This window comes from Electrona antarctica, assembly GCF_951216825.1.
Source record: "Electrona antarctica genome assembly, chromosome: 6".
In the NCBI taxonomy this organism is placed as follows: domain Eukaryota; kingdom Metazoa; phylum Chordata; class Actinopteri; order Myctophiformes; family Myctophidae; genus Electrona; species Electrona antarctica.
Genome location: NC_136811.1, coordinates 14,643,661 through 14,715,749, shown reverse-complemented (window position 1 = coordinate 14,715,749; position 72,089 = coordinate 14,643,661). Strand labels below are relative to the sequence as shown.

Genomic DNA, 72,089 nt, shown 5'->3' with positions numbered 1-72,089 from the left:
ATGAAAAAGGTTGAGAACCACTGACATAGAAACGTGGGTTTTTCTGAAAACTGTCATGATTTAGAAGACATTTGTAGAATCGAACTTGGGTCTAAATGGGTTAATGTCGTCCCTCCCCGCTACAGTGTACTCCTCTTATTTGTCTCTGCAAATCCATCTCTTTTTCCCCTCCTCTTTGCATCCATTTAATTGAGCGATTTTTTTTTTCTAAAAAGAAAAAAAGAAGAAAAAAACACATAATTAGCATTTAAATCTCTTTCCTACAGTCTCTTGCCCTCCCACCACCACCCCCTCCCTTCTCTATCCTCCTCTCTCTTTCCCTCTCACTCTCACTCTCTCTCCGACTCTCTCTACATGTCTCAGTCGCTACGGCAACCAATGCTTTTTTACCACTCGCGCTCTCTCTATATCTCCCCCTTTCTCTCTATCTCCCTCTTTCATTCCCTCTCTTCTCAGCCAGAGGTAGGCATACCAACTCCTATTTTGTCTGTCTGTGTTTATGTGCGGGCACGCACTCCTGTGTCTGTGCCTGCTCCGTTGCGTGTCTATGTGCCGAAGTGACATTTCAGTGGAATTTTGTCGGCACTTTACATTGAAAGTTGTATTTACCCTGCCGCAAGTGGCATTTGGACTATTGGTTCTGTGCATGATGCTTACAAAGATGTCTTATACACAGGTGTACTGTGTGTGTGTGTGTGTGTGTGTGTGTGTGTGTGTGTGTGTGTGTGTGTGTTTTAAACATGTGTCAGAGAGAGATGAGAGCGCTTTTATCCCAGTGTTTTGGTATTTGTGCCTGCGAGGAAAAAGTGTGCCTTGATGTTAATGTGGTGAGAAAAAGCATGAAAGTGTGCTCCTCTGCTGTGTGTGTGTGTGTGTGTGTGTGTGTGTGTGTGTGTGTGTGTGTGTGTGTGTGTGCACACGTATGCCAGATGTGTGTTGTTCTGTATAACCATGTGGTGTGTAATTGACCATAAAATCCCCATGCCTGCAGCGGTATGTGTGTGTTTGTCTATGTGAAAAAGGTGGATGATAAAGAGCGGGAGAGAGAGAGAGCGAGGGAAGGTAGGGGGTAAATCTGCCAATTGCATCGCTGCCAACTATGTTTACATTTTCTTTATCTGCCAGTATAAAAGGCTAGAACCAACCCCCATTTCCCTCTCTCTCTCTCTCCACCCTCAGCCTCTCTTCTCTTTTGCCGCCTTCTCCATTGCTAACTCTTTATCTCTGTCTATCACCCCCCCCCCCCCCCCCCACCGAACCACCCCCCCCCCCAGTGTCCTTTCTTCCAGAGGGAGGGAGAGAGAGAGAGAGATGATCGGAGGTGTGGATGCTCAGTGAACAGAGCGAAGCGATGGAGAGATGGTAAGATGGATGGAATCGGAGGTGAGAGGGATATATGGGAGGCTGCCACTACGGAAGGGCATTGGGACTGATTTGCTGGCACACATGGGTCAAGTTGGGGAGCTTTTTGGGCCATCCTGAGTTAGAGCTAGACGGAGTGAGATAGATAGAGCGATTGAGAGGGAGAGAAAAGACAATGCATTTCTCACTGTTAACTTCGTCTCCTCTCTGCCCTTCTTGCACGTCTGTCCCTCTCTCCTCCCTATCCATCCTTTACATACCTGCCTCACGTCACCTCTCCTTCCCACCTGTGTCCTTACATGATCTGCTCTCCACCTGTCACCGTCTCCTCGACTGTCTCTCTCTCTCCTTCCTCTCATGTCTTCTTTCCTCTCCTCCCTCTCTGGAATGTGCGCGTCTCTATCTCTCTTCTCCAGCTCCCTCTCTCCTGTCACACGACTCACCGCCCTTGGCTGCCTTCTCCCTCTGCTCCTGGTTGCCCTGGTGACACGGCCCTCCACCTGTAACCGTGACGACAGCGGCGGGAGGCAGGACGAGGGCCGCCAGGTGTCGCTCATGGGAGGGACCGGGGCCCCCGCCGCCGCCGCCACCGCCACGCCCCCGGAGCAGTCCGCCACGGGCCAGGCCACGCCCACGCCGCTCTGGGCCGTGGTGTGGGGGCCCACGCAGATGCTGGAGGACGAGACCACGCATCACTTCCTGTCCAGCCAGGAAACGGAGCGGCACCTACACAGCGGAGGAGGAGGGACCCAGCAGGCGTCCTCCACCTTGGCGGCCGAGGCCTGGCTGTACCCTGAGGGAGCGCCGGGGGCCACCCAGCCCCAGCACGTCGTGGAGCCCATCGTGGACGCCCGGGACCTGGACGGAGGGACGGGGGCGGAGGAGAGCGAGCCGGAGGAAGGTGGGGGCGCTATTACCCGGACCGGATTTATTATATAACGAGGGAGCAGGTGGTAGCAACTTGTGTTCCGTTGTATTTTTCTTCTTTATGTGGACAGTCTAGAAGGCAGACGGTTGGGGGGGGGGGGGGGGGGGGGTGATTGGGGGGCGGTACAGACAAGGTCACAGGAGAAAGGAAAGAAGGAAGGAAGGACGTGTAGTCATCCCAGCTGCCTACAGAGATGAAGAACTGCAGCCATGAGCACTTGAATGGATTTTTTATAGCGTGGCGATTTTAGGAGGCGATCTGTCCATAAATGTGTCAAGTCAGTCTGTCTGTCTGTCTGTCTGTCTGTCTGTCTGTCTGTCTGTCTGTCCCGGGTATACATCTGCAAACGGCTGGACACACCTGGACCGATCAGTGCCGAAGGAAGTCGCTCTCTTTTTCTACACTTTTCTTTTTTATATTTTTTGGCATGGAAGTCAAAGGAGGTGTCGGATCAGGATGAAACCTTCGCCAAAATATGTAGCAATAGATTGACTTTTCACTTTTCTCCCAAACCGAGTCGAGTCCAGTCCAGTCGAGTCCAGTCCAGTCCAGTCCAGTCCAGTCCAGTCCAGTCCCCTACTTCAAGCGAGAGGCACATGATGGGACACAAGGGAACCGGCTGGCAGGATTCAATCTTAAATCCTGCAGCCTCCAGCTGTGGAGGATTTTACCTACCAAATGACTGACAGTTGGCAGCACTATGAATAAACATCTCTTTCTCCCTTGTTTAGATTCACAGTTTGGAAAGTAGAGCGTTGTGAGGGTGAGACAGCACATTTGGAAGCACAGGGAGGGGGAGACAGCACATTTAGAAGCACAGGGAGGGGGAGACAGAGAAGCCACTGGCAGGTTTGGATCATATGGATCAGCGACGATGGCATATATAGGATCGATTCGGAGACAGAGGGCTTTAACCTATTCACCATCGATGGACACATTAAATGATTTTGTTTTTCTCGATTGAGAGTGGGCCGTCCACTTCCACTTCGTCTTCTTGTTTTTCTATTGAGGCAGGTGAACAGGATGTCGATAAGGGGGACAGTGGACGGAGAGGCACGGCTTTGCTTGGATGCCATGTGAGAACCGAGCTACCTGCATGTGGGTGTGGACAACTATGCCACCGCTGGACACGGGACACATTAACCACTTAAACCCTGTGTATACTAAGTTACCCGGAGTCCCCCAGGGGTCTATACTTTGGTTCCCAAACTTCTTTCCTCTACCCCAAATCTCCTCGCCAAAAGTAGCCAATCGACAAGGTCATCGCGAGTGAAAAAAGGTAGTCGACGGACATTCTTCCTCTTAGTTTTAGTCGACGAAATCAACAACACTGATGGGAAGATCGTCACAAGCTACGATTTGCGTGAATCCACTCTCACACACAGACACCAGCAGTCCTCTGAGGGAGCTTAGCTTGTCACCAGGGAGAGATTGAAGACCACCCCCCCCCCCCCCCCCATGTCTGCTGCTGTGTCAGACGAAGGCTTAATAAAATTCTCATCAGTCGTGAGAATCGGTGGGCTGATTCCACACAGAGCAAACATGCTCGGTAACATCCTCAGTGTTCATTTAACACTTGACGTCCTGGAAGTGTATCAGGGTCCAAGTGGGTCCACTTTCACACGCTCTGAGTTGAATTCACACTGAGGATCTGAATGTGCCATTGGATCGATGCCCTATATATTTCAATTGCCACTTTTAATGTCATGTTTAATTCACTTTAATGACTACTCATTTGTTTAGGGCACAGTAGCCGTGGTCACAGTGTGCTAGTAATACATGTGTGTGTGTGCTGCACATAGAGATAATGGGCATTGGATGATGTAATCCGAGTGGAGTTACAGTATCGGTGTTGGAGGCTTGATTTTGCCTTTAAGATTTTACAGTTCCGTGCTATGCTATATTGATTACTTTCTTAGAAATGATATGGTCACAATCGAAAGATAACTCTGTGTGTGTGTGTGTGTGTGTGCGTGCGCGTGCGTGCGTGCGTGCGTGCGTGCGTGCGTGCGTGCGTGCGTGCGTGCGTGCGTCTGTCTTACAGTGGACCCTCAGTTCTATGTCACAGTGACCATCTCCTCGCTGCTCATCCTGACTGCAGTCATCATAACAGCTAAACTCTGGTAGGAAAGTCTTCCTGAATAGACCCTGAACCGCAGTGTGGGGAGTGACAGTGTGGGGAGTAGTGACAGTGTGGGGAGGGACAGTGTGGGGAGTAGTGACAGTGTGGGGACTGACAGTGTGGGGACTGACAGTGTGGGGAGTAGTGACAGTGTGGGGAGGGACAGTGTGGGGAGGGACAGTGTGGGGAGTGACAGTGTGGGGAGGGAGAGTGTGGGGAGGGACAGTGTGGGGAGGGAGAGTGTGGGGAGTAGTACCAGTGTGGTGAGTGACAGTGTGGGGAGTAGTGACAGTGTGGGGAGTAGTGACAGTGTGGGGAGGGAGAGTGTGGGGAGTAGTGACAGTGTGGGGACTGACAGTGTGGGGACTGACAGTGTGGGGAGTAGTGACAGTGTGGGGAGGGACAGTGTGGGGAGGGACAGTGTGGGGAGTGACAGTGTGGGGAGTGACAGTGTGGGGAGTAGTGACAGTGTGGGGAGTAGTGACAGTGTTGGGAGTAGTGACAGTGTGGGGACTGACAGTGTGGGGAGTGACAGTGTGGGGAGTGGCAGTGTGGGGAGTAGTGACAGTGTGGGGAGTGGCAGTGTGGGGAGTAGTGACAGTGTGGGGAGGGACAGTGTGGGGAGTAGTGACAGTGTGGGGAGGGACAGTGTGGGGAGGGAGAGTGTGGGGAGTAGTACCAGTGTGGTGAGTGACAGTGTGGGGAGTATAGTGACAGTGTGGGGAGTAGTGACAGTGTGGGGAGTAGTGACAGTGTGGGGAGGGAGAGTGTGGGGAGTAGTGACAGTGTGGGGACTGACAGTGTGGGGAGTAGTGACAGTGTGGGGAGGGACAGTGTGGGGAGGGACAGTGTGGGGAGTGACAGTGTGGGGAGTGACAGTGTGGGGAGTGACAGTGTGGGGAGTAGTGACAGTGTGGGGAGTAGTGACAGTGTTGGGAGTAGTGACAGTGTGGGGACTGACAGTGTGGGGAGTGGCAGTGTGGGGAGTAGTGACAGTGTGGGGAGTGGCAGTGTGGGGAGTAGTGACAGTGTGGGGAGGGACAGTGTGGGGAGGGACAGTGTGGGGAGTGGCAGTGTGGGGAGTGACAGTGTGGGGAGTGGCAGTGTGGGGAGTGGCAGTGTGGGGAGTGACAGTGTGGGGAGTGACAGTGTGGGGAGTGACAGTGTGGGGAGTGGCAGTGTGGGGAGTGACAGTGTGGGGAGTGGCAGTGTGGGTAGTGACAGTGTGGGGAGTAGTGACAATGTGGGGAGTGACAGTGTGGGGAGGACGGTGTGGGGAGGGACAGTGTGGGGACTGACAGTGTGGGGAGTGACAGTGTGGGGAGGGACAGTGTGGGGAGTGACAGTGTGGGGAGTAGTGACAGTGTGGGGAGGGACAGTGTGGGGAGTAGTGACAGTGTGGGGAGGGACAGTGTGGGGAGTAGTGACAGTGTGGGGAGGGACAGTGTGGGGAGGGACAGTGTGGGGAGTAGTGACAGTGTGGGGAGGGACAGTGTGGGGAGTAGTGACAGTGTGGGGAATAGTGACAGTGTGGGGAGTAGTGACAGTGTGGGGAGGGACAGTTTGGGGAGTAGTGACAGTGTGGGGAGGGACAGTGTGGGGAGGGACAGTGTGGGGAGTGACAGTGTGGGGAGTAGTGACAGTGTGGGGAGTAGTGACAGTGTGGGGAGGGACAGTGTGGGGAGTGACAGTGTGGGTCAGACTCAGGAGCCAAACTGGGTTTGGTGGTTGTAGAATTGAGCATGTAGTACGGTACCCAAACATGCAGTAATCCTGGTCTCTACACTGCCTCCCCCATGCCGATGGAGGGGAAAGGAACTGGTTGCAATAACGTGTTCCTTCCACGTGCTACGCCCAACCGGGGAAACTCCCCTGTCAGGTGAAAAAAAGCAGCTTTGACTCCTCATGCATTGAAGGAAGCATGAAGTCAGTCCATTGCTCTCCCCAGGCTGGCATAGGGAGTGTAGCGCCCAGGATTACATTAGATAATTGACACTGGGTGAAAGAAATGTGTTACAAAAACCGCAAAAACTAAAAAAATAATAATAATGATAATGGCAATGTGAATACATGTATACCAGGTAATGAAGTAAAAACATATTTTAGTTAAATGTGCACTTTTAAACTAAAAGTAATTTCTCTCTCTTTTTTTTAATTTTTAACCCATGCCTTTAAATCAATCACTTTTAAGATTGTTGTAGATGTACATACATGTATATTTTTTAATAGCCGACGCTAAAATCTAAAATGACACAGATGCTTTTATTTCCCGGTTAGCCGATAATCATACAATGTTTGTATATGTACTTTTAAGAGCAGGCATTAGTGTGACTGTGCCTTGAAACATGTTGCCTGAAGATATGACCTTATTATTGTGCACTGGGGGGGGCTCTCACTCTGGCTTTTTTTGAGTGCACAAATTCTTTATTCCATGCTTTAGCGATGAATTATTAAAAACATTCTGTAGTCAGCAGTCGTACAATTAATGGTCAATTCATTATCATGAATAATTACTACATTGGGTTGGTCGTGACAAGCACGGATCAATAGTTCTCTGTGATTGTTACACCCCCTGATCTATAGAACCTCTCGTCTTCTCACCTCTCCTCTCTACATCCTACAGCACAAACATCTCGTTCCATTATAAACTAGTAGTGACTACAGTGGCGTGCACAGATAGACACTAGGGCCTGCCCTTTTCCCTCTGGACAGCAATGTGCCCTTTTGGGGGAAAAAAACGTTTTTTGTTGTTGTTTTTTGTACGGTGTACACTGTACAGTATGTGAACCATGGTGACATTGATCAATTATTGATAAAAAAAAGCTTCTAATATATTATTTAGGCCCCACAATCTATAAATCTCACACTATTAGGGCAACCGGCCGGTTCCACTCGCTGCACAAGGTGCCGTTTTTTTCCACTTGAGCACCTGCCCCTCTAAATGTCTGTGCATGCACGCCACTGAGTGACTACTATGCCAACCTAGCTCTTTTCTCTATATGCTAATGACAACCACCACTCTTTCCTCTAGGTCAGTGAACCAAGTAAACCAATCCTATACTATATTATAGCGGCCAGTGGTTTTCAACCCTTTTCATATCAAGGCCCATTATTTATTCGGTAATTGAGCCACGGACCACCATTTTAACGACGTTTTGCCTTTCAGACCCAAAACTAAGGGATATTTTGTTATCATTGGATAAAGTTTTTTCCACAATTCCATGCTGTTTTGATGTTTGATGTTAATGCAGATGTTTAGCAATAATTTAACTTGATTCATTCCCTTTTGAACCCGTATGGACCCGTATATGGGTCCATTTGGTTTCATTTTACACTCTCAAGAGTTAAAGATCTATAAGGGTCTATTATTTGGTTACCAACTCTCCTTCATTTAGCATGGGGACCACCTGGAACCCCCTCAAGGACCACAGGTGGTCCCCGGACCACTGGTTGAAAACCACTGCTATAGGCTATCAACCTCGCTGTGGCTAGTGGCTACCAATGTGTCCATGGCACGGAAGTGTCTTCGTAAGAAGGGTTTTGGGGCAGGCTGACATGGTGAAGTATATGATTGAATGAATGCATTTCTTTTCACCTTGTTGATAACAAGGCCAACAGGCTCATATGACTCATCTTGATGTTTCATGAACTATCAGTTGAGAGTTAGGGCATCATGAGGGCATAGTGACATTCAGCCTGGGAAACTATTGGATGAAAAACACAACGGTGTCAAAGCTAATGGATGAGATGGAGAATTGTTTATTTGGTGTGATGGAAAAACAAGCCACTGAAAACTAAGAAAGTGGTAGCTACAAATAGAGGGAGATGGGCATGTAATGGACGAACTGCACTCCGAACTCATGTTGTGCTCTCTTCTATGTAACCGGAAATATATACAATGCAACTTTTGTTTTCGGTGAAATGGTGAAATAGATACCTTTTTTTTGGTTGTCTTGCGGCCCCCAACTTTAAGTAATCTTACAATTGTGGCCCCCTGTCCAATCTAGTTGAATACCCCTGATCTATAGGCTACTAACCCCCATTTACTTTATAGGTGGTCAAATTTGACTGAGGGACTGCCTATATGAAAGCAGGGAATCATAGCTTCAAATTGGCATATTGGTTGTTCAGTTTTAGAGTTTTGGAGATGTGGCTTATAGAGTAGTTTTGCAGAAAACAGCGAGTTGAGAAAACAGGCTTGAAAGGTTCACTTCTGTGGAATCTAACATTACACCTAGCTACATGTTTGAGCATTTATTTACATGTCGATTTCAGCTCTGATATTTATTTCAGACATGCTCTATAGAGCGTCGCAGTCCCCGCCCCCTACCAGGGCCCAGGAAATGATTCTCCGTTCATTTTCCTCATAGACATTTCAAAAAGTATTTATTTAAAGATCTTTTAAGCCTCGTACAAAGCCAACTCTTGTCGTGACAACAAACACAATTTTTCTGGAACAAATCATTAGAAAGAAGAAGAAAACAGCAGGTTACAACACTTTTTTTGTTGTTTGTCTTCTTTGTAATGATTTGTTTGGTCCAAAATATTGTGTTTGTTATCATGATTTGTCACGACAAGAGTTGGCTTTGTACGACGCTTATAAGGTCTTTAAATAAATACGTTTTGAAATGACTATGGGAAAAATGCATTGGGAAATATTTCCTGGGCCTGGCGTCGTCATGAAAGGGGGCGGGACTGCGACGCTCTATAGTATGTGAAGAGTCTGCCTGTGCTATTTTTTGGATAAAATATAAATAAATTCAGTTTTTTCTCTGGCAGGCTCCCAGTCAAATCTGGTCACATAGGCTAGTGGCTAACCAACCCCACCGGCTGACATCTCTCCCTCCACACGTCAAACAGGGTTGTTATTATATGGCGGCTGTGGCTCAGGAGGTAGAGCAGGTCGTCCAATGATCCCTGGGTCGGCGGTTCGAATCCCAGCTCCTCCTGTCCACATGTCGAAGTGTTCTTGGGCAAGACATTGCCTCCAATGAGTTGGTCGGTGTGAGCTTGCCACCATTGGTGTGTGAATGTGGGAAGTGAGGACGCTGGTGTCGACTGTTCTCCGCTTCACCTCCCAATGTATGAATGAATGAACCATTGTAAAGCGCTTTGAGCACTTGGAAAAGCGCTATAAAAATGCAATTCAATTCATTATTATATGGCTAAAGAGGAGAATGTATGCAAAGCATGATGCATGAAAATAAAGCATGAATGGTGGTTCCACTTGTAGAAAAGATTGTAGCCTCCATTGATCTCAGTTATGTATGCATGCTATGCTATGCTATACCACTATACCTTTATGTATGCATGGTATGCTATGCTATACCACTATACCTTTTGGTTTCAACACTTGAAACGTAACAACACCTTGAGGACATTTCAGTAAGCATGATATTCAATCATTTGCATTTCCCTTCAAGGCTGTGTGTGTGTGTGTGTGTGTGTGTGTGTGTGTGCGTGTGCGTGTGTGTGCATGCATGTGTGTCTGTCTCTGTGTGTGTCTTTGTCATTTCTGCTTATCTCACAGCGGAGATAATAAAATATTCACCCAAAAAACTGTTCGCAGAGTAACTGCTTCAACAATGACTTTCTTAACAATGCCTCAAAGTCACAGCAGACACAGCCAGCGTGTCATTTCAGCTCCATTAAGATCACCACGAATAAAACGTCAACATCAGGAAGCATACAAAAGGAGTAGACCGCAACAACAGAAATCTGTGAGAGCAGCTTGAAGGGTACGTTTCATCTGCTCATCGTCTGAACCGTACACTTGGCCCAGTCTCTGCAACATCATTTATAACCTCCTGAGAGATTTTCACTGCAGTCTATAGTTGGCCGCCCACCTAAGCACCAGATTCTGCTCGAAAGTTTCTCCCTGTTAAAGCCGGGGAGTTTTCCCTTGCCGCCGTGTCAAGCACTTGCTAATGGGAGTATTTCTCCCACGAGCAAGTCTCGGTAAATTATTCATTTTTATTTATATGGGAGAAAATCCCATTGAGAATCAGATAGAAGATCTGTTTTGAAAGGGAGCAATGTCCACAGTGAATCCACATTAACGAGTGCGGTCTTGACCTGCTCTTTACTTAAAGTGTCATGAGATGACATTTTTGTTGTGATTCGGCGCTACGTAAATAAAATTGACTCGACTTCATAGCAAGCCATGTCACAGAAGCTAGTAATTTGCAACCTATAACCCGGCAGCGTCCCTTTGGGGCTTTCGGGCATGCTCCTGTTTTTCTATTTTCATTATTTCACAGAGTTCTAATTAACTTTACATGCAATAAATGTCATCCTAAATGACATCGCTGGGAGAACAAATGCATACTATTATCTCTCATTAACTCGCCATGGAAGTCTGTTTATATTTGTGGAGGTAGGCCGCTGAGTAAATCAGCTGGGTGTGTAATGTTTTTTTCCCGTATGTGCGTGAATATAAAATGCTCCTTTAACACAAGCAGCAGCAGAAGCATTAATGTGCACTAATAGCGTCCCGGCCATTAGACCTCCTGGAGCATGTAAACGGCATGGAGTTGGGAGCCCTCGTGGCGTTGATACATTATGTCATGTGTCCCCGGTTTGTACGATGTGCGTTGGCGCACATGCACAGCCATTAGCTACAAACGGCGGGGCGTCTGTGTGATGTAGTGGAGCGCTCCCACGCTTTGCTGATCAAACCAATAACCACCTTGTTTATTTGACCGTGGGGACTGACTCTATTTTGCTCATCTTTCTCTCTCTCTCTCTCGCTTTCTCTCGTTCTCTCTCTCTCTCCCATTGCCCCTAATCATTCTTGCGCTTTCCCTGTCTTTCTTTCTCTCCCAGGGCTGCAGGGGACTCACTGACTCACTCTCACATTTCCCATCCAACCTTCTTTCTCCCCCATCCCCTAATCATCTCTTTCCCTCCCTTTATCCTCTTATTCCTCCTCCCTCCGGTGCTTCCTATCTCCTCATCTCGCCCGCCTCCTCTTGCACTACAATTCTCTTTCTCACCCCCTGACTCCCTGTATAATTTGGTCTCCTTCCTGTCCCCCTTTTTCACGGCGTCTCCTTCTGTCTAGCTCAATTCTGCTCCCTCTCTTAATTTCAGGTTTGTTTGAACTCGCGCGCTGTCCACATTATCTCTACTGGCACACACTCTATCTCCTCTCCTCTCGCTGTTTCTTCTTACACTGACTCATGGAATTGGAGTTTTGTCAGCCCCCGTCGCCCCCCCCCCCCCCCTCCACACATCCATACAATCCACTCCTTTATTTGGGGTTCTATTAGTTTTCTATTTAGTCATGCATCATCGTAGCTGTTTCTCTCCATTGTCGTTTATTTACAATTCCCCCAGCCCCCATTGCTATACTTTTTCCTCTCTATCTGGTCTCCCCACCACTGGCAGTCTGTCGGTTCCTGCTAGATCAAGCGATACTCCCCAGGGCAGCTTGCCTGGCGAGCTCTACGATAAGCCCTCTTCTCTGTGTCTGTGGTCCCATAATGGTTGTTCGGCTCAAAGCGATATAGACCTTTTATTGAACATTTAATTGTATGGTCCGAAAAATAATTGAGGTTGTCCGATGGCTCAAGAATCCTAAAAGTAGACGGGTCCACAAATACCGTTTTTGGTATTATTATTATTATTAACAGTGCAAGCCGGCATAAAATAACACAAAAATAAATGGAAGACTGGACGAAAGCAAAGCAAATAGGAAATGAGAAAGAAACCCATGATGGCTAAACTAAGGAAAAACAACAAACCAAGACTTAAGAAACTGTAACCGCCTAAGGCCCTAGCAGCTCTTCCCTGGTGCTGTCCCTTAAGTTACTAACCCCAAGGCAAACTGAACTCGCTTCGCCTGCAACCTCCAGTTTAAGAAGGTGAGACAAACCAAGCACAATGATTTGTATCAACCAGTAAGACGCCCTGTGCACGCATCCACCTGTGTGATGGCAGACTGCTGGGCGAGCGCTGGCGCTTTGGCATGGGGGGGTCAGATCAACATATGGAATGAATTCTGTACTGGCCATATATGGAGCGTGTCTTGAGTGTACAGGGTTTGATGAGGTCATATCAACATATGGAATGTCAGAACAGGAAGGATCAGCATATGGAATGTCAGAACAGGTCAGCTCCATATATGGAGATCTAAGGTATGGTTATCCAGGGTTAGATGAGGTCAGTGTCGTGATCTTCAGCGGTGGCCGAACGGATTGCGGAGCGGTCTTGATACCGGAAGGTCGCCAGTTCGAATCAGCGGTCCGACACGTTAAAATTACCACCGCTGAAGTGCCCTTGAGCAAGGCATTGAACCACTTCCATGAAATGTTCTATGAGCAGGGCCTGGCTGGAAACAAGTTCTTGAGCTTAGCCCAGATACCCTGGGTAAATATAGTAACTTTGCTTTGCTTTGCTTTGCTTTATGGAGATGGCCATATATAGTGGCATGACGATTGACGTGTCACTAGGCGTGACAATATCTGGAGGCGTGATGTCACGAGGCGTGACCATATATGGAGTCATGATGTCACGAGGCGCGACTATATGGAGGCGTGACTAATACACAGAAATGCAGGTTTTCATAGTAAATGCGACCTACCGTCGCAATTAACTCAAGCAAAGGCAAACCAAGGCCCATGAGTTGATCTACATTATCAATGTTTTTCCAAATAAATGTCAATACATGCAATTAAATGCATTTCCGCTTTATCGCTTGCTCATGATCAGAGCTTCTGTTCTCCAGACTGTATGACGGAAATCTGCGAGAGGCAACAGTCTGGCAACGCAAGACTACCATAGATATGGCCAGCACTACAGAGCTAGGAAGCTCATTCTGAAGGAAAGGTCGTTCTGGACACTGGGGGGATGCACCATGGCGCTTCATGGGTGGCAAACCTCGCACCGGGAGTTCGATGAAATACATGGCAGATTGGCAGTGAATGGAGCCAGCTGGACCGGCTCGTGAACAAACTATTTATGAACGATAGCGACCTTTGTCGCTTCAGGAATATAAAAGAAGACATTATAATCACGGGTTGTTTTCTAATCACTTGCTTTTTCGATGTGCACACTGCACAGTACATCATTTTATTGAGGATCTAAACAGCGGCAGGTATCGTTTCTGTCTTGGAGGTATTGCGAGATTTGGTGGCGAGATAGGAAACGGTGCACAGTCTTGCGATTCTTGGCATGTTCAGAAACATACTTTGTGCTCTTTATATACCTCCATAAAATTACACGGTGTACAAAACTGTACGAAAAGCTACACAGCAGAAAACAATGTGTGATATGACTTATTTTATTTCCCTGAGCAGAGTATTTTATAAAGGTCTCAATCGTTCAGAAATAGTGTTTGTTCATAAGTTTGCCCAGCCATCTCTCAATGTTATTTCACAGAATTTCCGGTGTGAGTTCGACACCCCAGTGCGCCGAATCTGCCTGTGACAAACACATTGGTACATCTTGCACTAAATTCACATCAATTTGCCTATTCATCAGGTAAATGAAGTGAAGAGAATGTGAAACTTCTTCATAATTTGTGTAATCCACACATATAAAAAGCAATTTTTGCAGCTAATGCATTAGTTACACCAGCATTGCTTTTGTGAAGTAGTTTTTTAATTAATAGGAGAAGTGTTTAAAAAGATTGCTTTCCATTTGGCGAGGGAGACAGACGGATAGGGAGAGAAGTGTTTTGGTGAGTGGGCAAAACCTGTTAAATCCAGTAATGAGCAGTTGGTTGGGTCCACAGTAATACAACTTTTTAACACATATGTAAAAATCACACCTGTGTGAACTGAGCAGTGCAACTATACATTTATTGTTATAGTTACTGTACTGTGCTCTGTAGTGTACTGTGCTCTGTACTGTACTTTGATTATTTTTCGGAACATCCAGACCCCCAGGGGGCCGGCCCGGTTCCGGCGAGCCTTACCGCGTCCGAAACGGTCAAGAAATGACAGAGTTACCGCGTGGGGCTCCCCGTGGGGCTCCCCGTGGGGTCCCCGGAACATCCAGACTCACAGGAACACGCCCAGGGGGCCGGCCCTGTTCCGGCGAGCCTTCCCGCGTTCCGAAACGGTCGAGAAATGACAGAGTTGTAGCTTTCCGTGCTCGGACAGACACATACAGGGACACGTACAGGGACACACATAGGTGTCTAATGTAGCAGAGGCACCGCTCAAAAACAACACAGGATATTTAACAGCAGTAATATACCCAGTGATCATTATCTAAGAGGAAATAAGCCTGTGGCAACTTTAACAGAGAAATGACCATTTGACCCGTTATGTTATTGCAGCAGCCGTCCAAAAGTATTATATTACACAATTATACTACACATTTGGGCAAAGTTGTCTCCTGACTGCCAACTACCCACGCAGTCAAAGCACTGCTCAGGGCTATAATATGATCGAAATCTTTTGGGGGCCAACTTCATTAACCCCCGTCCAGTGAAGGACGCACGGAAACCCGCCGCTGGTGGATGGATGGTGTTTTGATCAAAACCACAGGGCATGATTGAATAACCCATTTAGGCCTGACCACAAAATTAAAAATAAATATTCTAAATCCTCTTTTTTTTCTGATTTTTTTTTCTGAAATAAATATTTTCACGATTTTTCAAAAATAGCAGACCTACAAGCTCGTAGCGCGCCACTCGGTCTGCGCGCTATGAGCTTGTAGATCTGCTATTTTTCAATAGCTAAATTTAAAACACCAAAAGGGGTTCCCGCCCAAAATGGGATAAGGGAATTCAATGACAGAGGCGGCTGGCAGTCCCTCATGTAGCGGCCTATCGATTGGCATGTGCTTGGGTGTCATAAATGTGTAAATAACGCCATGTGTTACATCCAGGGAGTGCTGCGGAATGAACGGGAGGGCATTGGGTGTACAGATGGACTGAAATGATAGGCTATAGTGGAAATTGGCCGCGGTCCAGTTCCACCATGCACTCTCACTATAGAAAGGCAGAATATGGGCCGTGTGATTCCCAAGCTCTACAATCATCAGTGTGCCTAATGTTATCATTTGTGTTTGTTTGTGTGTGTGTGTGTGTGTGTGTGTGTGTGTGTGTGTGTGTGTGTAGTATGTGTGTCTTTATCTGTCTGCCTCTTTGTATGACTGTCTGTGTACTGTGTTTACGTTAACGTGAATGCAAGTAAGAAAGATGAGAAAAAGACACACACACACACACACACACACACACACACACACACACACACACACACACACACACACACACACACACACACACACACACACACACACACACACACACGCACACAGAGCATGGCGGTGTTTATCTGTCTGTCTCTTTAGTTTATAGGACTGTGTCTATCTATGTATGGTTATGTTGTGTGTGCATGTGAACAAGATGAGAAAAAAAGATTGACAGAGTGTGTGTGTGTGTGTGTGCGTGCGTGCGTGCGTGCGTGCCAGGGACACAGGAAGGCATTTATAGCAAGGGGACTGAGCTTTTTTTTTTCACACAATGGCATAAAAATGTGTTATTTAGCACGTTGCGCAGCATGTACACACACACACACACACACACACACACACACACACACACACACACACACACACACACACACACACACACACACACACACACACACACACACACACACACACACACACACACACACACACACACACACACACACACACACACACACAGCAAAGACAGTGTTCTATTTCACCAACAGTCTGCGTTGGATTTTACAGTTACTTGTATTGGAAATTAAAAAGCCTGTGTATTAAGCTAATCACAGAGGCTAGACACACAACACTCACACATTTTAACACCCTATTTCTGCGCAGAAGCAGCAGCAGCAATTAAGAATAATGTATGTCTTACCTATATTTGGGAGAAAGTGCCTTCCTTTTCCCCATGAATTAATCCAACAGGGCAATAGTTTATTAAATGAGTTTGCAACGCGCTCTCCAGCTCAAATGTGAACAGAGGTGCAACCATTAACAGGTTCCTGTGTCACGCAATACCTGTTACAAAGGTTCCTACCACTTAAGCAACAGACACCCATATTATTCAAAACAAACAAACACCTTTTTCAACATCTATTTTGGACGGAAAGCTGGGCATATAATAGGAGGGACTAGCCCCTCAAAAATGACCAAAAAAATCACAATAGATAGTATGCACACACATAGACATATAAAGGTAGACGCCCTTTACGGCTCTGGAGCGTATGTGCTCAAGGGAGGGCAAAACATTCCCGAGATTCTTTGCGAAGCATGAGCGTGCGTCACAGAGCGCATGTTTGGGTCTGATAAGTCCCGGAAAAGATGCGCTGTGATTGGCCAGTAATCACTTGAGTGACAGCATGACGTAGCGTGCCTTCCACACTTCCGGCGTACTTCCTCCAGTGTAAATTGTTCCACCCCTCCTTCAACACACATGGCTCCAACGAACAGCAGCGGCCAATGAGGCATCTATTTTTTTAATTTACGTCATCTTGTCCCTAACACAAACATTAAATGCCATTAACAATAAAGAGAATTTTGTTTTGACACCGTTTGTTTTACATCATCATTACATCATCTAATCATAGCAACATGAGTTAGACTTTAATATATATATAATATAATATTAGAGTTAGATTAATAGAGGTTACACATAAAACATACCTGTATGTATTAAGTTTGAGTCGTTGTATTGTCAGGAAAAAAAATAATACCATAATGTGCCCTTATTGGCTATTGATGATATCTTGGGTGAGTAAGGTACTGTGATCGGTGCAATGCGATCGAGTCGGTTGGGTATGTACAGTATGTCAGGGTAAAAACAGTGGTCTCTTATTGGCTCCTCGATGTTGTAAGATGATAAGAGCGCCCCTCACTTCACACGGGTGTGATTTTTAATATCTATGTGCACACATGCATCACTTTTCCACCGGGACACACCCCCCTCATTTAGACTGAGTGGCAACACATTGAGCAGCATGGAGTTTGGAAGCGCTCGTTGGAAATCACTCAACGGTCCTGCGTGCCAGCTGTTTCTAAATTGCACATAATGCAGGAGGCAGGAGGTTGTTGCGTTATTGAAAACAAGTGCTTCCAAACTTTGACACTAACTTTGACATAACATGTCTATGGTGTATTTTTATGAAACAAAAACCTTGCAGATAGAAAGAGGATAATTCAAGCTTTCTGTACAGCTGCATTTTTTGTGAGTTTAACAATGGACTGTAAGGCCAGAAAGTGTTTTTTGCACCCGTTTCGAATGCCATCAATGCATTGAAAGGGACAAAATCACATTTAATCAGAGCATTCACTGCTCCATTCACTGTGTCTATATGACCTGCCAGATCTCAGTAGGCTGCATTCTGTGCGCTTGATCACGGCTACCAGCGACGACACCCGTTGTCAACTGACCACGTGGCCGGTTAAAACTAACCCCCCCTCATCAGGACATTATTGCCCACATCGCACCTCTTGTCGCGTTCCTTAACATAATCTACCTGACGATCTCCGGTGCTGTCACGATTGTCTCTCTCACACAAACTAGAAAATAACCTCCCACCTCACCTCATGTCTACCACGTACGCCTCTGTCACCCCACACACGAGTCACGACCCCTGCACACATCCACATCCATACTCCTAGCTTTCATTTGTAATACCCACCCACCCCCCACCCACACAACCTCTCCCTCACACCCACCCTTTCCCATCCCTCCGTCCATCTCCCCTCGCCTGTTCTGCCTCTGCTATTATGTCTTCCTTGACTTCTCATTTCTCCAGCCACCCACCCCCCCCCACCCCCGACAGTGCTTTTAATGAGTCCAATGAGTGCTCTAACTCTCATACAGTGGCAGAGTAATGCGTTCACTGGAGCTTATGGCTGGCTCTCTCCCTCGTGATGTGCCCTGACTCTGTCCCCCTTTCTGTCTCTCACTCCCTCTCTCTTTTGTCCCCCGTCACTCTCTCCTTCTCTCTGGACCTGCATTCTGTCTGTACTCTGCACCCCTCTTTTTTTATCTCTCTCTTGTTCGTCCCTCTCGCCATCCATCCCCTTCTCCCCTTCGCTCTGTCTTGATGCTTTTTACTCTGCCTTCTATCAATCAATCTGTTTCTGTCGCTCGGGCCTCTCCTCCACCCACCCGTCTCTCTCTCTCTCTCCCTCTGTTCCTCATTTCTTTGCTCCCTCCCTCATTCTTTCAATCTCTCTCTCTCTCTTCCAGTTACGATCGCAGCTGTTCCCATCATCCGCCTCCGCTCTCCCGTGGCGTGGCGCCCCCCCTCTCCCTCGCCCTCCCTCGCTCTCTGGCTTCGGAGGACAGTCGGCAGACACTGCACAGTAGCCCCTACAATGACAGAGAGAGGTACGGTAATGAGACGCTTGGGCAACCCCGCAAAGTGTACACTAGGGCTTTAAGCAACTAGTCGACTAGTAAATCCACCAGTCAACCTTGTTGGTACTAGTTGACTAGTTGATAAGAAAAACTTTTTTTTATTTTTCGTAGGCCTCGAGATCAGCTAGAATGCTATATTATAGTCACCAATGTACACAGTTTTTAAATGTACATATATATATATATATATATATATATATATATTTTTTTTTTTACTTAATAGGTAGTTAAACAACTAGTCGACTAGTAAACTAGGCAACTAGTCAACTAGGCAACTAGTCAACTAGTAAAAATCACTAGAAGTGAAAGCCCTAGTGTACACACACACACACACACACACACACACACACACACACACATATGAGTGTAGGCCTATTTAATACTGCGCACAAATTAATTCAATTTGGGCCACCAGTGTACTTTCTGTGTGTGAGTGTATGTGTGTGTGTGTGCGTGCGTGCACACTATACAATCTACGTTTGGATACCTATATATTTTAGGTATGTGTGTGTCCATGCACACCTATATGTATGTGCATGTGTGAGAAATTTGAACATTAAGCATTATCTGTGTGCTATTCAATTCAAGTTTGACTGGCTGTGGGTGTGCAAGTGTGTGTGTGTGTGTGTCAGAGAGAAAGTGAGTGAGAGAGAGAGAGAAATGAGACTCCACGGGCATGCATCGGATTGAGGTCGTGCATGAGCATGTACAGTATACTATATGACTGGTTCTGCATTATTGGATCAAGGTTTAGCTACCTGTAGCTAACACACTTTGCGTTATCTCTCTCTCTGTGTGTGTGTGCGAGTGAGTGAGTGCACGTTTACGTTCAGCGTCATCCCATCTCTCCAGTGTGCTGGCAATGTGTGGACTGGAGTATAATTGGACAGTAGTGTAACTCTGTAGAGTACAGGAGGCCACGGTTCGGACTGTTGTACTGGGACTGTCGTGGATCAGTGTTTTTTTAACGCCCCCCCCCCCCCCCCCCCCCCACGATGAGTCATCACTAGGGGCGGGGTAGGGGGGCCGTTTGTTGAAAGGCACCGCTGAGTACCATCCATGAAATGATGTATTTATATGGGAGGGGATTTCAAGTTAATCTCACTCAGGATAATTATAGGCTTTTATACTCCACCTCTCCTCAATTCCTCTCTTCTCGGCTCTCTCCCTCCCCGACAGATTCTCCTCGGCTGCGTTTAGGGCCCCCGTTGCTCCTCTCTTCCCTTCTCTCCCCATCTGGGGCCATCCCTGTCCACTTGTAGCCTCCTATCACCCCACACGCACACACACGCGCGCACACACACCTCAATCTCATCCTACCTTTCAGAGTGTCTCGTCTGTTTCACTTCTATTCTTCTCCCTCTCCACCCCCTCCTATCAATGTGGTCATATTTACCGTAACACCACCCGTCTCCCCCAATCCTCTCCTGTGTCTCTCTTGTCTCCTGCTCCACTTTTTGGCACCTCCCTCCCTTCCGCTCGCCCACCTCGCCTCTTCTCCGTGTTCTCGCTCTCCCACCACCACCACCACCCCCCCCCAAGCCTCCCCTCCCGCTGCTCACTTCCTTTCACTGTCCCTCTTTCTCTCCCTGTGTTCCGTCTGTCTATCATCTTTTGCTCTACTTCGGTGCTGCTGGTGTCTTGCCTCGTATCTAGTGCTCCTCCTCCTCCTCCTGTTTCTATTCATTGGCTTTAGCGCACCCCCCACCTTGTCTCTCTCACTCTCTCTTCCCCCTTTCACATTTCAACCCAATTCCAAGGAGCTTTATTGGCATGACTGTGACTGTATCATTCCTGCAACGCTGCCTGTCAGTTTAAAAATACGACACGGATACATGCCAACTTACGCTAAAGAAAAAATTAATAAATAAACAGTCGAGCACAAGGGAATGCGTGCAAGCAAACTGTAAATGGGAACTCTTCCACAAATATATAAGTGTCTCTCTGTCTTTCTCTTGTCTTTCTCCGTCTGTCAGGATTCCAGTTGTGAACCTCTGAGTTGACTGTTTCCTCCATTTGATAAACATTTTCTGCAACGGGGAGGAACATCAACAGCCAGCCCGCCGGCAGCGCCCCTGGTGCAGTTTTATTTCCTTCTCAGACTGTGAAATGATATCAGGGATCCCAGGTATCCAGCCATCGTGAGCACACCTTGGCTTCCCTGAGGCCTAAACCCCCCCCAAAACGCATCTCTCTGCTGCTCCCTGACTCCTTCCCCCCTCAGTGCAGTGTAAATCTCTCTCCCTTTTATATGGCGCTGTCATTGTAACCCTGCGCTTTCGTTTCCGTCTCCTCTGTACTGCCCCCGAGCTGTACAGACCAGCTTAACTCCAACCTGCTCCATCGCTTCTACCTGCTATGACTAATTCACTGGTAAGCAAGTCTTAAAGCTGCAATACAGAACTTTTGTCCTACCCGGAATCTGAAGCCTGGTCTCCCTCATGAGAGATCACTCATCAAAGAGGCACTCCCCACATGGCCAGGGGAGATATAATCACGACGTATGAGGTTCAGGCAGTACTACTTAACCCATTTTGACTTGAGATCAGATTCTAAAAATGTCTTCTACATCCTGACAGTTTTCTGAAAAAGCTATGTTTCTATGTCAGTCGTTCTTCGATTTTTCAAAAAATAGCAGACCTACAAGCTCGTAGCGCGCCACAAGCTTGTAGATCTGCTATTTTTCAATAGCTAAAGCATAACATAATGCTAACACCAAAAGGGGTTCAATACAGTAAGTGTCCTCCTACACACAACACCAGGGTTTATAATGCATTTTTCAATAGAAGAGTTGGGGGACCACGTCCAACCACTACAGATGCGATAGTTATATTGCATTGACAAGATTGGTAAAAAGAAAAATAAGGTTTTATTCATTCAAATAAGTTCCAGCTTGCAGCTTTAACACTCAGCATTCAACCAGCCGGAGATGCCAGATCCAAACTCAACCCAACCGGCAACCCCTTTGCGGAGATTCCTCTTCTGTAGCTATCCTATTCCGTTGAAACATTCAATAAGGGGATAGTGCCACACTGTGCAGCATGAATCATGTCGTGTTTCCTTGGTTTCTAAATGGTTAAGAAGCCTTTCTCATGCAGCGACAGTGAATGGAGGGGAATTTCGCAAAGCTGGTTCGCGGGGAAGTAGCCAGCAGGCAATGTGTTTAAACCATTTTGACCTGAGATCAGATTCTAAAAATGTCTTCTACATCCTGACAGTTTTCTGAAAAAGCTATGTTTCAATATCAGTCGTTCTTCGATTTAAAAAAAATAGCAGACCTACAAGCTCGTAGCGCGCCACTCGGTGGCGCGCTATGAGCTTGTAGATCTGCTATTTTTCAAGAGCTAAAGCATAACATAATGCCTAACACCAAAAGGGGTTCCCGCTCAAAATGGGTTAACACGTCACGCTCCAAAAACTGCTGTTTATTCTCCGCTTTGGGCGCCCAAAAATGCAAATAGTGTAGATTTGTGTCAGAGATGCAGCGTTTTATTTCGCAGTTTTGCATTTCTGATTTCTCCACATGTTCCCCTTAATCATCTGGCTTGACGTTCACCTCTTTGTTGTGCCTTTGTGGGCACCGTCTTAATGCTGTTGGATTGCACAGAGGTGTGCTAAGCTTTGGACTTAGCACGCCTCCGGGCATTTTTACCCGGTGGGCACTTAAATAGAAGTGCCAGTAGAGATTAAATATTCTGCACACAGAAATGCAGAAGGGATGGTTGGCGCACAACATGTCTGTCATAGAGCATCATATGCTATTATCACAGAGAATAATTAATTCATGTGACACCGTTGTGAGTTGACGTATTACAGTAGCAGCAGCATTGTTTCCTTGGACAGTTACGTATTATGAAATGCTGTAGCAGTTGTGATGAACATTCCAAACTTGTGCTGTCCAACCAGTGAGTAAAAAAAAATTGCACAAACCCAATGTTTTATGGCAGCCATTTTGAGCGTACCAAAGGGAATGGTAGATCACTCATGGCCCCATCTAGCCCCTGTGGTTCTGCATATATTGTATAAGAATAAGAGTCTGAAAATAGAAGTGGCTTCAATATCATTTTGTATATTTTATATCCAAACAGTGAGTTCTTCCAAAGCCAAATTTCTCTTTGTGTTCTGCAACGTCAACCCATTTTCCTCCCCGTGCTTTGAAATATGAACCTCAACATTCCCACTAAAACAGTGCTGGTGACGTCATCATGCATATAGGTGGTGCAGTATTCCAGTAATACACTGTATTGTGATATTTTTTAGTAGCATTCCTGTAGACATGTTGTTATTCTGTACCAATTGCAAAGTTCAATAAAAAGACAATGAAAAGTGATGTTTGAGTCCCCTGTGTCCATCCGTTTTATTTACGAATTGGTTGATGGGAATCCACTGGAATGCCAGGGGGACCAGGAAAAGGATATGGAAAAGGATAAGGTTTCTTTCTGCTGTACATTCAAACAGCTACCTGGGTGTCCTAATCCCGTTTGCCTGAAACATATATTGGTTCAGCCCTGCATGCGGCAATCACATCTGAGCTTTAAGAGGGTTTAGGATGAATAAGGAAGCTACCGCAAGTTACATTTCCTTATCTCCATCCATACCTCATTCGCATTTGCTGCGCCTCTAAAAAGAGATAACGGTGTGCAGAGCAAAGAATTCCCTCTGTGTCCTGTTTTTCATACAAATGTCAATACAGCTGATGAGTGAGAGAGAGGCGGAAAAGGCCACTTGAGTGCATGGAGATTCTTCGGCAGGCTTGCTGCAAGTGTTTCCATCTCCTCCGGGCATTTTACTAATCAATTAAAGTAATTGATTGGCTGGACTCCACTCTTAAAGTTTTAACGACTGCCTGGTTATGAGGCGCAAACCAGTTGACGCTGCAGCTCCGATCTATAAACCATCACAGATGAGAGTGGCAAACGACGCATAAACTGGGAATACCACACACACACACACACACACCTCTCCCAGCACACCTTCTCTGTCTGTGTCAAACACTCATGAGGTGTACATCTGCTCGAACTCACAGGTCACATGTGCTGACAACGGGGCAATCTGTGAAGCACTAAAGCTCAGTCACACCGACTGAAATTAACACTTCTATTTATAGACAGAGGAAGAGGGAGACGAATGATGAGGGGGGGATAAAGAGGTAGGGGCAAGAGGCTAGGGAGGTGGGGTTGGACGTGGAGGAGGAGGGGATAAGGAGGTAGGGGCAAGCGGATAGGGAGGTGGGGTTGGACGTGGAGGAGGGGGGGATAAGGAGGTAGGGGCAAGCGGATAGGGAGGTGGGGTTGGACGTGGAGGAGGGGGGGATAAAGAGGTAGGGGCAAGAGGATAGGGAGGTGGGGTTGGACGTGGAGGAGTGAGGGTAAAGAGGTATGGGTAAGAGGATAGGGAGGTGGGGTTGGACGTGGAGGAGGGGGGGATAAAGAGGTAGGGGCAAGAGGATAGGGAGGTGGGGTTGGACGTGGAGGAGGGGGGGATAAAGAGGTAGGGGCAAGAGGATAGGGAGGTGGGGTTGGACGTGGAGGAGGGGGGGATAAAGAGGTAGGGGCAAGCGGATAGGGAGGTGGGGTTGGACGTGGAGGAGGGAGAGTGTAAGAGGCTCATAATTTCCCCGTCTCTGGCCTTGTCTTTACCGGTGAGCTAATTGCCACCATTAATGTCATCCAGGATAGATGCAGACGGGGGAGAGAGGGTAGTGACACAGAACAGACACAGCAGAGCGGAGGATGGAGAGATAGATGGAGGATGGAGAGATAGATGGGGGGGCAGGCAAGACCGCGGCAATTTGGAGCGCATGATGAAGGGACGAGGGAGGGTGCCAGTTGTGTCCTTGTAAATCAGCCAATTTATGCCATTTGTCGTACGACTAAGTAGTATATAGGGCTTAAGTGATTAACATCGAAGGAGAAGCTCTGGCCAAAACATACCGATATGAAAAATCAATGCGCTGCCATGTGTGAGTGCTTGTGTGTGTGTGCGTAATGTGTAACCATGCCGCTTGAACACAGGGGAAGTCTGGGCTCTATAATACATTAGTCTCTTTGGGGACGTGCCCTAATTAATGGCTTGACCTCCTAACGGATAGCCCCCCCGCCCAGAGTTAACATTTAGCAGCGCACCCTCCAGAGATGCACTTTGAGGTGCGCTTAATAGAAAAATATGAAGCCAGTGACAGAGCCATTAAGTACAGGGGCTTTATTTCACATCCTGGGTTTTTATACACATCTCACCTCAGCAAAGAGAATGAAGAAGAAAAGAAAAAAGAAAAATATTACAACTGAACAAGTATTCACACTGAAGAGAAAGAAAGCATCCTTTAAAATTATTCCGATACAAACATACGCATCAAAAACATCCACCCGCTGCTAATTTTAATGTCTCCTGGTCAAAGACTATAGTGATTCTCCAGATGACAGTGGTTGTGGAGCTGTTCTACTCGTCTCGCCATTCTGTGTACACATTGGAAAGGCTATTTTTGAATGTATACTATGAACAGGTTATGGACAAGTGCGTGAGTCCACTGTGTGCGTGCATGTGTTTGTGTGCGTGCGTGCGTATCCATCTGATTGAGATAAAGAGTGAGTTAGACAGGGAGGGAGGTAATGACTAGTAAGTTCCCGGAGAAGTGTCCCTTGTCCTTTTTGCACATGTGGGGTGTGTGCGTCTGAACATTGGTCACATTAATCAGTTTTTCTCTTTAATGCGTCCATCCATTAGGATGACGGTGGTCTGTCCGTTAATTGGTGAGTGAGTGTGTCCGGTCCACCAGTGGACTCATCTCTGGGTCTCGCTTTAAAAAAAAAAATCTTCAGTTGGACTTGGACCAGATCTTCCCACTGCCGCGCAGCCTGGACGGGGCGGAAAACCACAGAAAAGACACGCATAGTTTAGCGAAAAAGGAAATGACTGCGTTTGTTTACTTAAGATCATTACAAGAGCCATGTTCTGCCAACAGTTTGTTTTCACCTTGTTACTAAAGGCACTTAAAGTGGGGTTTAATTTGGGGACGGGGTACAGTAGAGTGAGCAGAGGCGGATGTGGGACGGGGTAGAGTGGGAGATACGTCTTCCAGACCACAACAGAAGATGTTGTCCTGCAGAGGCGTCATTTCAGAAAAAACTAGAGGGGTGGCAAAACAAAAACAAAAATAAAAAGTGACGCAGCAGGCTACATTTATCATAGCACATAAGACAACAAAGTGTCTTTATAACACCGTATATAAAAACATCTTCAAACGTATTCTGTATTACCAACATGACATTGACATGGGGTGATGATAGCATACAAGATAGTTCAATCTAAACCTGCTATGAGGCAATGCCACCAACATATCCTAAGGCGAGATTAGTTGCAGAACATTTCCATATAGAACGTGCATATAGTAGAGCACTGAACAACATACTGTACTGTAGGCTACTGTATAATATACAGCTGCACTACACACAAGACACGGCCACACACAGCACATCCAATATAAAAGTACACACGAGTAAACACACTTCTATAAAAAGATTGTGCCGAGCGTTGCTATTTTCAATGTCGTATTAACCAGAACAAGGTTAAACCTAGAGTATGTGTGCTACACGGATAGCACCGCGGCCTAAACCGTCACACAAAATGTCCACTTCTAATCCAGGGGTTTTCAACGTTTTTTTGGCTGGGCGCCATGTCTCACAACCCCCGCCCCCCTAGAGTGGGGAATCCATTCATAATTATAGAAAAAATCATCATAAATAAATACCTAAACCAGATATAATCATTAAGGAAAGTTTATATGTGTACTATGTAAACTCTTAATTTCCATTTCCCAGCGTTTCAGTTGCAATCATTTGGTGACCCCCAGGTTGAGTTGTGCAGCTCAAACTGACTGGAGAAAGTTTGCCACAAATGTACCACTCTTTAAAGAAATTAACCAGCTGCCAATCAGGTTTCGACAGGTCCCGATTGGACGATGGAGGTGGCATTGAAGAAACTCAATACATTAACATTTGTGTTTTCAGGATGACATCCATGCATAATGAGTTGGCGGTGATGATTACAACTCTTCCTTTTTTATCAGTCTGACAGAGACGCACTTTCTCCAGTCAGTTGGCGCTGTGCAACACGTGGACTAGGACGACGTTTTGTGTTATGGTTTAGGCTGAGATGCCATGTTTTTTTATCCTTACAGAATATATACTGTAAGAACATTCAGGTATGGGATACAACTAGGTTCAGGTATGGGATACATACAACTAGGTTCAGGTATGGGATACAACTAGGTTCAGGTATGGGATACAACTAGGTTCTCTACAGTCTACACCTAGCCCGATCGATCCTTCAGTGCCATTAGGTCTGGTGGGATCTGTACACCATCCTGGTAATTGCAACACCATTACCCTCCCTGAGTCTCACAGTAATGATGTCACCAGTGTGCCCTGGTTGTTCTTTGACATCACTCTCTTATAAAAAGAAAAAAAAGAATGTCAACTAACTGACCGTATTGATTACATTTACAACGTTGTAATCTAGATCAAAAGACCTTGGACTACTCGGTTCACAACCTGCCTACCTATGACATCACCAATGGGGATTGCTAATAGAAACTACAGCCTTTCTTTTTTCTGGAAAGTAGGCATGCTGAAATAGAGGCCGTCGTTATTGCATCTCTTAAATCTTGTTTGAAATGGCCAAACCCCAATGAGGTCATTGGTAGGCAGTTTTCGGAACTGTCCACAGCCTACCTCTAAGACGGAGTGAGTAGACACTACTATACACAGAAATGGCACCATCTTATGATGACTGTGTGTGTGTGTGTGTGTGTGTGTGTGTGTGTAAGAACAGATTATATACAATGGTAGAAAATGGTTGACGTGCTCCTTCAAGGCAAGCTATAATGAATGTTATCATCATTCTCGGATGCCTCAAGTGTTTACTTATTACGGGAATTAAAAGGCCTGTGTGCTCTCTTATCGACAACACAGTCCTAAAGTCAGCAGTTTCTACGCAAGTGACGAGGACAACAAAAGCCAAACAACTTGACAGTCAAATCATTTAATTGAATCACCACCAGAATGGGAAACCATTCTTTTAAGGTAAAACGCAAGTTCGTTTGTGTATCCAGTGACATCCAGGACAGATGTTGAAATTCACGCATTGGTAATTGGCGCTGGATGAAAATGTAATGGAGCGAGATCGACCCGGATAGCGGAGGTTACTGTACCACTGGAAAGCACGCAGTGTCTCATAACCCATTCTGGGCGGGAACCCCTTTTGGTGTTTTAAACATCATGTTATAATTTAGCTATTGAAAAATAGCAGATCTACAAGCTCATAGCGCGCAACCGAGTGGCGCGCTATGAGCTTGAAGGTCTGCTATTTTTGAAAAATCGTTAAAATGTGCCTCAAATCTTTCAGAAAATTGTCATGATTTAGAAAACCTTTTTTTTTTTTTTTTTCGATGACAGGCTTGAATGGGATAATGAAGCGACGCTATGCGGACTCACGCCTGCATAAACCACTTATGGTCGGCAGCTGGCTTTTTAATGTTTATTTGTGGTTGAATTGACATTGCACTCCAAGAGCACATCAAACTAAATGGCTCTAATTCGGTGTCTAGGCCCCCGGTCTTTATCGAGCTGTCACTGTTGATTCATGTTGTTTTTGGTTTTCATTTTTCAATTCGGAGGACACGTACTGTAGGAATAATGAGAAGTGTCTGGCCTCAGACTTCCACAGGAAAAAATCTGATTTAGTACCGAAGTGACATTATGCAATGAACCGCCGACACAACAGGTAGTTTGACCAGGGCCAAGGTCAAAGATGCTTTCTAAATCGTGCTGCTAAAGTTTAATTTATACAGTTCGTCACAGAACTGCTGTTCAAGCTAGCAATGCATCATGACATTTTTATTGGTTTGCACAGGCAGCATACAGAACATTGTAGACTAGGCGTTTTGGCACAATACTTGCTTTAGCGTCATACAGTGGAAAATGGAAACACTTTCCCTTCCATAAAGAACTTTTCTAGAACATGCACCCAGTAAAAAATAAAAATAAAAAATAAATCACAAGAAACTCGAGTAGCGCTCACATCCTCTTTACGTTATATTCACACCACCTACCCTTTGACCTTTGAACTCTTTTTGCCTGGTTGTCTTGGTTCCTGAGAGGAGGCGGGGTCCCGTGGCTCTGCTGGCTGGTCTGCATCCTGATTGGACGCAGCACCGGCGGGGGCGGGCCCGGAAGACGGCGAGGCCGAGCTGGCCTTTAACGTTTTCTGTAGATTAGAAACCTGAGGGAGAAGAGAACGAGGGACATGATGCTTTATTACGGTTTGCCCTCAAACCATTAGCAGAGGAGAGAGAGAGAAAAAAAAGAGGCAATTTCAAGTTGGGAAGAAAAGTGAAATACCATGTGTAGCTTGGGGCGAGAAGAAAAAAGAAAAAAGAATGATCAGGAGAGAGAGAGAAGAGGGGAAAATCTTAGCACTATATCAAGTATTTCCTCTGGGGGGGTGATGTTGAAGACAGGAACTGACCTCTGTCTCAACCTGGACCTTGACCTTCAGCTGGCTCTCTCTGTACGAGTTTGCTCTGGAAACCTGCTCCTCAATGCCACACAGCACCGCCTCACACCCCGTACACCTGAGATGGTGGAGGGGGGGGGGGGGGGGATGGAGAGAAAGACAGATGCTAATCGTGCGTCATAATAGGAGCAAATTGGGTGAACGGTCTGTGAAAGTAGCAGGTGTAGAATTTGCTATTAGTTCAGCTATTTGACGTACAACGACGTATATACGGTTGAAGCGATAAACACGATGGCCGTTCATGTACAGTCAGTAGGTTCAGTGAGTTATCGTTGTCAAGTTCTTCAACTGTTGGCTGCAAGTAATATCAAAGCCATTCCATTGTGCTTTTGTATACCCATATCATCCTACAATAGCCTTTCACTTGTTGTATTCTTAAGATATGAAAATAAGCCTACTTAGCGCTTGGAATTATGCTCTTACATTGCTCCCAAGTCCGTATTACACTGCCAGGGCTGCAGCTCAAGGAATAGGGCTATAAATATCATACTGTAGATGCCATAAGAATACATTAATACAAATTTTAAGGCTTTAGTGTCTAAATCAGTCTCTGTAGTAGGATGATATGGGTATATAAAACCACAGTTAAAATGGCTTTGATATTGCCTGCAGCAAACCGCTCACACCTCAAGAAGCTGACAAAGATAACACTCTCTCGGAAAATAATCTATACCTCTTACATAAATAAACGTGATATTAAGCCTATTCATTTACACATTCACACGGTTGGAAGTTTCTTGCCAGCTGTCCTTCCAGCATTTGGTATTTGCCCAACTGTGTTGCTTTTAGCCTAGATTATGCATTTGAATTTTGTAATTTGTCTAATATTATAGTTTGCTGTTACAGTTGGTTTCGTTTGGGAAATATTCCACTCTGCTGACAGCAGATTTGTCCGTGTTTGCGATTGGTAATATGCTACCAAACATCGCCCCTTTTATGTAAACCTCTAATCCTGGGTACATTGAACATAGTACAGTACATGCACCCAGTTCCTCTCCCTTACACACACACAGGTTCCTGACCAATCGTGTTGACTACACAAGCCTTTGTATACAAAATGTTGGTCTATGCACGCACACACACACACACTGACCACTCCTGCAGTGTGTTGACTATGCTGGGTAGCTCATTGGGGCCTAGGTCTCTGCCCACGCTGCAGTCCACCTCCACCTGCTGGTTGCGCTGGTCCAACTTGCCCTGGATGATGTCGCAGTACACAGCGTCAATCAGCAGGTCCTCCAGCTCGCGCACGTTCTTCAGCTCCAACTGCTGCAGCAGCAGAGAGTAAGGCAGGCACTGGAAACACGGGGAAGCACAAGTGAGCGAGTGTGTACACACACACACACACACACACACACACACACACACACACACGCACGTACGCACCAACAGAAGAGCGGGCACATAGAGCGGGCGTTCGCATACTACACAAAAAGTTACACGATTAGGCTATAATCTCCATTCGCTCTTTATTGCCTCGGTAAACAGGCAGAGAATTCGATTATATTCCGAGGGGTCCTCGGGAAAATGACAAAACTGTTGCAGTGAAATTGCTCATTTGCCTAAATGTCACCGTGAAAGACAGAGAGAGAGAGAGAGAGATAGAGAGAGACATTGCTTTGGCAAAGTAAACGTATGTTTGAATTGAGAGTGAGTGAGCCGAAGAGAAAAAGGGCCGAAAGGGATGGGTATGGTAGGATAGACTTTGAAATGTAATAAGCTCTTATTGGGGCAATTAAGGAATACGAGTCTACATGCATGGAAATGTAAAGATGTAGAGATGTTCAGAACAAAACAGAGGACAGGAAGGGCGGAGGCAGGCCGCCGGTGGAGAGGCTAGATTAAAGGTGATGCAAGGAGACGGAGCTGGAGAGAATAAATGAATCAATTATTAAAGCGAGGAGGAGAAGAGCAGCGGGGCGAGAGAAGAGAGGGAATGCAGGGAGGAGGACGAGAACAAAGACTTTTTCGGGGAGGAAAAAGCATGGCAAACGATCTGAGTGTTTGAACACAGGATGGAATAGGTGCCGATAACGAGGAGATCTGAGCAAGGACGCACGAGAGGAAGTAAGGCGCGTGCTGGGTTCTTTTTTTCCCCCTCCAAGACACTGTTCTTGACAGGAAAGGTTAGTCCCGTCGCCATGGTTCCAATCAAGCCCATACCAAAATAGCAGAGAGTGCCGACATCATAAGCTTGAGCTCACAAGAATTCCTTTTTCCTTTAATTTGAACGGTAACACAAAAGCGGAGAATACAATGAAATCTGCTTCATAAGGCAACATACAGCAGTTTCCTGCATCATTAATAATAACGATGCCTTTCATTAGCCACATAGGGATTTGATGTGTGCTTCTGCTGGGAAAACATTTATTATTCTCTGACAACAAAAAAAAGAAAGAAAACGAAATAAAAAGCCCAAACGCAACATTCATACAAAAACGAGTTTAGATGAAGACGTATCGATTTTCTGTGAGAAACACTTCCCACTCAGACAAACAATTGAAGATATTAACTTACTATTTACACCTAGAGGCAGTTAGTTGGCTCACTCGTATATATGCTCCGAGTATTTTTAGTGTCTCAAGGACATTTTGACAAGGCTGCAGCGATGATTGAACCCCTTTCCCATTACAGAGGCCTGTCACTCAAACCGCCGGCCCAGCTCCCATGCCTACCTTGAGGTTGGATGCCAAGCTGATGATGGACAGGTGGCGAAGCTTGTTCCTCTGTGCAGGGGTCAACTCAGGAAGAGAGGCGGCCCGTTCTGGAGCAAGGAGAGAAGACAGTCAGAGGGAACGGGCTAGATGTTACGAGGTGTCGAGCTGTCATAGCGTGACCGCGGTAGTAGTACGGCGGCCGTCGCTTTGAGGGGATGACATTAAATAATGACGACACGCATGGGCGAGGGCGCCAGTGCATGCTGTCAGGGAGCATGGGGGCTCTCTAGTGACTAGCGGTGGCAGCAGGCCAGGAGGCAGCTCTGACAGCTCCTCTTGGGCTCTACTACTACTACGCTCAGTACGCTGTTTGAAAATTAATGTGCTGCCTGTTGGCGTGATTTTCTTTTGGGGGGGGGGGCTCTTTTTTTCCCCTCCAGGCTACCTTTTATTATTATTATTATTATCGCTATTATCAGCATACAGTTGGCTATAAATAATACCCCACCCCGAGTCCTGTTGAAGCTACATGATATATTATATCGAGGAGCGGTTTCACTGCAGTGAGATTAGTTTGTTGTCCTTCGGGGGTGCTGCCGCCTCGTTTCGGCTGTCAACCAATTGGGTGACAACTCATTGAGTTATGACCTTCCCACCCCCACCCACCCACCCACCCGTGATTGGGTCTGTAAAATTACCTGGCTGCGGTATCTCAGCAGATGCCTGCTTTTTGGTACCTCTGAGACAATGTGCCCCTGCCTGGCAGCCATAGAGAAACACGGCTAATAAATAAAAAATAAAGAAATGTTGTGGAGGTCCCCACACTATTACTTATTTACACTGTGCTGCTGCTGCCACTGACATACCTTTGTAGTCGCTATAGGTTCCATAAGCAAAGAGGTTGAGGAGCTGGTACACTGGGGCATGGGGACCCGTCTCCATCTGTGGTCCAGAGAGGAATGGGAGAAAAGAGGGCCGGGGACAGGGAAGGGAGGGATAGAGTGAGAGAGATGTGTGTGTTTGTGTGAAAGAGGGAGAGAGGGGGGAACGAGAAAGAGGGAGTGGGCAAAGAGAAGGGATGGGAGAGGGAGGGAGAGAATTACAGTCAGTGTCAGGTGCAGAAAGGATGGTTTTATCTTTTGACCACCGTGTTCGAGTCTGGTTGAGAGAACTTTAAAGGGACAGAAAGAGAGTGTATGTGTCTGTTCGAGTCTGGGAGAAAGTGTATCTGGGACACAAGGGATGTGATTATATACACATTATGTGTGGGGTAGGGGTTAACCAATTTTTTTTTCAGGGCCGATACCAATACTGATCACTAGTGATCAAAGAGAAATAACCGATAATACATTTTACAGTATAAAAAAAACCTAATAGTTTTTGATTTTAAGATTATTTTTGTTTGCCTTTTTGGCCTATATTTGGTAGTATACAGTAGACCGACTGAAATGGGGAGTGACACGCAATCGATAGATCATGAGGATCGGGACTCGAAGCCTAGATGACCGGTCCCCTATGTCAGCTGTCCAGGCAGACCAGGTTTTTTTTAATTGTGTGATGTGGCCAAAACCTTGCTTTGTTGAACATGAGAGCGCCTCAACAGCCATGCTATCTATTAGGAGGACTGGCTGAGAGTCCTGACTGTCACTTAATAATTGCTGGTCCACCTCCAGGTCAATCTACCTTAAAGGTGAATTCCATGCTAGAAGGCTTTCTTACCTTAATTATTTGTAGTTGTTACGTCCCCACCAAAGAGGTCCAGGTGTTATTTTGTGCAAAAGTGCATTATTGGCTATTTCCCCTACCATAAGCCCTCAATGGGGCAAATTAGCACAACACCCCAATGCCCCATTCAATTCAATTCAATGAATTGAGGGTTTATGGTAGTGGAAATAGCCAATGCGCTTTTGCACAAAATGACACCTGGACCTCTTTGGTGGGGACATAACTACAAATAAAGGTAAGAAAGCCTTCTAGCACCCATTTTTGGCGGGAACCCCTTTTGGTGTTAGCATTATGTTGTGCTTTAGCTATTGAAAAATAGCAGATCTACAAGCTCATAGCGCACCACCGAGTGGCGCGCTACGAGCTTGTAGGACTTCTATTTTTGAAAAATCGAAGAACCACTGACATAGAAACAGCTTTTTCAGAAAACTGTCAGGATGTAGAAGACATTTTTAGAATCTGATCTCAGGTCAAAATGGGTTAAGGCCAGGCTAGCTCATTAGACCGTTTGTTGTGACATTGTCTATTTGGGATTGTTTTGGGTTTAAACCAGATACAAACAGAGCCCATGGATATCATGTTTTCAAGAGTTGCACCAGTGAAGAGTCTCGAACCACAAAACTTAAATCATTCTCTCTCTCTCTCTCTCTCTCAAAGAGTGGTTGCTGTACGAGCGCATGCATCACTTTAAATTGACTTTGCAGATTTTATTTTTATTTGCAGATTCTAATAATTACACAACTGTTGAATATTACATCCAATAATAGAAGGTATGCCCGTGACATCATCATGAAACCCGGAACTTCGGAACTTATGCAGGAATGCCTACCGAGTGGCAAAAAACGACTTTCTATCCTTCACAGCCCATGCATCCAAACAGAAATCTGATTGCATTAACCAACGTTAAACAATGTTAAACTCAGTTTGCCATTCACTTTATGCATGCGTATACCCTCTATACACTGGACTGAAAATGGGTCAATCCCTAGTGTGTGAGAAACAGATCAGTGGTGTGCGAGAAAATGGAGAGTGCATGTGAGACTGTGTGTGGTAGTGTGGTGGGAGTAATAGCGAGTGTGTATGAGAAGGAGATTATGAATGTATGAGGGTGTGTGTGTGTGTGTTACTGCACCTCTCTGACATTGGGCAGCTCCAGGATGTCGGAGAAGACGTAGAGGCCTGGAGTCTCCAGCAGAGTGCTGACAGCCTGGGCCAGAGCCGGGCCAGACAGAGACAAGAGTTGCTCGCCCTCCATCTGACACCAGGGGGGTAAACAGAGGACAGAGAGAGATACACCATAACAGCTTAGATTGTATCAGCACTGTACGGCTAACCCACCAGAGGTTAGATTGATATTTTTACCAGCCTTATTCTCTACGGTACAACATTTCAAGTTTAAACTTGATTGGTTTACTTTAAACTTGGCATTTCAGTTTTCTTTTCACCATGTTAATTGTTGAGCTCGTCGAGAAAACATGTTGGTTTTCAATACGGTGGGGAAGAAATAACAGTTTTCAAATCAGAATCATCTTTATTGTCACAACATCAACAGTGGGTGAAATTAGTTTTTTTGTGCAAGCTCCATCGTGTTGATCGTTTCCAGGAAGAGAAAGCAAAGAAGAGGTGGGGGACAAGTGAAAAAAAAGAGACAAAATATCTACATATTTAAAGTACAGTACACATAGCATATGATTATCCGTCCAAACATTAGAGTAAGTTAGAGTGTAAAGGCTCATTCATAGTCTGGATTTTAGGTGGTGAGCTGACCACCGGAGCGGTGAGGTGACCACCGCTCCGGTGGTGAGCTGACCACCGGAGCTGAAATAATGTTGAGCGGTGGTGAGTAAAAACAGAGAGAAGGGCTGGGGCGGTGGTTTGCTCTTCACCGCGGCTTGTGACGTCATGTTGTAGTTCGGTGGTCACCTCACCACCGAAAATCCAGACTATGAATAACGCTTAAAGGACCACTTCACCACTTTTCAACATCTCTTCATAATCATAATCTCTTCACTAATGTTCATGATAAAACCATTTTTTCCTACTCAGTCTGTGTCTCATAGGAGGGCTTTGGGCAGTTCGGACACCCGTCCACCCGTCCACCAGTGACATCATTAGGCAGATTTTTTTTAAACAAGATTTGTTTTAAAATATATTTAGATTTGTATTATCGTGAGAACGATGGCTTCAACTTTTGCAATGCAACTTTTCAGGAAAAGAAAGCCTGCCGTTTCTATTAGCTTGGATTCACCATCGATGATGTCACTGGTGGACGGGTTTCTGAACTGCCCACAGCCTTCCTATGAGACACAGACTGAGTAGGAAAGAATTGTGGTGTTTTATCATGAACATTAGTGAGGACCAATTATATGAAGAGATGTTGAAAAGTGGTGAAGTTGTCCTTTAAGCCATTATGTCCAAGCAGAAGGTTGAAAATAATGGCTTTTGTGTTGATGGCCAGTCCGATTACTGTGGCAACTGAATCTGTGACCACCAGTGACCACACTTCCATTAGAGGCAGAAAGAGTACTATACTCAGTAGACCGGACATCAGAAGTGTATCATTATCATATTGGAGCCAACAGGAGACAGTATGGACTATGGACATACTACAGTAGGTCAGTGTTTTCTTATCTCCTACAATACCATTTTTACCACAAATAAACACACAATTTAAGTATTTAAATGTATTTACATTTCAGTAATTAAGTAGCCAATTCACCTTTATCCCGCTTCTTTTTCCGTTTCACCTTTTAACCCATTTTGGGCGGGAACCCCTTTTGGTGTTAGCATTATGTTATGCTTTAGCTATTGAAAAATAGCAGATCTACAAGCTCATAGCGCGCCACCGAGTGGCGCGCTACGAGCTCGTAGGTCTGCTATTTTTGAAAAATCGAAGAACGACTGACATAGAAACATAGCTTTTTCAGAAAACTGTCAGGATGTAGAAGACATTTTTAGAATCTGATCTCAGGTCAAAATGGGTTAATGTTTTATTGTATTTTAACATTTTCTTAAAATGAGAGATTCCATGAAATGCCATTCTACAATCCAACAACTCCTCAATTGAGTAGTATATTGATTTACTGGGACAGCACTGACATGTGTGAGTAATAACTTTTTCATGCTTGCCAAGCCACTGAACAACCACTAATGCCCTGCAGAGAAGGACAGTGGAAAAGGAGCCCAAGGCCAGACCGTCGCTTAGACAGCACTAAAACACATATTGTAGAAGTCAGTTAATGCACCAGAGAAACATTAAGAGCCACTCAAACTCTTTCCATTATACACATTTTAACCTTAACATTGCCCTGATGTCTACTAAATTAAAGTTTACGTACTAGTGTCAAATGTAGTGGATGCCAGACAATTAAATCCTAAATGCCAAGATCTTTTTCTTTTTACCTTCAAATATATAGAAAGTCACAAGAAACCCTAAACTGGAATATGCACATTATGCTTGGTTCTATTAGTACACATGGATTAATGCAATATCAAATAAAATGTTTGGATGATCCAGTCCTAATGTGCAATTTGTGAAACAGTATGACACACTGGCAGTGTGTTTGCTAAACAATTAACACAATATGTACAATTATGATGTTGTTCTACATACCAGGTGAAAAGAAATCACAGATTGAGGCTTCAACCTTTGCTTTTACGAAATATCCGATACTAATAACCCACTACCCGCCAGGATTAATTAATTCATTCCCCCGTTCAACCCTTATTTTGAAGAGGCAAAAATCAAAATTATGCTAATTCACACAAAGGCGGGTAGTGGGTTAAGATATTATGGGAGATGCTTCTGAACATAATATTGCTTAAACTGCTCTAATCTTAAAATAATAAAAGTAGATAGCCTATCTACAAGCTCTCAATGCATCACAGACGCATTGAGAGCTTGTAAATCAGCTATGTTCAGTGTGCAACATGATTCCATCGCAGACATGCTGGCTCATATGGAATCCAAATTACTCAAATCAGTCGTGACGACTGAGAACTTTAATCCACGAGTACAAATAGGCCTATAAATTGAATCTATAGGAATTATATACATAGTAATTAATTTGGAATAAATCCAACATTGCCATATCATCTAATAATTAGTGAAAGTTTTAAATTTGACAGCCGAATTGTTAAAGTGCATAGTACCACATCACATAGGCTCCACGGTGTGCAACACCTATGCTGTAGACGCTATCATTTTTTGGGGGGGGAGGCAGTTGTGGGATTTTGGGGGTTAGTAGTACCGCTCAAGGAAATGACGTTGACGCTTTGCAAATCTGTTTACATCTCCGTGAATGAAACAAGTGTTGTGATTGGTCGAAAAAATATCGTATCCGGGGAAAATACATCCGGCGGATGTTCCGGCCCGACACTTCCGCCGATAGCGTCTCTGCCTTAGGTTGTGACCAGGCCTTTCTCTTGGCAGATGAGTAAGCCTGGGACCGAGGCTACATGGGCTCTGATGATGCTTCACAGGCAGCCAGTCCCCGGCGGACCATTTGCTTCATGTCACACCCTTATTCTCCCACCTCGTTTCCTGTCTAATCTCCTGACCGTACTACCAATGAAAGCAATAATATAAATAAATATAGCTTAAACAAGAAAGTTGGCTTGTAGAAGAATATTATGCAAGAGTTATCTAGACTTACTCCATGAATAGGTCACAAATAACAAGCAGCTCCAGTATACACACACCATTCTGAAAAATACACAAGGATGGTACAGCCATCTCTCTATTTGTATCTAACGAGCCTCAAAATGTTGTCAGTGTGAGGATGATTTCTTCTGTTTACTGAACTATTATGCTGACCTCTCTTGCACTTGGCTCACTCTTTGGTAAACCTTAAGTATAAGAGTGCATACTTTTCTAGGCCCCTGTGAGCTTGAGCACAGCCCGAGATCCAGGGGTTGGTTGTTGTTCAGGGGCATCCTGGCTTTTGCAGCCCAGACAACTTTGTTACAGCTTTGTTATGTTCCTTGTTTCAAAGAGCGCTATACAAATAAACGTTATTATCATATTGTCATATTAGACAACATATGCCCATAGGATTATTAAAGACTGCACCATTCCAACCCTGAACCGTTTCAGATGCTACAGTACTATCTGCCAAGCAAGCGCTACAGCAGCCTCAAGCCTCGGAAAAGCAGGCTCAAGCCATCTTTTTCCTTCGGCAACCAGGCTTATGAACAATGGACACCAACAGTCTCTGCCTGTCACAAACACACACAGTGCAAGCATGTAGGCTTGGTTTACAAGATCCACTACACCACTGCACTAAGATACCCATTACCTGTCAAAATACTTCCTTAATGTGACAATGTCAATGAAGTCCACAATCACAACACCAGAGGGAGGTTCAACGAACGACGTGTAACCCTGATTCGGCTCAAACAAGGGTAGGGATTAAATTAATTTCGCTCCTATGCCACTAAAATGTGGAACTCCCTACCAACAGCCATTAAGACATGTGAATCCCTAGACTCCTTCAAAACCACTCTCAAAGAGCACTTACGGATGGCTGCAATTCGAAACTGGCCCCTGTAAAAAAGTCCATACTGTACATGTGTTTCCTTTTTACTTTCTTTTTTTTGTAATGTTTTTTTTTTGTGGCTTTCGCCTTTATTTTATATTTTTTATGGAGGGACAGACAGGAAATGGAGAGAGAGAGATGGGGGGAAGACATGCAGTAAAGGCCGTCGGGATCGGGAGTCGAACCCGCGGCACACTGCCAGACTGGATTACCAGCCAAGGTGCCTGGACCACTGAGCCATGGCCCAGACCTTTTTACTTTCTTTAACTGAAGAGTATATTTGTACGCAGAGAAGTGTATATTTGTACGTCTTTAAATGTTTTGATGTCTTAGTGCTTTTTCTGGTTTTATCCTCATAGCAGTTTTTATATTGACCTGTACGTTTGTTGAAATGTACCCAGTCTACATACTGTGATCAATCAGAGACATAACGGGCCTTCATGGTCGGCTGCCATTAACAGCCTGTAGTAACACTCAAACTGCTCAAACAGCGGACTGGAAACACTGTGGTTACACTGGGGCAGTCACCTGAATGGCTGAGAAAACCTTTCCCTTATTTAATATCATCCTGGAACTGGAAGACACCGACCCCATTAAGGAGGAAATGCATGACTGGCTGAGAATCATAACAACATTATGCAAAGAGTGGTAGTTGTTTAGTGAGGAGGAAAATATGCCATCCAAGTCAGTAATCAAATACAGAATCTGGAATCCTTACCTTGTGGGTGTGATCATGTGATGCTGTTAGTTTTACATTGTCCCAAACTCACAATGAGTACATTGCTTGTCTAATTTCATGATTTACTATTATCAATTAAATTATTAAATACCGGTAATACTGAGAGACAGTTGAAAGTGTGAATGCCAGTGCATAACATAGTGTCATATTGATAAACAAAAATGTCATATGGTGTAAGAGGGTAAAAGAGCAGTACTACAATATCATGTAACCTAAGTCTCCAGAAATGAATTATTGCGAATTGTGCAGGTGATATATATATATATATATATATATATATAGCTATTTATTATGATATAAATATACAAACAGTACAGGTGTACTGTACTGTGTAACTATGTAAATAATAGAGTTGCAAATTTATACTCAATAATCCTTATTCCACCACGAATCAGCATGTAACAATGTGAAAAGTCATTATTCTGCAGGCAGAAACTCTACCATTAAATGTGGAGTTTAATAGTATATTATTCATATAGCTCTGTCTGTGCCACCAGAGCAATCTTGAAAGAGCATTTGTGGCAGGATTCCAAGACAGTCATTTCATTTTCATAAGCTAATGTGTGAAGTTTGATAAATAAAAACAGACCATTGCAATAAGTGGTCACAGATGGTCAAGTAGAGCACAGAGAACGTTGAAGTCAAATTAAATGGGACGTGTACGGGTGTATGTATGACTCGGTGAGTGTTGCTGAGCCAAATACATTCCCTGCCCGGCGTTTACGTGCCAGTAGTAGTAGTAGTACTAGTTACTAGGAAATATCTTTTGGCAAACGTTGCTCAAATAAACGACTTCAACAGAACATAAAAAGGCATGTACCAGCAAAAGGCAGAGCGCGGTAACAAATCCACATTCACAGAAAACAGTTTAGTCGTGCATATATTAATGTGTCATGCACGCTACCTATTAGCCCGGTGGCTAACAAGTACCGCAAAGGCTTGAGCCAAAATGCTGGGCCTCTTCTCACGTTAAGCTTTTCTAGCGATAATATTCACAACGCTGTATTGTATAAACGACCGTTGATAGTGGCTCGGATGCACATTTTATTCAAAAGAACACATATAATGCAGAGAGGACGATAAACATCTTTTTTTTTTTACCTTATTCTGTCTGTTTGTGGTTGATAGCCTCTATCTCGGTTCCGCTGTCACGACGGTCACAGCACGTTTGACAACAACAACAGAGCGTGCTCTCTGATTGGACTAAAGTGGAATGGGGGCGGGGTGCGTTAGCTGCCAGTCAGGGGAATACTGCTAATAGTGCCTCCCTGCGGTGATGTCATCTACTGCAGGTGTTCTCAACCTGGGGGTCGCGACCCCTGGGGGGTGTCCCGAAATTATTTTGGGGGGTCCCCAAATTATTTAAAAAAAAACTAGATGCAACTGAATCGCTGGAAAATGGAAATGTATAGCTTACATAGTACACACTACAGTGCATGCATAAACTTTCCTTAATGATTATATCTGGTTTCAGTATTTATTGTCTCCACCAGGCCGAAGGAGTATGTTTTGCACACCGTCCGTCCGTGTGTGCGTGCGTGCGTGCGTGCGTGTGTGCGTGCGTGCGTGCGTGCGTGCGTCCGTCCGTCCGTCCGTCAACTAATCTCCGTCACCGTTAACCCGCGGTCATGCCAAATTTTGCGCGCACACACACACACACACACACACACACACACACACACACACACACACACACACAGCATGTTACAGCTCCACCAGGAGGCCGACTTTTGTAAAACACATTTTTTGATATTACTCCTCCAGATTCTGTCCAAAAATCACGCAACGTTACACAGTATCTCTATATTCATGTGTTCAAGACGGATCTGTCCGATATTTCATATTCCATCCTAATTGGCTAACATTGTCTTTCAAAGAACCTTCGGGGAGAAGGTTCAGTGTGGCAGCCCCCACCCTGTGGAACTCTCTTCCAATAGAGACTCGCCATGCTCCAACACTGGATTCTTTTAAGGCTGCCTTGAAAAGACACTTATTCTCTCAGGCTTATGGCATATAGTTTTTGATTGTTGTTGGTACATTTTGTAAAGCGTCCTTGGGTTCATGAAAGGCGCATACATTCAAGCTATTATTATTATTATTATAAAGTTTGCAGGATTGGCCCGTTTTGAACAAAAAGCCTCAAATCATGAACGCAGCGTGCAATTTACGTGAAATCTTTCACCGAAGGCTGAGGAATATATCCCACCCTTTTCACATTGGCCTGTTATAGCGCCACCAACAGGTGGATTTTTGCAAAACACATTTTTGGAACAAAATGCCTCAAATCATCCAATTGCTATCCAAGGCGTAAGAAGAAATGGCACCCTTTTCACATTGGCCTATTATCTGATCTGAAATCTCATATGCGTACAGTACAGCCTGGACTATTGCAATGGCTCTTCATTTGTCTCCATAAATGTTCATCCTTCACTTTATGTGGGTATCCATTCCCTCTCATAAATCCTCCTTCGTTTCTAGTTTCCAGACATTCCAGTAATTGTTTTGTTTTTCAGTTCTTTGGTCAATGGTGATCCTGTCAAGCACTATGAATGACCTCCATCTGACAGAGACATAGATGATTGTAGATGTGGTCATACGACACATCAAACCATGTCTTCGATAGGCCGTCTAACATCACAGTTCCACACAGCATGGTCTGATCCATGCTTTGCTATACTGATTGAGGCTGTCTGAACTCCATGCACTCTTCCCAAGATGTGCACGGAAGCACACGTGCAAGAATGCAAACAATCACGCACAACCTTACTGAGCTCCGGTCTGACGTCACAACAGAAACCATTGCCTAACAACATCGATTTGCACTGATGTTCCGTTGCCTTAATAACGATACCTATCCAGTACTTATGGCATATTTGAAGATATTAGACCGGTGCCTGGCTGTAGAGCACCGAGTCTGTAACGATGGAAGTTGAAGATCCATGCCCCACCCGGCTATGCAATACCTGGTGTCAGAGCACCCGCTGCAACCATCTGTCTGTGTCCCTTTTATGCCCATATATGGAGATTTCTGGTCTGGTGTTGAGCATTGACATTGGACAGCTGGTGATGTTACGCTACATCACCAAATAACCTGTATACAACTCCCCCCACAGAACTCAAAGAATTCAGTTTGAACAACAAAGACACCCCACTTACAAATGCAGAGGAACTAATCAACAGCCAAGCAAGAAACAATGGTGTTAGATTTGGACCTGTTTCGAAGCGACAAGGGCAACGATCCAAAGGTCATTCGTGAGAATCAGACAAAGAGATTTAAAGATGTTACTCTAGTGGACAAACTTGTTGACGCAGATACAAAATGGATAAAATCAGACTTCACTGAAAACTACCTCAAATGGGCAAAGAATCTATGCAGCGAATGCATTGGAGAGAAGATGAAGAAAAAGGAATCGGATGTCGGAGTTGTTGGGGAGGATGATTCCTTACCCAAAGAAGCACACAATCTAGAGGCTCTGACAGATGAAACACTATCAGTCACCCAGATCAAGCAGGTGCAAGGGCTGGTGGACGAGGCGGCGCAGAAAAACAAAAGCGTGAAGTTAAGGCAAACGCTATCGGCGCTGTCAGTCACCCAGATCAAGCAGGTGCAAGGGCTGGTGGAAGAGGCGGTGCAGAAAAACAAAAGCGAGAGGTTAAGGCTGGAGGCAGAGCGCTCTGAGTATCAGAGAGAGATCGGTAACCTCCTGCACCATTCTGTACCCATCAGCAACGACGAGGATGCAGGCAATACGGTGGAGCGCACCTGGAGAGACTGCACAACGCAGAAGAAGTACTCCCATGTGGACCTGGTGGTCATGATCGACGGTTTCGACGGAGAAAAAGGAGCCGTCGTGGCCGGCAGCAGAGGCTTCTTCCTGAAAGGGCCCCTGGTTTTCCTCGAGCAGGCTCTGATCAACTATGCCCTCAGGATCCTTCACGGTAAGAACTACACCATGCTCTCCCCGCCCCTTTTCATGAGGAAGGAGATCATGCAGGAGGTGGCCCAGTTGAGCCAGTTCGATGAAGAGCTTTACTCCGTGATTGGAAAGAGCAGCGAGAAGAAGTCAGAAGACAACGGTGCGGATGAGAAGTACCTCATTGCCACCTCGGAGCAGCCCATCGCTGCCTTCCGGAGAGACGAACACCTCAATCCTGAGGACCTTCCTATTCGCTATGCGGGACTCTCCACCTGCTTCAGAAAGGAAGTGGGCGCCCATGGCAGAGACACCCGTGGCATCTTCAGGGTGCACCATTTCCAAAAGGTTGAGCAGTTTGTGTTGGCCTCTCCCGATGACAACAAATCGTGGGAGATGTTTGATGAGATGATTGCAACGGCAGAGGAGTTCTACCAGTCATTAGAAATCCCTTATCGCATTGTCAACATTGTCTCTGGGGCACTAAATCTCGCAGCCAGTAAGAAGCTTGACCTTGAGGCCTGGTTCCCAGGTTCCAAAGCGTTCAGGGAGCTGGTGTCCTGCTCCAACTGCACTGACTACCAGGCCAGACGCCTCCGCATTCGCTATGGACAGACCAAGAAGGGGAGGTTTGTTCACATGCTGAATGCGACCATGTGCGCCACCACACGTGTGATGTGTGCCATCCTAGAGAACTACCAGACAGAAGATGGCATTGTCATTCCAGAGAAGCTTAGGGACTTCATGCCCCCCGGTATGACGGAGATGATTAAGTTTGTGAAGGCCAGCCCTGTTGAACAGAAGGCTAAGAAACTACAGGATGGAGGAATGAAGAAGCAGGGAGGAGGCCATGGCCTGCAGGATGCCATGGAGAACATGTCTGTCAATGACTAAAATAATAGGAATAATCCAGGAATAAAGTTCTAAAAAGTAAGAAAAATATTCTAAAAAGTTCTAAAAAGTAAGACAAATATTTACTGGCAGCGTGCACAAGAACTTTGTGGCATTGAAGGGGCAATCCACTAATTTTCAACATTTTACTATGTATAATATATATAATATACCTTAGAGCTGTTGTGTGGAAATTATAAAAAAAAGTCCCCCCATTCTGTGTTTCCTAGAACTGTAAGTATGAAAAAAGATCCCCAGTTCTAGGAAACACAGAATGGGGGGACTTCTTTTTATTATTTCCACACAATAGCTCTAAGGTATATTAATGACATACTGTAGTAAAATGTTGAAAATGAGTGGAATGCCCCTTTAACAACACAAGCTCCTCTTCTAGATGCATTTGCACCATAGGAACCATGCCATAAAAATGAGAAATATTCAGAATCCAATGGGTCTGGATATTTATCAAGGCTACTGTACATGCATTTCGAAATCAGCACTGCAGATTTGAGTCCCGTTCCTGACGGTTTTTGCTGCATGTCTTTCTGCTCTCGTCCTGTTTCATGTCCATCTCTATACAATAAAACTATATCTATCTATAAATGCATGCACTCTAAGTCTGTCTGTACGTACTTGTGTATGGCTGTAATGCACGTAACTAGCCCCACCGACTTCAAATTCGACACACACGTTCCACACCCCCACAGGGAGTGCAGTGCCCGGTGTCGAGTCGGTTGGACCCATGGTTGGACCCATGGTTGTCCAGAACCGCCACAAAAGGCCTATGCCTGGACTCTGTACAGGCTCTCTGCCCATGGTCCATATATGGAGCTGGCCAAATGGGTGGAACGGGTACTCTGACACGGGTACAACGGGTATTGCATAGCCGGGTGGGGCATGGATCTCCAACTTCCATCGTTACCGACTCAGTGCTCTACAGCAGGGCAGTGGGCACCGGTCTAGTAGGGGAAAAGCCACCAAAATATCTTAAATAAATAATAATAACCATACAGTACATCCTCATCGTGACAGATGCAGGTAATGCTGACTAACAGGGCCCTTGTAAAACTGCATAGGCTAATAACCTGTGTGCAGTACAGTACAGTACAGAACAGTACAGTGCATAAACATTGGCAAAAAGCCAACCTAATTCATTCAATAGCTCCTGACTCCCCCAGAATCCTGTTTGTGGACTTCAACTCTGCTTTCAACAACAGCTCTGCTCCAAGCCAAGCTTACCCAGCCGAGCATCCACCTTGCACACTGATTGCCTAACAGACAGAGGAAACAGAATGTGCAACTAGTTATCCACATGTGTCTGACACTGGACCGCGGCAGGATTCTGCATTTTGCCACCAATCTCTCGCCACCGTCGGTCAGTCGGTGTGTGGGTCAGACACACACACACACACACACACACACACACACACACACACACACACACACACACACACACACACACACACACACACACACACACACACACACACACACACACACTTATTCAAATACACACCAACAGACAAACTTTTGTTCAAATCTACCACACATTTATACCAACCCATATAATACACATAATAAACCCACTGCACAAACATTTGCATAAGCATTTACATAAGCCCTGCATGGTCTGTCTTTTTCTTTTTTTCTCTCTCTCGCACACGCACACACACACACACACACACACACACACACACACACACACACACACACACACACACACACACACACACACACACACACACACAATATTCGGCTATTGTGTTCCTCAGTTGCAGACGTTGGCTACCCTAACCTTAACTTACTTCTGCTACCTGCAGAGGTATAGCCTCATTAAGGAACTTTCAACACCTGTGCTGCATATGGCTCGGAGGAGTGCTCTGGTTAGGACGCCATTTCAGAGTTACTGCTGCTGCAGAGAGCCCAAACTTCTTTCTGTGTTCTTGCACAACCCAAGTAGTCATTTCTCTTGAGCCAGGCTACTGGATGAGATTGTTATCTCTTTATGGCAGTGGCTGCCAAAATTGCTTTTGGTGGGTTGGGAAATAATTTAATCCTACTTTTTCCTCTCTACAAGACACAAGTACACCCGAGTTTGGTTTGTTGAGTAAAGTATCTCTTTGTGAGTTAAGGTACAATAGCATTACATGTGGATGCACACAAATGTGCAGATAGAAGGAAAACATACAGTATAGGGCTGATTATCATTTTAATTTCAAGAAAATATATAGTTTGTGAAAGTCTCTTTGTTCTTCTCACCTGTCCATAACGGTAGTGCAGTGCATTGAACATAGTTTCTTCTGGAGCGAGAAATATGGCAGCTTTAGAAGCGGAGATAGCAGGCACGCACGTTGGTATTCGAGGGTCTTCAGGATACAGCATAGCGCAACAAAACCCATTGCTTATGCATCTAAAAAAGTGTCAGACAACTATTCTCACATAGAAAAAGAGGCTCTGAGTATGGCCATACTGTAGCCTATGTAGTACAGACCTTCTGGCAGCCACAGTACAGTATATCCAGTACAAAAAGTAATGTAAATGCAAAGCATTATACTGATTACCTATTCAGCCAAAAGTGCAAGAATGTAACCCAGATTTTTGAGTTTTGCTCATTGATGAGATGCATACTTTGGCAATGGGAATTGCAATGCTCACAGGGTGATTCAGTCTTGATTTGAATAAGGTGATAGACTACTCTGAACCCTACAGATAATGTAATAAAACCAGACTGGGAAAGACACTAAACTCTATACCATAAAGTGTGAATGTATGTACTGTGTACTGTAATGTATGCACACAATAAAATCTGTGTTCATTTATCCATTTGTAGCTGCGACAGAAAGTGTACAAATGTATACGGGTCTGTTTGGTTAAAGCTTTGCACTCTGTGTAAAACACTGAGGTTGTGTGAGTATGTGGCATATACACAGATCTAGATATATATATTTTAGCTGTTTTTGACATTTTCTGTAAAGCTTAAGTGGTAAATGCAGTTGCAATGTGATGTTTCTGTTGTGAAAATGAAGGCCACCGCATGTATAGCCACTTAATCTTTCTGGACAGAGAAATTGTAATTGTCAGTTCATTTTAGCAACAGCAAAAAAGGCTAAAGGCAATTTCATGGTGTTGACAGTGTGTGGAAGAGGTGTTGATGAACACACACAAAAAAAACAAAAACGTTATTCTTATATACTTATAATACTTATAATGAAGTCGATCACATTTCGACTATATCCATCAGTGTGTATGCAGCCGAAATGTTTGTGATCAACTTGTGAGGCATATGGAAGAACAAAATGTTTTATTTCTGGGTTGTAGGTGTGGAAATCCCATTAGATCAACAGTTTTTGAACTGCAGCAGGTTGCATCAACAACCATGCCATTCTGATGCTCAGTTTGAACTGCAGCAGGTCGTTTTGACCATGGGTACATGCTTAAATGCATTGAGTTGCACCATGTGATTGATACAAACTTTGCAGTAAAGAGCAGTTGGACAAGTGTACCTAATAACGTAGCCTTTGATTATTGTCTCCACCAGGCCGAGTGTTTTGCACTCCGTCCATGTGTGTGTGTATGTGTGTGTGTGTGTGTGTGTCCGTCCTTCCTTCCTTCCTTCCTTCCTTCCTTCCTTCCGTCCGTCCGTTACCAGCTAATCTCCGGCACCGTTGGCCCAATCCATGCCAAACTTTGCACACACACTCCCTGGATGCCAACGACAAACCTCTGCCCCAGATATTCCTCAACGGCCTGTTATAGCGCCACCATGAGGATTTAATAATAATAATAATAATAAACTTTATTTGTATAGCACCTTTCATACATAAATGCAGCTCAAAGTGCTTCACAGGGCAGGACACAAAAATAGAATACAATAAAACACAGTCAAGTAGTTAAAATGATAGAACAATGGCAAAGAATAAAATAAAAGTATAAAAACATAGAGAAAAAATAAATAAAAACACAACATGCAGCAAATCAGTCAGGACAGAGTAGGAACGCAGATATTAAAACTCAACTAAAAGCAAGAGTGAAGAGGTGAGTCTTGAGTTGAGATTTAAAAATGTCTATTTAGACACATTTCTGTAGATAACTCGTACACATTTTTTTATCCAAATCAGCCTCACGGTGGCGCTATAACAGGGCAATTCCTGTTTTTACTTATAACTGCATCGATCTGTATACAACTTATGTATGCGCACTCCCTAGAGGCCATGGAAAAAACATTTTCCCTGCATCCCTCCACATCTGCCACCGGTTATAGCGCCACCATGAGGCCGATTTCTGCAAAACACATTGTTTACGTTAGTCGCACAGATTTCATCCAAATCTCACGCAAATCCGTACACATGATCTCTGTAGTCATGTGATCAAGACGAGCCTGTTGGATTTCTCAGATTCTACACTGATTGGCTAAGATTGCCTTCCAAAGTTTTGTACAAAATGCTGCACATGTCCTGCTCATCCAGAATTCTATCCTCAGAGATGCTATGAGTGATTTGGCTCTGCATTTCCTCAACAAAATGAAGAACATTGTTGCAAAAAACAAAAAAACATGTTTATATTACTCCTAAACATTTTGCCAAACATCACACACATCCTATCCTCCTGGTGGAGACCTGTGCCCAGAAGGGCACTTTTTATAGTTTGACCTGTTCTATCCTGTGTTTTACTCCCACTCTTACTCTACCCCGTCTCACAAAATAAACTACAAATGACGGAGCACACATGAATATAAAATCACCCACTTCTTTACACTCGTAAACTTGTGATGTGACAATATAGTAGATTGTTTTTTTTGTAAAGGGAAGGGTGTAGTGTCAAAGCCCTATGCTAAACTACGTGGTTACTGGCGGCAAGGAGGATCGATGTTCCAGACACGTGCTCGTCTCGATAAACTGAAGTCCAAACTGTCCGTTGTAGTTTATAATAAACAAAATAAATAAACAATGTACAGGATACAGACGACAGCTCTTACAAAAACACAGTTGAAAAAACAGTGTGCCTCTGCCAATCAGCAACACCTGCTGCTTGATTGGGGGCCCATTAAATACCCTATAGCAACGGGTGCTTCCAGACAGTGGAGTCACGAAGATGCCAAAAGCCGTGAGCGGCAGGCGTCTCTTCCTGGTTTTTAGACAGCTGGTGGATGGAAATGAAGCTCCGCACCCACGCGGCAGAATGATGCGTCGGCCGGATTCCCGGAAACTCTTGCCCCCGCGGCATTCTGCTGCATGGGTGGAGCTTCATTTCCATCCACCAGCTGTCTAAAAACTAGGAAGAGACGCCTGCCACGAGCGGCTTTTGGCATCTTCGTGATGCTAAAGTGTGCCTGCACTGTATGCAGTGAATCTGGGTCTTTCCCATGCCTGTATGGTGACGTCATTAAATGAGTACTAAAATGCTAAACATCATATGGCTCTTACAAGGGAAGCCCTGGGGGACACTGGTCATCTACTTAAGGCTTCAAGTGGTTCAAAAGGAGTAAAATAAAGTAACATTTGAAGACGGGCAGAACAATTCTAATGTCTCTGGTATAGAGACTCCGACGGTCATAAAGAAAATCACACCCGTGTGAACTGAGTGGTGCAAGGTCTTATATAGTCTGATCAGCTATGTCAGTGACGTCACACACTAACCATAGTAACCATGCTCACCTTTGCACGGACACGTAGGTTACAGGTACACAAACATACAGACAAAGCTGGTTGTTGGAGTGGTTTGCACCACTCAAAAATATTGGCTTAGGAAAAAACTAAAAACCTCCATGAATTCAAGGCTTCATGCATGGTGTAATTGATAGAATATTAGTATTTCTTTGTGTGAACTACTCCTTTAAGTGTTGCATGTCACTGAAGGCACAATGAAGGGTAGGTGGCCATCTATCGGTTATATCCAGCCAATAAATAGATAGGTTTGGGGTTGGGCTTCAGATCTATCTGCTGAACTGATTTAAATGTAATTACCTTTTAGTTTAATTGTTTATTCATTAGGATCCCTGGGCCTGTTGCCACGTAAAGGCCAGCTTGTCTTCCTGGGGCCTGTACACAGCATTAAAACAAGAACTAAATAAAATGTGTCCTAGTAACTCCTTTAAACATAAAAAATCACACCCGTGTGAACTGAGTGGTGTAAGGTTTTATATAGCATGATCAGCTGTGGTCTGACGTAAGATTCAGAGATGATCAGCTCTGATCAGCTCTGATCAGCTCTGATCTGACGTAATGAAATCACACCCGGATGTGATTTCACAACTGGCTTTTTTTGTGCAGAAAAAATGAGCACGGTTGCTACGGTCATCCAGTTCACCCGGGTGTGATTTAATTACGTCAGAAATTATTTTGAACATAGCAACCATGCTCATTTTTTCTGCACACAAAAGCCAGTTGTAGGAGTGGTTTACACCACTCAAAAATTACACCCAAGTGAGGGGCGCTCACATCATCATACATCATCTCATGAACAACTGAGTTTATGTGATTGGTTGGTTAAATTTAGGTCATATTTGGCAGACATTTGACCTAATTTCTCCTTTCATTGTCAATGGCAAATATGTGTGGGGACAAAATGTACGTCCTATTTGGCGGAAATTTGATCTAATTTCTCCTTTCATGGCAAATATGAGATGTGTGGGGACAAAATTACGTCATATTTGGCTGACATTTGACCTAATTTCTCCTTTCATTGTCAATGGCAAATATGAGACGTGTGCAGGGGACAATATTTACATCATATTTGGCGGACATTTGACCTAATTTCTCCTTTCATTGTCAATGGCAAATGAGACGTGTGGGGACAAAAGCTGTATATAGGAGGGGCTCCACTATGTGGATGTCATGTCATGTCAACACTCCATGGGACTTACTTTTCACAGCATCTTTCTAGAACAGATGTAAAAAAAACAATGATTTGAATTGAATATTTAGGAAAAGTCATGGGAGGGGACCCTAATGAGAGCTTCACAGGCAAGATAATCAACTTCAAAATCTCAAAATGGGTCAGAAAGACCTCACAGACACTCAGGTGGTAAATGCCAGTGACAATGAATGGACAATTTTGAGTGTTTGTGTAAAAACACAAACATTGAAGACAAAAGTGGGGACGCAACTTGTAATTGGCTGGAATGAGTTGATGCATGATGATGTATGATGAAGAGCGCCCCTCACTTCACACGGGTGTAATTATTTTTCCTTCTTTTTGGGGAGCGCTAGGCCCTCCGACGTCTGGCTTTCACACGTGACGTCAGGTGACAGCCACAGTGAGCGCCCTTCACTTCACACAAGTGTGATTTTTTTTTCTCCCGGGGAAGTAGGCTGAATAGTAGGTGTTAATTGGTACCGCCCGACTCAATTCTAATAAGGTGTTAATTAGCACTGCCCTAACGACTCAATTCTAATTGGTGTTAATTGGCACTGCCAACGACTCAATTCGTTTACGATTAACCAGCTAACGATTCAGTTCAATTCGTTTCTACGATGCACTGCGATTAGTGATGGTATAGGTTAATGGGCGAACACATGGGTACAGAGCTCCAGTGATCCTCTGTGGAGATAGGAGAACCTTACAGGACAAGTGTCTCTGCAGCACTCCACCAGTCAGGCCTTCATAGTAGAGGGGCCAGATGAAAGAAAGGCACATAACAGCCCGTTTGGAGTTTGCCAAAAGGCAGTAAGGCAATATCAAAAATATCTGGTCTATTGAAACAAAGATTGAACTCTTTTGCCTTAAAGTAGCTATAAGCAATAATATGTCAACATTTTAATGACCTTTTATTCAGACAGCCAGCAATAAGTATAATGCTCCCACAAAAATAGTCTCTGTGACACATCTAGGGCCACAATCTGCATTCAAAGATTTTCCTAGAAGCTTTGTCATTGGTAGGAAAAAAAATCACACCCGTGTGAACTGAGTGGTGTAAGGTATTATATAGCCTGATCAGCTGTGGTCTGACGCAATGTCTGACATAATGAAATCACACCCGTGTGAACTGAGTGACCATAGCAACCATGCTCATTTTGTTGGTACGAACAAACACGTGGACACGTAAACTAACAAAGCCAGTTGTTGGAGTGGGTTACACCACTCAAAGACACGTAAAAAAAAAACAAGACTTTGTCTTGCGTCTCGTCTATTGGGCTTCCCACCGTCTTTAAAGATCTTTGGTTTCAAAGGTCTCAAAGAATGAATGGCCTTCAGGTCTGATTCTGGTAGGGTCGTCTTCGGGTCTGGTCAGGAGGGTCTGTCTCGGCAAAGAGCAGCCGTGATCTAATATTCTCTTGGTGTTGAACAAAACTTTGTCTTGCGTCTCGTCTATTGGGCTTCCCACCGTCTTTAAAGATCTTTGGCTTCAAGGGTCTCAAAGACTGAATGGCCTTTAGGTCTGATTCTGGTAGGGTCGTCTTCTGATGTGATGATTTGTGACCATGAAGTTGATTCAGCTGGAGTTTTTGTCCGATGTGAGGTATTATATAAGGTAAGGTATTATATAGCCTGATCAGCTTTGATCTGACGTAATGAAATCACACCCGGATGTGATTTCACAACTGGCTTTTTTTGTGCAGAAAAAATGAGCATGGTTGCTACGGTCATCCAGTTCACCCGGGTGTGATTTAATTACGTCAGAAATTATTTTGAACATAGCAACCATGCTCATTTTTTCTGCACAAAAAAGCCAGTTGTAGGAGTGGTTTACACCACTCAAAAATGAAAAAAAATACAGAAATGACTAACCAATCAGGAAGTAGACAGGCAAATCGACCAATGACAAAGCTTTTAGGAACATCTTTGAATGCAGATTGCGGCCCCTAGATGTGTCACAGGGACTAAATGTCTACTTTAGCTACTTTAAAGCTACTTTAAAGTAGCCTCGATACCCAGGCTTTCATTTCGTCTACTCTCTAACAGACACAGTTAACGATCGCTTGTTAAGTGCCTGCCAGACAGACAATCAGCTGAAATGAAGGCAGTTGTAGAGTAGAGTGTAGACTAGTGAACTGAACGTTTTCTGTTTATATCAAGTACTTCATACCAGTCTGAATGGCAGTAACTAGCATATAATGAGAACTGAGAAGATCTCCACAAAGGTTTACTCATCAAAACTGATTATAAAACTGTAACCATCAAAGCATGCACTCAACATATAATGGTTATGTGACCATGGCATGTGCATAATATACAATCTTAAAAGTTTTATCTGATATTGATTATTAATCGGCAGAGCTGTCGATTATTCGATTTGGCTGATGGTCACTTTCTGGCATCCCTACTTTAAAGCCAAGTGTAATATGTGGACAAAAGCAGGCACCAAACCCTCATCACCTGGCCAACACCATTCCTACAGTGGTCGCAGAATCATGCTGAGTGAATATTTTTTAGTAAAAGGAACTGGGAGACCAGTCAGGATCAAGGGGAAAAAATGTATGCAAAGTACAGAGAGATCCATGATGAAAACCTGCTCCAGAGCGCTCTGGGCCTCAGACTGAGGCAGAGGTTCACCTTCCAACAGGACAAGGAGCCTAAGCACACAGCCAAGGAGTGGCTTCAGGACAAGTCTGTGAATGTCCTTGAGTGGTCCACCCCGTAGCCCAGACTTTTACCCCATTGAACATCTCTGGAGAGATCTGCAAATGGCCGTGCACCGACGCAACCTGATGTAGCTTGAAAAGATCTGAAAAGAAGAATGAGAGAAACTGACCCAAAATACGTGTTGTAGCATCATACTCAGAATGACTTAGAATTAAGGCTCTAATTGCTGCCAGAGGTGCTATAACAAAGTGTTGAGTAAAGGGTGTGAATACTGAATACTTATGCACATGTGATTTTTTTTAACACATTTGCAAACATTTCTAAAATAGCCCTTTGTCATTATGCAACATTGTGTGTAGAATTCAGAGCAAAAAAAAAGTTATTTAATCCATTTTGGAATAAAGCTGTAACAAAACAAAATGTGGAAAAGATGAAGGGAGTGAATACTTTCACAAGGCACTGTATAGTTACACAGTACACTCCTAGTCCGTAGCACCACCCATATAGAACACACACACACACACACACACACACACACACACACACACACACACACACACACACACACACACACACACACACACACACACACACACACACACACACACACACACACACACACACACACTTCAAACTTAATTTATAGATATATATTACAACGAACAATGGTCGACCAAAGTCTGTGTGTGTGTGTTTAGGCTGCTCAACAGTGCCCCTTCAGGTCACCCAGCGGTATTGTAGCTGTTCACACACGGCCAGTCATTGGAGCGGTGTGCACCGCTCAGAAACAAGGAAAGCAAGACGGGCAAAAACTAAGAAAATAGAAAAGTAACAAAGGAAATTACAAAGTTATGCAAATTATATCTATAATAATATATGGAGCTACAGGGAGATGTAGCTGATGATATGTCATGATATGTAGTTGACTATATTCGTCAACACTGACGAACAGTGTCCAGTGATCTGCTGTGTAGCGCGGGAGGATTACATTTGCCATATTAGGACATCAACAGTCATCGGCTTCCTTGATTGGCCAACCCAACGGATCGGCTGTGTGGATTGGTCAAGCTATGCATGACATTTGTACCACTGAACCAATATAAGAACAACAACATGCACCTTATAGGACTACATTGTTTCTCAGAGCGGTGTTTCTTACGGGGTGTCATTTACTGTGTGAGGAATGTTTTTCTGGACGGTACATCTGACTGGAGGACCAAAGAACGGCTGTAGTCGTGTTGTTGCCGTTGGAGATAAGATGTACACCTTTGGAGAGTTCCGTGATGACGACATGGATCGGATTGGTGTGCGCATTTTCAACACAGTGTCTTTACGCTGGAGAAAGCTGACCCCGGTCACACCAGGAAGAGGAGAACGCCATCTTGAGGTGCCATCCTCGCGCTACGGCCACTCAGCTGTTCTGGTTGAAGATATTGTTTACATATGTGGAGGTTTTCAGTATAAGCAAGGTAGAATTAAGTACTCAACATTTGAGCTTTATGCATTTGATGTGGACACCCACAGATGGTTTAAACCCAGGGTTTCTGGGACTGTTCCAGAGAGGAGGGTGTACCACTCAGCCTGTGTTTTGGGGAAGGTCATGTTTATCCATGCAGGAAAAACCAGGCTGATAGAACGGACTAATGACATCTACAAGTTGGACACCTCCACACTGGTCTGGTCTGTAATTAACACCAGAGGAACTCAGCCAACTGCTTCAGCAGGTCACTCTGCCACCATCATCGGGGCAAAGATGTTTGTATTTGGAGGCTGGGTACAGGTTGAGTGCAACAACACCATCAGAGTGTTTGACACAGAGACAAACCTCTGGATGAACACACCTTCTGCACAGCTTCTTCCAGAAGGACGTTCTGATCATTCAGCTTTTGCCTACAATGGAGAACTGTACATATTTGGTGGTGACAACCAAATATGGTTTGGCCCTCGCCAGACCTGCAATGATCTGTGGAAATTCAGTCCAGAGACCTTCTCCTGGAAGAAGGTTCAACCCAAGAGAAAAGGACCAGGTCTAATGAGTGTGTGCTGTTGCATGGTGGGGGATCGTATCATCGTCGTTAGAATAAGTAGTGCAGATGACCTGTTCGTCCTATACTTAAGTCCTAGTCTGAAGACGTTATGCAAACTAGCGGTCATTCAGTACGGTCTGGATCAGTCTGAACTCCCACACGACATCAGGTGGGAACTGACAGCCAGAAGAAGTCCACTATGACTTGACACAGATTCATAATCCTGAAGACAGTCCATAATGTGTCTGTATTTCAAAGAGGAACCATTAAAGGAGAAATCCGCCCTAGCCGTTATTTACTGAATTCTATTGATAATGTGTATATTAACCTAAAATAAATAAAAATAAAAATAAATATTGGACACTGGTGCTTTAAGAAAAAAATCACATATGTGTGAAGTGAGGGGCGCTCTTATCATCATACATCATCATGTCTCTGGCCAATCAGAATGCCTGTTGCCTGTGATTGGTTAGCTGATTTGCTCGTTTACATAATGACGTACATTTTCACTTCAATGTCAATGGTGTTTTAATGATTTGATGTTTAATTTACGGAATTTTGACCTAATTTGTCCGTTCATCTCTCTACGTCGTCCTCAGGCCAACTTTAGCGCACTCCAACTCCACTCTGATCACGAGAGCCTGTGCCTGCCTTACGTGGTCAGATAGCATCTCGTAGACCTTCTGGGTACGATAGTGAAGCCGAGCTCCGGCTCACTTCCTTTAATAGCTTGTCTCAGAGCAAAGTCCGATACTATTATAAAAAGGAAGGGGGCTAGGGTGTCTCCCTGCAGCACTCCGGTTTGGATGTTGAATTCCTCGCTGTTACCATCCGGCGTTGTCACTCGGGCTCTCGTTCCCGTGTACATGGTATCAATGGCTCGGAGCAGGTTCGGAGCAACGTTCATTGTCAATGGCAAATCTTGTGTGGGGACAAGATTTAGCGGACATTTAAGCTGTATTTAGGAGGGGCCCCTCAAAAATGTTACACAGAGATATACGCGACCATCCGCATGACCTCGGACTCCCATATTTGGGGCATGGCTTTACTCCCGAGGTGACTTCACCGTGATGACAAGATCGAGCATCGATCAGATAGTATAAACGAAACACATCAGAGCCAATCATTATTTCACTCTCCGCTCTTTCATACATCTCATAAATCAGAGTATTATATTGCACTTTAGAAGTATTTAATGATGATGAAGCTACAATGCTGGACAGTCCTTGTCCTCATCTTGTGTATTTGTCGGGCCAGTGTCGACACGACCAACGGTCAAAGATCAACAGCGGTGGCCCCAGAAAGTAAATCAACGGCGGTGCCCACCAGCGGCCCAGCCGACCCAACAAGGGTGCCCACCGATCTCAAGCCCGTGCCAACGACCGCCGGTCCAAAGCCCTTGCCGTCCAGCGACCCGCGCGCCCTCTGGCCCTTCCTTGCCATCGTGGCCATGGTTATCCTCCTGGTCGTGGTCGTCTTTGCGTGCGACAGGTGGAAGAAAGGCCAACTAATTTTTGTGCGAGGCGGTGACCACCGTGGCGTGACGTCATGATGTAGTTTTCGGTGCACGGTTTGCACTTCTTCACCGAAAACTGGACTATGAAAAGGCCTGAAGAGGCTGGAGAGTGCCAAGAAGGACGGCCCAGAAGGAGGATGTTTGAGTGACGTGTTCTCAAACATTTTTGATAGGCCTCTCATAGATATCTCACAGCCCCCTTTCCACGCCCCCTTCTGGTAGCTAGTGGTGTCATTTAACATTAGCATTTACACTTTTTTTCTCTGGAGAATCTAAGTACATTTCCTAATGTTAAAATGTCAAAGACCGATAATAATATGAAGAAAACACAATGGTATAACAACTCAAATAAGTAGAATAAACCTTACCTTTACAAAACGGTAGTTTGTGGCTTGTGAAAATAAAAAAATAAAAAATTGATGAATTCTTTTTTGATGAATTCCTGTTCTGTCTATAGAAGTGTCTATTTGTACGTCTCTAAATGTTTTGATGATTTGAACATGGTGGACCCTGTTGGAAACAAGTGTAATGCTTAATTGGGTCGTCCACTCACAGTTAACAGCCTTTGTATTGAGTTTGTGCTTGAAATGTACTGTAATTCTGCAAACTGTTAATAAATTCTTCAATCAATCAATCAATCAAACTCTTTTAACATGGAAGTCTATGGACTGCAGAAAAAATAACACCATTAGCTCCAAAAGGGGGCGTGGAAAGGGGGCGTGAAATGCTGTGAGAGGCCTATTGCAGGGACCGCCATTACTCTCAGTTACACTCCTACAGACGTGCTGCTGGTGGGCACCGCTGTCGAGTTACTGTCTTTCTTTCTCTTGCTTGCTCTCAACGAAGGCGGTCGCATTTATTTTCTTTCTCTCTCCCTCCCTCGTGTCTCTCCCCCTGACATAATGAAGAAATGAAAAAATCTGCACACCAATTGATGCTCCCAAGATATCTTTACTGGTAGGTATACGTTTCGGGCCGCAGCCCTTCCTCAGACCTTTGAAGGTCTGAGATGGGGGGACCAGTGGAAGGCAAGCATCGAGGACCCCACAGATGTTCCTGGCCAGCACACGCCCCGCAAGGAGTGGACAACCCTCAACCGCCTGAGGACAGGTGTCGGACGTTTTGTGCAGCAATGCAGAAGTGGGGTCTCCCAGACAGTGCCCACTGCGAATATGGGGATCCATTACAGACTGTGGAACACGTGCTGACCAGCTGCCCCATATACCGGCCAATTGGGGGGGCATTTGCCAAGGTGTTATATATGTTAATTCTCATCATCATCATTTTTCGACCGTGGTCGAGATCATGGATTTCACAATGCCATGTCAGACTTTCAGGTCCTTCATTGCCATCCCCAGTTCCTGACTGATGCATGTGTCCCTAGCGATGACATCAGGGAACGACGTTTTTTTTTTTATTGCTTTATTCAGGGAGAAGTACACAGTTATGTTTACTAGTTAGAGAAAATTAGAAAAATGAAATGTGTTCATAAAGGTGTCTATACTATAACATATAAACAACATATAACAACCCAACTCCCTTGGGAAACTTTGTGACAGCTGCTGAGAGTCGGGGTACCATTAACAACCAATATGAGGCAAAATTCTATTAGCGGAATTTTGACCTAATTTCTCCTTTCATCGTCAATGGCAAATATTGAGATGTGTGGGAACAAAAGATGTTTATACTGTAGGACTCAGGGGCTAGCGCCCCTCAAACAGTAGGCGGGCCTTATGCTGGTTCTTCACTATACGGATGTCATGTCATCACTCCATGGGACTTACTTTTCACAGCATATAGAACACATGTAAACTAAAAATCACACCCGTGTGAAGTGAGGGGCGCTCTTATCATCATACATCATCTCATGAACAACTGTATTTATGTGATTGTGCCACAAATCTACGTCATATTTGGCGGACATTTGACCTAATTTCTCCTTTCATTGTCAATGGCAAATATTGAGACATGCGAGGACAAAAGCTGTATAGGGGCTAGCGCCACTCAAAAATCACACATGTGTACTGTGAAGTGAGGGGCGCTCTTATCATGTATGACATACATCATCTCATGAACAACTGAATTCATGTGATTGGTTGGTTAAATTGACATCATATTTGGCAGACATTTGACCTCATTTCTCCTTTCATTGTCAATGGCAATTTAGATGTGTGGGGACAAAAGCTGCGCCCCTCAAAATCACACCTGTGTGAAGTGAGGGGCGCTCTTATCATCATACATCATCATGCATCATCCCATACTGGACAATCAGAATGCCTGTTGCCACAAATTTACGTCATATTTGGCAGACATTTGACCTAATTTCTCCTTTCATTGTCAATGGCAAATATTGAGACGTGTGTGGACAAAATCTATATATATATAGGAGGGGCTAGCGCCCTGCAAAAACAGACACAAAACATCTGCTCTCACCAGTGGGTGAATCACTTAGTGACAAAACCAGTAACGGCCTGAGGGCGAGGTCGTGCTGAAACAACAGAGCTTCTTAATACGACACAGTTGAGAAGCAGGAGTTAATTACTATTCATTTGGTGTCAGTGAGGTCAGATGTAGAGTTGCTGGCCGGCTCCATAATATGCAGATCTAGTATGTCAAACCATGTATGACTATCCAGGTTTTGATGAGGTCAGTGTCGTGATCTTCATAGATCCAGGTGATGATAGTCAGCTCCACATATGGAGATCCATTGTATTATAAAGGCATCGTCTGGGAATGCCCATATATGGACCTTGTGATGTCACGAGGCGTGGACTCACAACCATATATGGAGGCATGACCTGACTGATAGACGGACGTACGGGTTTTGCAGGTTTTCATAGTAATCTGCGACTTACAGTCGCAACAAAATAAAAACAAGGACTACAAGTGCATAGGGACAGATAAAACACAATTAAAACATCAAAGCATTAACATAAAAATCACACCCGTGTGAACTAAGTGGTGTAAGGTCTTATATAGACTGATCAGCTGTGGTCTGACGTAATGTCTGACGTAATGAAATCACACCCGTGTGAACTGGGTGACCATAGCAACCATGCTCATTTTTTTTGGCACGAACAGACACGGGTACATTTTTTTTGGTACGAACAGACACGGGTACATTTTTGAGTGGTGTAAACCACTCCTACAACTGGCTTTGTTAGTTTACGTGTCTGTCTGTCTGTCTGTTCGAACCAAAAAATGAGCATGGTTGCTATGGTCACCCAGTTCACACGGGTGTGATTTCATTACGTCAGACCACAGCTGATCAGTCTATATAAGACCTTACACCACTCAGTTCACACGGGTGTGATTTTTTTTGTTACGAACAGACACGGGTACAAAGCCAGTTTTTACACCACTCAAAAACCATAATAATGGATAAAAGAAAATATTCAGTGGATTCTATTAGTATTGGCTATGCTAAATAACATTAAAAATGTAGAAAAAAATAACTTCTGGAAAGGCATCATTTTCAAGATGGTGTCCACGGTGGCCTCAGTGAGCTTAAAATGCCTATAAACTGGGATTTAATACATAACGGATCATAACAATTATGCACTTAGTGACATGAATCCAATGTTAAATAGGCCAGCATTGGATTCATTGCAAACGGACCACTAGGGGGCGAGCCCAACTCGTCTGCGATTGTTTTTGAAAACCTTATGCCCATACCTAACACCATGCCAAAAACTTGTCACCAAGTGCATAATTGTTATGATTTTGTATGTATTAAATCCCAGTTCATTTTAAGCTCACCGAGGCCACCGTGGACGCCATCTCGAAAATTATGCCTTTTCAGAAGTTATTTTCACCCAAATTTTGAATATGTTATTTAGCATACCCAATACTAATAGAATCCATTGGATCCATTTATCAATTATTTTGGTTTTTAACCATGTAAGCCCAACTCGTTTGCGATGGTTTTTGAAAACCTTATAACCATACCTAACACGATACCAAAAATCTAAAACTTATCACCAAGTGCACGATCTTGTTGATTTTGGACGAATTGGGACCCAGCTATCACCAGTATAAATGACCTTGACCAGAATAGATGACCTTCGAAATGGTGAAACACAACATACTATAGTAAGCCCTCCGAGACCATGGACTACAGCCTTTCGCTTTTCACCTTTTTCAAATCCTCAAAAATCATGCAAAAAGTGGCCCTCCGAAACCATGGACTATAGCCTTTCGCTTTTCAGTGATTTCCACCTTTTTTTCAAATCCTCCGAAATGGTGAAAAACGACATACTATAGTATGCCCTCCGAGGCAATGGACTATAGCCTTTAGATTTTCCGTGATTTTCACCTTTCTTTCAAATCCTCAACAATGATGAAGAATCGCGCACTATAGCGTGCCAATATCAATGACATTGACCAGTATAAATGACCTTCATAAGACTAGTAAATGACCTTCACCAGTATAAATGACCTTGACCAGTATAAATGACCTTCATAAGACTAGTAAATGACCTTCACCAGTATAAATGACCTTCACCAGTATAGATTACCTTCACCAGTATAAATTACCTTGACCAGTATAAATGACCTTGACCAGTATAAATTACCTTCACCATATAAATGACCTTGACCAGTATAAATTACCTTCACCAGTATAAATGACCTTGACCCTGAAATATTCGCTGCGCTGGCTTGCTGGGCTCGCATTCTGAGCTGGCTGGCTTGCCAGGGCGGCTGGTTCTGTTGCTGCAAGGCAAGGCGGGCAGACCGGGCCAGGCAGACAGAGAGCCAGGCCGCGAGAGAGGCCAGGCTGAGCTGACTGAGCAAGGCTGGCTGCAAGGGCTGGCTGCAAGGGCTGATGTGCGCTGGCTTGGCAGCCTGACTTTCTACACTGGCTGACTGGCGGGGCTGGCTGGCTGCGTTGGCTGACTGGGCAGGCTTGCTGGCTAGCTGGCTTGCTGGGCTCCCCGGGGGAAGCTTTGGGAAGGCTCTCTAGGGGTATCGGCTTGTGTTGAGCCTTCCAACGGCGTCTACCTTGATCTCCGTCCTAAGAAAGAAAGACAGAAAAAAAGAAAGACACACATAAACCCAACTATGCAGCTTCCACCTGAGGAACCGAGACGCGAAAAAATAACTGAGCGTCACTTGGGATGGTCACAAACTCTCCAACCATACCCTCCCCATGTATCTTGGAGTTACACTGGACAGGACACTCTCCTTCAAAAAACACCTGGAGAACACAAAAGCCACTGTCAACACCCACAATAACATCCTGTGAAAACTAGTGAACTCCAAGTGGGGCGCAGACCCACAAACAATCCGTGCAACTGCCATGGATGGCCCTGTCTTTCTCTACAGCAGAGTATGCCTGCTCAAGCTGGAGCCGATCACGTGCCTTTATGCGCTAGCCGGCACCTCCCCCCCGCACATCAGACGACTGTGTATCGCTCAAGATGAATGGAGAACACAGGAGATAGACAGTGAAGTTGGGGATGAACGGAGGAAAGTCTGGAAGGAAATGATAGAGAACACCAACATGACAATAAACAGCAGGAAGGCATGGGCCACAATCCGCCTTCTTGGCAAAGACCACACCACCCATAATCACAATGGTCACAGCAAACTGTGATACTAGGGCCTCTACTGTTCCTAATATATGTAAACGACATGACTTCAGCTTGTGACTGCAACTTGTTCCTGTTCGCAGATGACTCAGCACTGCTGGTCTCGGACAGGGACAAACTGCAGGTTGAAAATGCCCTCAGCTCTGAACTCGGTAGAATCTGCACCTGGCTCGCTGATAACAAACTATCTTTACACCTGGGAAAAACTGAATCCATTCTCTTTGGATCTAATAGTAATCTCAGCAAGGCAAATGGCTTCTTGGTTAGAGTGGGTGACAATGTTATCACACGTAAAGATGAAATTACCTACCTAGGTTCCATCCTGGAGGCTAATCTTTCCGGTGATAAAATGGCCACCAACGTAATCAAAAAAGTCAACCAAAGAACAAGATTCCTTTACAGGATCTCCTCACTGGTCGACAAAAACACCTTGAAGACCTTAACAGGAGCCCTCGTACAAGGCTTCTTTGACTATGCAGGCACCTCTTGGTACCACAGCACCTCAAAGGCCCTTAAAACTAGGCTCCAGACTTCCCAAAACAAACTGGTCAGGCTCCTACTTGGCCTCACCCCCCGAACCCACCTCACCCCTGCCCACTTTGACAGACTGGCATGGCTTAGGGTCGACGACAGAGTACAGCATCTTGCAATGGGTCTGGTCCACAAGATTTGATACTCCACCAAGATACCCATGTACCTGTCTAGATACTTCCTTAATGTTAACGAAGTCCACACCCACAACACCAGAGGGAGTGCAACGAACCATGTACAACCCAGATTCGGCACAAACAAGGGACTAAATTATTTTCGCTCCTATGCCACCAAAATGTGGAACGCCCTACCAACAGTCATTAAGACATGCGAATCCCTTGACTCCTTCAAAACCACTCTCAAAGGGCACCTACGGATGGCTGCAATTCGAAACTGCCCCCCCCCCCTTTTCCCCTCACTGTATATGTTTCTTTTCCCTTTTTACCTCCATTATGATGAATTCCTGTTCTGTTCTTTGTCTATATAGAAGTGTCTATTTGTACGTCTCTAAATGTTTTGATGAATTGAACATGGTGGACCCTGTTGTAAACAAGTGTAATGCTTAATGGGGTCGTCCACTCACAGTTAACAGCCTTTGTATTGAGTTTGTGCTCGAAATGTACTGTAATTCTGCAAACTGTTAATACAATTTTCAATCAATCAACCCTAACCCAGAGCTCAACCTCACCCAACACATTGAGGATGTTCTGAGGGAAAACAAATAACTGGAGCAGCATTCATAGATCTCTCTGCTGCCTACAACACTGTCCAACACCGCACAATGGTTCAGGAAACTACTGGACATGACTGGTGACCTGGACCTGTGTCAAGTCATCAAAAGCCTCCTCAACAACAGGCGCTTCTATGTCCAGTTAAATGACCAGAGGAGTAAATGGAAATCCCAAAAGAACGGCCTCCCACAAGGTAGTGTGCTCACCCCCCTCCTTTTCAATATCTACACAAACGACCAGCCACTACCCACAGAATGCCAGCGTTTCATCTACACCGACGACCTCTGCATTACCACCCAACAATCAGACTTCCAGAAGATTGAGTCACCCATCAAAAACCCAACTATGCAGCTTCCACCTGAGGAACCGAGACGCGGAAAAAGAACTGAGCGTCACTTGGGATGGTCAAAAACCATACCCACCCCATGTAACTTGGAGTTACACTGGACAGAACACTCCTTCAAGAAACAACTGGAGAACACAAAAGCCACGGTCAACACCCACACCCGTAAAATAAGTGTTTACACACCTCATTCAAGTTGCAGGCAGGCATGCAGGCAGGCAGGCAGGCAGGCAGGCAGGCAGGCAGGCAGGCAGGACGAGACAGGCAAGCATGCAGGCAAGCAAGCAAGCAGGCCGAGGCAGGCATGCAGGTAGGCCGGCCGAGGCAGCCAAGGGTTAGGGTTAGTAAGCTCAGCCAGGCCTCTCTCGAGGCCTGGCTCTCTGTCTGCCTGGCCCGGTCTGCCCCGCCCTGCCTTGCAGCAACAGAACTAGCCAGCCTGGCAAGCCAGCCAGCTCAGAATGCGAGCTCAGCAAGCCAGCGCAGCGAAAATCTTTACAAGCCCAGACTCAGAAAAATACAGTTTCAGGCCAGGACAGGACAGACAGTTTGTGGCAGACCTTGGCAAGCAGGAAGGGTCGCAGGAAAGCATTGGCAGCTGGCAGGAGGCCCGGGCAGTCAAACCCTACCCTTTGGCTTGGATGACTAATCAAGGGCACTGCACTGGGCCCGGGCAGTCAAACCCTACCCTTTGGCTTGGATGACTAATCAAGGGCACTACAGGCCTGGGCAGTCAAACCCTACCCTTTGGCTTGGATGACTAATCAAAGGCACTGCACTGTTAGGGCTAAGAGCCTGGCTTGCTGCAAATGCGGGTCTGGTCTGGCTGACTGTTGGCTGTCAGGTAGGAGACCCTGGCTGTCTGCTGGGCATCCTGAGTCTGGGCTTGTAAAGATTTTCGCTGCGCTGGCTTGCTGAGCTCGCATTCTGAGCTGGCTGGCTTGCCAGGCCGGCTGGTTCTGTTGCTGCAAGGCAGGGCGGGGCAGACCGGGCCAGGCAGACAGAGAGCCAGGCCTCAAGAGAGGCCTGGCTGAGTTGACTAACCCTAACCCTTGGCTGCAATGGCTGAAGTGTGCTGGCTTGGCAGCCTGACTTTCTACACTGGCTGACTGGCGGGGCTGGCTGGCTGCGTTGGCTGACTGAGCGGGCTTGCTGGCTAGAGCCTTCCAACGGTGTCTACCTTGATCTCCGTCCTAAGAAAGAAAGACAGAAAAAGAAACACACATAAATTCAGAACGACTTAAACCCTATATTTAATAAAACAATTCTGGACAGGAATCCTGTATTGCAGGGGTGCCCAAAAGGTACATCGTGATCTACAAGTAGATCACAAAGGCTGTGCAGGTAGACCACATGGCATGCCCCTGTATATAATCTATCACTTGAATTAAGGTGACTTGATTGATTGACATAAAAAAGGCCTGTCAGCTCAAATGTTGCACACAAACATCAGTAGCATTACATGTCTGTTACATTACAATTCCACTTGTTTAATCTGTATCCTGACTGTGTTCCTGATGCAATGATTACGGTCACACTATAGAGCTATTTAACACAGCTATCGGCACAAACAAGGGACTAAATTCTTTTCGCTCCTATGCCACCAAAATGTGGAACGCCCTACCAACAGTCATTAAGACATGCAAATCCCTTGACTCCTTCAAAACCGCTCTCAAAGGGCACCTACGGATGGCTGCAATTCGAAACTGGCCCCCGTAAAATGTGAATCCCCCCCACGGACCACCATTTGAGGCCATTTAGCCTCTCAGGCCCATTTGAGCCAATGGTGGTCGTGGCTCAAATGCTGAATAAATAATGGACCTCGACTAGATGTGAATAAATGTCGTTTGTTTGGTTGCTAAATAGGTATGGGCCCTGATGTTAACAAAAAAAACGCCGGACTCTAACCACACGGCTACACCAACACAATGCAACATCATAACAGTAACATAACATATAAATAAGATATAAAGTAACGTGGTGATGGTACTAATATATCACTGTAGCCGAATGGTTGGTCTCGGCACCTTGTAAACATGAGTGCCGGGGTTCGATTCCCACTAGTTCCAAAGTATGTTTGTTGCTCCCCGCCAATTCCACAACAACAAACAAACAACAAAAACAGCGTTAAGTATTAAAGAACATTAATTATTTACCTGCAGACGACGAGCACGATGTGGTGACGTGGCACTCTCAACAAACTGTGATCAAACCCACATCAATGCGTCTGCGCCCTATTTGAGGGGGGCGTCACTTCCTTCCGGTGTGAGGCTCCGCCCACAAGTTCTTCCCGCAAGTTTGTTGTAGTCATTTGTAGTCCTACTACGAACTGTCTACGATACGTCCGGATCCTAGTCCTCACCAGCTCCCGTCCGCTTCTCATTGTAAATACTAGCAACGCGTGAATCTTTTTACAATGACGTTATTTTTCAGAAAGGAAGCCATTAAGGGTTAAAATGGGTCTTAATGCTTCCAACTCGAACTAGAATTATTAATGTAACTGTACAAGAAAATATATGACGTGGAAGTTTCCTCGAGTAAGACCCGGAAGTGGCTGTGGAAGAGCGGCTGACGTCATGGCTTAAATAGTCAATACAGGGCCTGATCTCCAGACTGGCAGCATCCTCAGTGGTCTAGTGGACTCCACGTCGGTCATTCAGTCCAAACTTCACATCATCGCGAGTTCAAGGCCCATTTGGTACTTTTCCAACATCCACGGATTACTTGTTTTTGTGAGGGTTAGTTTGACCTGCATTAGGCTACGGACCCCCATTTAATGGCATTTCTATCTCGGGGACCCCCAATTTATATTGTAAAATCAAGGTTAATGTAACTGAGAAACTAGAAATGTGTAATAAACGGAATGACATTTCTGGCCACAACGTGGGTGTCAATGGGCTGTGGCGCTGCCAACTGACTTGTGTTTATTTTTCTTCCCTCTGCTGTTCTTCATGATCACCTTTTAGTTTAGTTCCTTTATCACAGCGAACAATCAAATCAAGGTCTGTGAAATACTTCTGTAATTAATGACTAGCTGACTATCTTGCGATTTTGGCCTGGATTTAGTGTTTACGCCACAACTAGGCTATACATGAAGACCCGAGCAGCAGCAGCAGCACTGACAGGTAAAATGCTTTTTCTTGACCACAGAAAAGGTACGTAACATTAAACAAAAAAGTGTGTATAAATTGGCTGATTTTATTTTTTATTTTGCACGTCTAATAGATCACTTTCTGACTTTCCAAAGGAAACGTTTTAATGCTTTGCAGTGTTGGTGATTTGGTGAACGATTAATAATAACTCATAGGATCACTGTTTAGTGTTCTAAAGACCCGATGTTTTATTTCATATGATTTGAAATGTAGGCCTATTGACTGATTTGTTGAACATATGGTTGATCAACAAGCTCGTAGTCGGCTAGTTTCAAATAGCCGATGTGTAGCGGCCTATAGGGTTTATAGTGGAGCTACAGCTGATGTTGATGCTATATTAAAAGATCACACCCGTGTGAACTGAGTGGTGTAAGGTCTTATATAGCCTGATCAGCTGTGGTCTGACGTAATGTCTGACGTAATGAAATCACACCCGGGTGAACTGGGTGACCGTAGCAACCGTGCTCATTTTTTGAGCACAGACAGACTAACAAAGCCAGTTGTAGGAGTGGTTTACACCACTCAAAAAGGCATGCAGACAATACAAAAAGATGGTTACATAAAAGTAAAACTTTGGTTTTCTAAAAATCATTTCTTCTGCTAAAAAATACCCGATCTATACACGTTTTATTTCTGTGGACAGATGCTGCATATGGCCAAGTGAAGCACAAGAAATGCGTTTACTTTAAATGAAAGAAAACATTGATTTTACTTCACATTCATTTCTTATGGTCTTTAAGGATTGTGAGGGTTGCAGTGCTGTAAAAGTATAGTATAATAACATTTTAAGTTGGAAACAGTAGGCTTTGAATTATTTGACCTCGCCGCGAGCCATCAGACCCATGCCTTGTTCGCTTTAACTAAGGAATTACATTTAAAGATGAGAATGAGGCCATTTTTCAGTAAGTTATTTCAAGTTCAGTTGCTGCATTTTGTATTCCTGCATTGCCCACACAAATTACGGTACACACAAAATTGCGCATGTGTCCAGAAGGGAAATCAATAAACAGCATCAATATGAGAGACACTGATGAAGTGAACCTAACCTGAAGTGCTATACTTGGCAACAGCTGCTTTCAAACTATCAAAGAAGACACATGCTGTACTGTAAACCTAGGATACCAGAGGCTATACAGTTGGGTGCCACCGATATTGTCCCTTATCAATTGACCCATTTAGGCCTGACCTCAACATTTTAAAAAATCCTTCTAAATCCTCCAGTTTTCTGAAATAAATATTTTCACGATTTAAAAAAAAATAGCAGACCTACAAGCTCGTAGCGCGCCACTCGGTGGCGCGCTATGAGCTTGTAGATCTGCTATTTTTCAATAGCTAAATTATAACATGTTTAAAACACCAAAAGGGGTTCCCGCCCAAAATGGGTTAACTGTCCTTTTGCGCAGATCACGCAAACCTCAGCAAAAAGAAAAGGACAATATCGATGGCCTCCAACTGTACATTTAGTGAACTGATTTACACAATTTACTTTGTACTTTGTGTAGATCAACTATTTCTGACAAAGTTTGACATTTTGAAAACCTACAGTAGTTTCTACTTTGGTGCGCATCTTTTGATGCCATTATGCACTTTTACTCAAGTACATTTTTGAGTGGTGCAACCACTCCTATAAACCGCTATGTGTGTCCCTGGGTCTGTCCGAGCACGGAAATAGCGTTAGTGTTTGTTCACCACCAAGTGTCACTGTTGCACAGCCTAACACACAGACACACACAGGCCAGGGAGGAGGGCTTGTACAGTACAGTACAGTACAGTACAGTACAGTACAGTACAGTACAGTACAGTACAGTACAGTACAGTACAGTACAGTACAGTACAGTACAGTACAGTACTTCAGACGGGTCTGATTTTTTAATACATGCAGGCCTTTTAATTGTAACAGGGTATTTTTATATTGTGGTATTGCTAATTTTCAAATCTAGGTACATGTACTATTCTTTTTGTTTATGTTTATCTAAATTCACACAAAAGGCTTTCTAAACATTGTTATCAGGGACGTGCACACATAGACATCAAAGGGGGCTTCAGCCCCTGACCTTTTACCCGTCTGTAAAACAACCGCCCTTTCCAGACCACGAATGCAGCATTTACTATAGTGAAAGAAATGCAAATGGCACTCCTTTCCATGATCTACAAATAGCGAAAATAGCAGATCTACAAGCTCACAACGCGTCTGCTATTTTTGTCCAAAAGTGCCCTCTTACGTGGTTTATAGCCCCTACCCCTCTAACACTCTCTGCACGTCCCTGATTGTTATGCAGCTTTGAGGCCTGCCGCTTTTTGTTCAGAAGCTCTGTATTCAATTCTTACATGCAACGCCATGCTTGAAAAGTGTGAAAGCAAGGAAGAAAGAAATGACAGCTAAACCAACTTTTAATAAATGAAAGGAAAGAAACATTCTTGATTTCGTTTTTTTTTTAATATTAATGATCTGTCAAATGTACTGTAACAGTGCCAGGAGTGGTGGGGCCGCTGTCTGATGACTCATTCGGTGATGGCAGGCGGGTTTGGCAAGTATTGGTGGTGCTGGCGTTGTCTGATCTGCCACTTTCTTTCACATCTGAGGTGTGAATCTCAAGAACAAATTCAGCTATGAGACTTAAAATATTTATATCACTCGCTAGTTTTGAACAAATATATATATTGTAAAGGTACAGTATAGTTCACGGATTGATATAATACAAAATGAGATGTGAATATTTGTTCATAGAACTCTGTAATGTGCGTAGGATTATTTATTTATTTATTCTGTCATGTAATTAAAGGACCACTTTTCAACTTCTCTTCCTATAATTGGTCCTAACTAATGTTCATGATAAAATACCACCATTTTTTCCTACTCAGTTTGTGTCTCATAGGAAGGCTGTGGGCAGTTCAGAAACCCGTCCACCAGTGACATCATCGATGGTGAATCCAAGCTAATAGAAACGGCAGGCTTTCTTTTCCTGAAAAGTTGCAATACAAAAGTTGAAGCCATCGTTCTCACGATAATACAAATCTAAATATATTTGAAAACAAATCTTGTCTAAAAAAAATCTGCCTAATGATGTCACTGGTGGACGGGTGTCCGAACTGCCCAAAGCCCTCCTATGAGACACAGACTGAGTAGGAAAAAAATGGTGGTGTTTTATCATGAACATTAGTGAGGACCAATTATATGAAGAGATTCATGAAATACGCTTTCTTCTAAAACATTCTAAAGACCAAAAACAATAGTACATACTGTATGCGTGTGTGTGTGCGTGTGCGTGTGCGTGTGCGTGTGTGTGTGTGTGTGTGTGTGTGTGTGTGTGTGTGCGTGCAGCTGTGCGTGCGTGTTTGTGTGTAAGCAAGAGCAATAGTCTGAAAGACTGAGCATGTGAGAGAAAGTAACAGGGAGAGGATAAAGAAACTAGTGCGTGTGTGCGTGTGTGTGTGTGTTTGTGTGTTTGTGTGTGTGTGTGTGTGTGTGTGTGTGTGTGTGTGTGTGTGTGTGTGTGTCTGTGCGTGAGCGTGTTCGTGTGCGCACACGTATACATGTGTGTGTATCCGTGTATGACGTGCGTGCATGCGTGCGAATACTCGTGCGTGGTGATAGATGATCCAAGGACTCTCCCGGCAGTGTTTGTTTTAAATGAGGGAGCATCCCTACCAGCTAGAGCCTGTTATCTGGCCAGGCTGCCAGGAACTCCGACTCCTGCAGGAGGAATATTTCACAATTATAGACTTTGTGCTTTTTCAATTTGATGACCCCCAGCGGACCAAAGAAGAATGGTTTATCTTTTTTATTGCCAATTATAGGTGTCCAAAACACACATAGTACAAAAAATAAAGTAAGAGTAATTGGAGAGAGCGAGAGAGCTATTACAGCGTGAC

The 72,089-nt window shown here is 44.7% G+C and overlaps 3 protein-coding genes across 5 annotated transcripts in view; 1 reads left to right on the top strand and 2 right to left on the bottom strand.

Moving 5' to 3' along the window:
* Positions 1-16,296, bottom strand: part of LOC306924684 (uncharacterized protein) — a 67,949-nt gene extending 51,653 nt beyond the window's left edge. Inside the window, exon 1 of the mRNA XM_079503280.1 lies at positions 16,258-16,296. The gene's annotated coding sequence lies outside the window, so the exon portion shown is untranslated. The remainder of the gene's footprint in view (positions 1-16,257) is intronic.
* An 8,661-nt stretch (positions 16,297-24,957) lies between these two features.
* cops7a (COP9 constitutive photomorphogenic homolog subunit 7A) lies at positions 24,958-41,239 on the bottom strand. 3 transcript variants are annotated; one of them, XR_013790183.1, is made up of 9 exons: positions 41,103-41,239; positions 34,858-34,980; positions 32,867-32,942; positions 32,019-32,107; positions 30,437-30,639; positions 29,296-29,401; positions 28,880-29,049; positions 25,744-25,896; positions 24,958-25,625 (listed from the first exon to the last, which is right to left on the bottom strand). XR_013790183.1 is itself a non-coding variant. In XM_079503145.1 (8 exons), the coding sequence occupies exons 2-8, from the start codon at positions 34,978-34,980 to the stop codon at positions 25,586-25,588; spliced, it is 807 nt and encodes a 268-aa protein (XP_079359271.1). In that variant the 5' UTR covers positions 41,103-41,239; the 3' UTR covers positions 24,958-25,585. The 3 variants fall into 3 exon arrangements, 2 of the variants coding, with proteins under 2 accessions (XP_079359271.1, XP_079359272.1); XM_079503145.1 differs by lacking the exon at positions 25,744-25,896; XM_079503146.1 differs by lacking the exon at positions 25,744-25,896 and having other exon boundaries at positions 34,858-34,988; positions 41,104-41,216.
* A 1,956-nt stretch (positions 41,240-43,195) lies between these two features.
* Positions 43,196-44,809, top strand: LOC306924965 (serine--tRNA ligase, cytoplasmic-like; the record flags this gene model as incomplete). Its single annotated transcript, XM_079503644.1, has 1 exon — positions 43,196-44,809. The coding sequence occupies one exon, from the start codon at positions 43,196-43,198 to the stop codon at positions 44,807-44,809; it is 1,614 nt and encodes a 537-aa protein (XP_079359770.1).
* Positions 44,810-72,089: the final 27,280 nt, after the last annotated feature.

Excerpts from the sequence above, each read along its gene's own strand:
- cops7a (XM_079503145.1), bottom strand. The coding sequence starts at position 34,980 with ATGGAGGGCGAGCAACTCTTGTCTCTGTCTGGCCCGGCTCTGGCCCAG. Across the intron at positions 32,943-34,857 it reads AGCTGCCCAATGTCAGAGAG|ATGGAGACGGGTCCCCATGC; the intron begins GTGCAGTAACAC and ends TCTGGACCACAG. Across the intron at positions 30,640-32,018 it reads GCTTGGCATCCAACCTCAAG|TGCCTGCCTTACTCTCTGCT; the intron begins GTAGGCATGGGA and ends CCGTGTTTCCAG.